The sequence below is a fragment of the Telopea speciosissima genome, chromosome 10, assembly GCF_018873765.1.
Source record: "Telopea speciosissima isolate NSW1024214 ecotype Mountain lineage chromosome 10, Tspe_v1, whole genome shotgun sequence".
Classification (NCBI taxonomy): domain Eukaryota; kingdom Viridiplantae; phylum Streptophyta; class Magnoliopsida; order Proteales; family Proteaceae; genus Telopea; species Telopea speciosissima.
The window spans coordinates 56,079,739-56,151,342 of record NC_057925.1 but is presented as its reverse complement, the minus strand read 5'-3'; the positions used below and the strand labels follow the sequence as shown (position 1 = coordinate 56,151,342).

The following is a 71,604-nucleotide window of genomic DNA, read 5'->3' as shown; positions in this document are numbered from 1 at the left end:
ATGGTGGATTTAGTCCTAATGGTAAAAGTATAATCACCTTTCAATAATAATATCCCCATAGAGGAAAGAAAAAAGTTGGAAAGATATAGACAACATATCTCTTTTCTATTCCAGACATTGAGTAAAAAATTGGAATTGGCTGTGATTGATCTTGATTTTGGACCTTTTGATCTGATCAATTTTAGAATTTTTCTCATCAGATCATTGGGTTTTCAGATCCGATGGACCGATTCGAATCCCTTTCCCCAATTCCAATTTTCATAACCTTGATTTAAAGTGATAATTACAACAAGACAGGAAGATAAGAACAAATAGTCACACCTACCTATCTATGGCTGGAATGCAAAATACTTTCAAGACTTAAGACCCCAAATTATATTAATATGTCCATATGCACCATCTAGTCTAGGATGAATGGTTCAGATGGCCCACTCATATCTTATAGGTTTTTTATTATTATCTCCTTGGGACCCTTTGAAATTTGTTTCACTCTGTAGATTGGTTGCATATGGGAGAGGGTTTCCTACATTGTCAGAGTACAATTTCGGGCCAATAAGAAAACATTTTTTGAAATTTGATAAAAGGAAAAAGGACATTTATGACATATCATCCCTTTATATGAATAGTGACATGTGAGAAGATGTGCAATTTCACTTTTGAACTGACGTTGTACCAAATTTTTTTCCCATATATATATTTAGAGGAAAAAGATTTCCACACTGCTGGTGTGGGGAGAATTTCTCATACCTCATTAATATCAATGTAAAGAAACGGTATCATTTACATTGACCTACATAATCAAGATAAGAGAAAAGAAATTATAAAAAATAATAAATAAATTTAAGTGAAAGGATAATGATGCACCGACAGCATGGGAAACTTTTTCCCATAAATTAGAACAGTAGAATATCTTTCTCCTATGCCATTTGGTTGAAACAAACAAATGCAACAACTTTTCAACTTCTCACTTTGAAAATTATCTTTTGAAACTATTGCTTTATACCTTTAAAAAACTTTTAGTACTAATAAAACCCCAACTGATTATTAAATAATAAAGGGCTCTAAAGTATTAATACCAAAGCCTCAAAAGTTCTAAAAAAGAGAGACCCATTGGCCAAACAAACAATTGCTTTGGTACTCACACATCTTTTGGTGCAATGAAGCATTGAAGGAAAGGGATTTGGATAGTCTACGGTGCAGCTGTCCGTTCTGCCTATGCTGCGTAGATATAGGGTTGCACGTAAAAATTGCATTATCTCTGCCCGAGCACCTTGCCCAAGTGAGGATAAGATGATCTTTATGCGTGATCCTATATCTACGCAACACATATAGGATGGGCAGCTGCATCGTAGACTATCTGCATAAGAAGGAAAGTTCCCTTTTTATTTTTATTTTAATTTTTCCAAAATATAGAACCCACTAAACTAGATGAGTCAAAGAAAAGATTGTCTTTTGTTGGGCTTCCCACCAAAGGAAATAGTAAATGTGTCACGATCCACAACTGGGATTTTTGGGTTTCCTTTATCCAAGTAAAAGCCTTATTTTTTTTTGGTGTTAGACCCTACATTGGAAGATAGGGACCCACAAGGGGCATCAAAGTGACCCTATTGGGTCACAATTATTACTACATTACTACAGTTTAACCACTACCATTTCAAAAAAGGGTGAGAGGTAGGCGGATCAAAGTCTCAAATCTCAACCTTTCAGAGATTTACGGTAGACCCAATTGTCTAGCTGCCTGTCGTTGAAAAAGAAAAATCACAAATTTGATTTTTTTGTGTTTTTTTCATTTTTCTCTTGCAGCTCCTTTTAGGATTATTTATTGAAATATAATGTTTCACTATTTGTCACTTGGCAATACATAATAGGTTAGTCTATGTGATAGTTGACCCCACATACATCTCAATGGCCAAATTTTAATCCATCGTATGCTACAAAAGTTGGCCAAACTCTAATTCAAATTTATAGTAAAATTATCAAAATACCATCAAATGGAGATAAATATAAAATAAAAATTTACATTTTTTTATAATTTTAGTAACATCCACTACTCATTTTAAATTGAAATATACCAATGAGATGCTTGTTTGGTCCCCTATCACATGAACTAGCCCATGCATTACTAATGGCAAAATAGTGAAACGTTATACTTCACATATAACTAGACAAAGTGACGGAAAAAAAAAAAACCCTACACTTGCAATGTAATTTTATTTTCAAATTCTCTACAATAGCTATGCTAAGCAAACTCCCCCATATCATTACCCCTTGACTAACACAATATTTAGGATTTGAAAATGAAAATTTAGACTGTGTTCGCCCCAACTTTTTCTTAAATTTGACTAAATTTAAATTGGTGGTCAAAGAATACATATAGGTGTTATGTGTTGTTTATGGCATTGGAAATCATACCAAAATGAGTAGAAAAATGGACTTAAACAATTGGAACAGATAAATTATTGGACTAGAGAACTTGTATGCATGTATATATATGGTGAACAGGAAGAATGGAATTTGCCTAAAATAAACAAAGAGAGACGGTATAGCCGTATAGGGGGAGCACACCAATGAAGACTGACAAAACAATTTCATTTACTTAAGGGGGTAAAGAGGTCAGTTCATGTGAAAAAGAGAGGGTACTAATATACCCGATCGGCTCAGAGAACCAACCTTTTCCCATAAATTAATATCCTTTTTTGGTAGAACAAGTAAACTAATATCTATTAGAATAAGTTACTAAACATATAAAAAAAAGGAAAGATTAGTTTTTTAAGTGAGAAATAATAGAGGCAAGATATAATATTACGAAAGACCCAAGACCAAAAAAATAAAAATAAAAATTAATCTCAATAGTTAAGATTGGATAACCAGGCTATTCGACATGTTTGGGTAGTTTATAAGTTGCCACATTTTTTTTAATGGTGAAAGGATCAAGACCTAACATTAAGTGGGTCCCATTTAAAATAGATTAACTTGAAAATTCAGCATCAATGGATGATCCCCATGTGTACCCTTTTATAATTGTTCATTTCACAGTCAAGAGATATTTAAATATGGTTTAAAAATTACCAAAGTGATGCAATTTTATAATATGTCTGGAATTATCTTATCTTATCTTATAATATGGATACATGATATGTGGTTTTTATTATTATTATTTTTATTGGTATCTATTCTATCATATATCAGAGGGAGGGAAGGTGAGAATCACGAGGTTTGAACCCAAGATCTCCTAGTAGGATTTGCTTTTCTGCCCATACCTTGAAAGCTTTTCTATTGTAATAATTGAAGTTTACTAGTAGCTTCTCTTCTGATGAAATTTGTAATAATTTTACCTTAATTATGTTTTAGACTGAGTTTTCCTTAAGCCATGGTGATTGGGAATTCATTCATCGTGAGGTTTCAGATGTGTGTGATCGCATGGAAAGTTATTGAAACGGTATTTTAGAGAACATACTAAAACCATAAAGGAGATTATGAATCCCGAATGATGTGATGAACCTTGGGTTTACAAAAGTGGATTGTTTAAATTTATAGACAAAGTTTTCCTCCATTAATAGGGGATGATTCACCCACCATCTTAGGGTTCGCAAACCCTTCCTAAGGTTTTAGTATATTTAAAACACCCTCCTGCGCTCCCATTCCCACCCTCTCCTGCGCTACACTTACACTAGTGATTCCTTTTTTAAAAAATCACATACCATTAGAGCATAGTGGTTTTGAGAGGAAACAAACATAGTTCTATTATAATTTTCTTATCCAAAAAAAAAAAAAAAAACATAGTTCTATTGTATAAAGAAGCCCTTAATAGAGATTATAGAAGGGTTTGGCTGTCGGTTTGAGTCCATGAATACTCTTGGATCAAGGTTATTAAATTTGGAATCAGGACCAGATCCGGTTGCAATTAACATTTGGTTCCTCTGTAGTGCGACATGGAGTGTAGTGCACATCCAACGCTTACAGTGCTTGAGCACGCAAACCAATACCCCGTCTATGTATTGGGTTTCGTGCCCAAACACAATAGGCCGTCGGATGGTAAACTACAAATCATGTCGCACTACGGATGACCCAAATCCGTTGGAATTAACCCAAACTATAAAAACTGGACTTTTATATAAAAAGATGTCCCTATTCCCTACCCATGTTTTAACACCGCACTTGAGAGGATCAAAATCCCTAAAATCTTAGCATGGGTTGATCACTCCGAATCGACCAAAATAGGAATCAAGCTTGGCCAATTCCGATCTAAATAGGCCGATTCAACTGACCTGATTCCGGTTCTTGAAATAGTTGTGGAATACATTAGGGTAAGGTTTCAGAAAACGGAATTGGGAAATGAATCGATCAGTGCCAATTCTAATTTGAATCGATTGGAATCAGTCAAAATTGGCGGAAACGGAGTAATCGGAATCAATCGCCGCCGATTTCAATCCAAATTGGCCTGAACTAGTTTGGGATCTAATAAACTCTCACTCCCCTCTGATTTTGCCTGTGAATTCCTTGGTGACCACCACGTCTTTGTAAAGACAGTTTTGTTATTTTATGTCCCCCAAAACACAAGCAGGATAGCAGGTGAGGTTCATCTCATAAGGTTTTCTAGGGTTCCAACACCAATAAAATACAGGGTAGGCCCTAGAGAGTAGAGACGACAACAATGCTGATTAGTCATATTTGGCTTAGCTCAACCATAGCACCAAGGGAAAAGCAAGACAGAGAAGCTACGGCAGCAGAGAGCGAGAGAAAGACTTCTCTGCTTGCTGGCTTAGTACTGTTCAATAAACTCACCATATATATACACCAATCCGACCTGTAAAGCCAAGCAGAAGCTGGACCGGCTGCCCACCCCTGGAGCCCTCCAATGGAATCGGATCGCCATGGCTGTTTGTTTAATTGAGAGGTGCCGGAAGATTGCAGCGGCGGATAGGTCGTACACCGGTACAGGGGGATTAGAACCGTCGGAGTGGCAAACACCGTAAATTAACGTAACAGAAAGAAAGAAAAAAAAAAAGCCAAAAGCGGGACGAAGAAGACGAGAGAGAAGGGTGGACGAGGAAAGGGGGTGAAAAATTGACAAATATTTAAAGGAGAAAGAGTCGTGGGTGGGTCCCAGTGATAGATCACTGTGATTGGAGGATGGGAGGTGGGGTGGGGGGTTTGAGGGTTCTGTTCTGCAGAGATCAGACAATCAGAGATGTGATGTTTATGATGTATTCCTTTACGTCATGTTCATCTGTCACCCACCTCTCTCTCTCTCTCTCTCTCTCTTCCTTCCTTTATTTCCTTTCTTCGTGAGAAGAATTTTATATCTATTCAGATATTCCAGAATGAAATATGGGTCCCACCACTCTATCCTTACGTGGACCAATTTCTTTCCTTTTTACCCATTTTTAGGGTCTTACCACCTTAGATTTTTCTTCACCAAACAGGTGAACCAAATTTTATTTTATTTTATTTTTTTTGGAGACCGGGAGCTTATGGGCCCTAGTGAGCCTCAGGCGGGTGACCCCAAGAAATTATACGGCAAATGTTTGATCATGGGACCTCACTTCCTGAGACAGAGTCTCATGTCCCCTCTAAGCCAGCTGTGCTAATCCCTTGAGGTTCAAGTGAACCAAATTTGTTTACTTTAATCATAGGGAACTAATTAAATAAGGTTTCTTGGCATCTTTTAATTGTATTATATGCTGAAGTGTTTCTATTGCTCTCGAGGAGCACTTCTGCAAATTTAATAGTATGCTTTTCGATCAAGTATTTCTGGATTGCAGCGAAGATGTTTACCAAAAAATGGAATTTTTTTTTGAAAATTACCAATTCATCCACGATTAAAGATTTTTTTTGACGTGTTTTACATGCAGAGATATCAACTCGTGGCACCCTATCGAAATGGATGGCTATCGAGCCTCAATGTGCTCTCTGTGGCTCTAGTGTTGAGTCTATCTGGCATCTCTTTTTTGTCTTGTGATTGGACTAAGCATGTATGGGCTTCGGTTCCCCTTGGACTGAGAACTGAACATCTAGCTGCTCCATCTCTCATTGATCTCTTTACCTCTTTACCTAGCATTCTTCAATTGGATAAGGCTTCCTTGCGTTGGGTTTTTTCAGTTTTTATTTTAACCTTCTATTTTATTTGGTTTGTAAGAAACAAGGTGGTTATGTGTAATGCTATTGCGGACCCTATGCTGGCCCTTAACAATGTTTTCCGCTGGTTAGCGGATATGAATATTTCACCACCAACTCGGGCTTATGATGAATCCTACTCACCTCTCTTGTTGCCACCACTAATCACTAGTCAACAGTTTAATGTGAATTTATCTAGCTTGGTGATCGCAAGACTTTTTGAACCAGATCCTAAATTAGCACGATGGGCTTATAGTGTTTTGATAGATGGTTAGAGTATCCTAACAGGTGCAAGTTGGCTGACAAAGACAACAGGTCTGGAGGCGAAAGTATACGGTCTGTGGGTTGGTTGGGAAGCTCTACAACAACACAATATCTCGGTTACCAACATATGGGTTTCTAACCCCACACTTCTCAAACTTCTAACTTCCCAATATTTCTCTTTGATTTCACGAACGTATTTACCGTTTCTGCTTAGTTTCTTAGATGCTACTGAACATTTACCAAGTCTAACTTATCAACTGTATAGGGCTGATAGTATTCTCTCGACTCGAGGTTGTACCTATGTTACATAGTAATATATTTTGTTTTGCTTTTGCATAAAAAAAATAAAAATGGAATTCACACAAATTCATTCTCAAAATGTTTCTTTGTTTCCACTCATTCTTGAGGATTGGATCACTTTGGGGGACTATCGGAAAAATCAAATGTGGTTCAACTTCAGTCTCTTCTCAAACTCCACAAGTGTAACCTCTAAAGTCTCTAATTATTATTTTTTTTGGGGGAAAAGAATGTTGTCAAGTCGCGTGGAACTTGTGCCCAAACATGTGCCCAAACACATGAGGATGTAAAATTATCACTTAACCCCTAGTGAAATTAAAAATCATATCCATTTATATGTCGGTGCACATACTCTCATTGACTCCATACTGGTGCAAGAGTTATGTGACCACAAAACGATCTCTTGCCCTTTCTGTTTTTTTATGAAATGAGTTTGGCTTCTCCCATGACAAAGGGACATTGGGGTATTTTTGTAATTAGAACCTTAGAATGGTAGTAAACCCTCCCTACCTCCTTTAGAGATGGAGGAAAACTTTTTCCTCCTTTTATCATCTTAAATTCTTAAAAAGAGTCTTAAAAAAGGTGGAGCCCACCTTCTTTGGAAGAGGGAAGTCCTCTCCTCGGGTTACCTTTGATTGAGATCCTAATTCTGATTCTTGTATTCAAAATTGGAATCATGTTTAGAAAGTCATTTGTTGACCATTTATAGAGACTGAATTCTTGGAACAACACACGAATTCAGAATTTTTCCAAGAATCAGATTTCAGGTCAAGTTTTATAGCCAAGAGGACTCGATTAATTTTTCTTAAGGTTTATACTTGATTCTGAGAGAAGTAGCCAGAATTGGTTGTGTTTGTGGACTGATTCCAAAGAGCCATGAAGAGGCTGGATGGCCCGATGCGCTTAAGGCCTCGAGGTCTGAAAGAATCCGCTCACCTTACGTGTTATCTTTGTTATTAAAGGGTTTGATGAACTGACATGTCCATGGGGGGGATTCGGGGGCGATAGACACTGAGAAAATTTTATTTAGGATTATATGGGCATTTCGGTAAAACTATACCTATTTAATATTCCCCTTAATATTGCTACGTCAATGTAATCTGAGAGAAGCGCGAAGACGAATGGTTGTAATCCTATTCTCCATAGACAGTGAAACAAGTCTCATCTCATCTCATCGTGGATATAAGCGATCTTGTTGACCACGTAAATCATTTGCATTGTTTGATTGTTTGTTTGCTATTTCCATTAATTTCTTGCATCGTTTTAGGTTTTCGTTTCTACAAAATATCACATGGAATAATGAAGGACAATGGTCTCTCTATCATAATTGGAAAACCATGTTTTTTTATGGGACTCGTTTTCTCAAAATTTGGTGACTCAAGCGAGTCAAACTTGGTCAAGATGAATCACAAATTTTATTAATTTAAATAGAAAATGATTTTTTGAGCTGTCTAGGAAGAGCATATTAGCACCTTCTCTTTCTATCTATCCTCCTCACATGAAATGACATCATTGCCTTCCAAAGAAAGGGTTACATGAAACAAATGTTGGAAGAAAAATCTCCTTCAGTACCTTCGTCTCTTACCTAGGAGAGAACCCACAACATCTTCTTGGTTGCAATAGGTCACCTTAATAGATGATTCGAATCAAATCCCAAGAATTGTCGATTGTTCACAGACCTAAGAAAAAGAGAAACTCCACTTACAATCCCAAATGAATATGCAACAAATGCATATGGAAGAGGTTAATAATATCCCCATACCGTCTCAATTGGTTGATCTCTTACACGATTTGGAAGTCTTGGGCTTCATTAATTCCTAGATTGATTTCTCATTGTCAAGCGATAAAAGCAATTATTTTTATCATCCAAGAATGCGAAAGTGACCTAGACTGCATACCAAATACTGCTTTGATCCTTCTACTGAGAAATTTCTCATTACTAGATGCCAAGTCGAAGATATCTACCTACCCCCATCAACTGGCCTTCATCGTTGCTAATGAACTTCCTTTTCCATACAAAAATCTTGTGTGCGAAGATCACTGTCCCCTTGCTACGTTAGTTGATCTATCTTTCACTCTCTCTGTCCCTGTAACCTAAAACTACAAGTAATCCAACTTGATGGTTTTTGCATGACTTAGACCAAAATCAAGCCAAAGGAAAATCGGACCGACTACGACCAAAAAATTTTTTTTTTTTTTTTTAGCTTGAGTGAATCTCAATAACCCTTGACCAGGTTTTATAATATTTTACTATACTTAAGTGACTCTCTTCAGGCAAAACCCGATTTTCCAATTACTCTCTCAACCATGTAACACAAAACAACAAAATAAAAGTGGAAAATCTTACGAAGGACTTTCATCCAAGGTTATAGATATTGATATTGGTATCGATGCCCATATTGGTTACCGCCGAAATCAAGACTGATATGATATGCATCGGCTGGTGTCAGGCCCATATCGGGCGCAAATTCAAAAACAAACAATTTTTTGGTGGATACTTTCAATACATATCAACATCGGGTATTGGCGATATCGATACGTATCTACCACTACAGCCAATATGATTCTGATATCCATTGTCAACCCCCAAACCAGATGCGAGTTCGACTTTAAGAGGATGGTCATCTCTTCCAACGATGGTAAGTCCCCATGGCTCCTCTCTCTCTCTCTCTAATCGATTGCTTTGCAAGAGAGATCTATTGACCTAGAGGTGGATGGGTGGGGATCCTATACTAGAGGAGGAACAAGCTGTCTCAACTCAAAACCTCTTGCGGGTTAGGTTCTATTGAACAAGCCTCAAGCATGTCCTATGTTATGGAGTTTTATTGTTACTCAGTCATGTCTTAAAAATATTGGAAAAAAGAACTATGCCGGGTCACATGGCTCTTGCTTATGCCCAAACGTGCTCGCAAAATTATCACCTCACCCCCAATGAAAAAAGAAAAAATCCCATCCATGCATGTTGATGTTGTGTGCATTCTCATTAGCCCCCACATTTGTGCACGAGCCACGCACTCCAAGCATTGATCTCTTGCCCTAAAATTATTTAAGGGCAAAGGATGGCTACTAGGCTGCGTGGTGACTATTCCCAAACACATGAAGGATGAAATGATCATCAAAATCCCACCCCTATTGGATGCCCCACGTATATTCTCATTGGCCAGTACTGATGGAGGAGCCATACAGCCCCGGAGTGATCCCCTTCCCAATATTAATTATAATTGTTCTCCATATGGTAAGTAGATTAAAAATCCAATTGTTGATGAGCTGAAATGTGTATTTATTGATTGCTTTCACTTGAAGATGTTATTAGGAAAATTTTCAATTCTAAATTAATTATTTTATTGAATAGATATAATATAAAGTAAATATTTTACTGAATAGGTATTTTATTATAATATTTCTTCAAAATCATATTCAATTCTTTTTAGATTGGATCCGTTTTTTCTTTTATTTTATACATTAATAAAAGCACGTTCAATTGTTTTTAAACTATATGGATTAGGAGAATGTATTTTTTTTACTAATTTTGTAATAATAATAGTTGTAATAAATTAATGAAGAGGACCGGTACGTGATAATGCAATGCAACTTACTCCCAAAAAAAAACCAACAATAAAACATTTGGTCGAATTTTTTTTAATATAATAAGAAAATGATTTGTAGGTGCTTGTATGACTTTGGTTGTACAAAACATAGCAATATTATTGGGAGAGGCTTGGCTTAGCAAGCAGGGTATTCTATATCCTCTTACATTTATTTTTTAAATTATTATTTTTTTGATTTAAAAAAAAAACAATATAATAACATATATTTGAAGGCATAGTGTATGCCTTAGGCTCAAAGAGTCTTTTCCCATTTTAACGTAAAAGAATGCTCTTTGGTTTTGTGGATCCTATGTCTAGACATAGGAGTGCGCCCACGCCTTGTGAAATAAAAAATCTGATACATGTTGATGCTCCTTTGTGCACTCTCATTGTCCCTCGCATTGGTTCAGGGGCCACACAACCAAGCAACGATCTTTTCTTGTTTATTTTATTAAAAAATTAGAATTCTTATTTAATTTTGGGACAAGAGATTGCTGCCTGATCGCATGGCCCTAGCCCAGTGAAGAGGCCAATGAGAGCGCACAGAGATATCAACATGGGTAGGATTTTTTATTTCATGGGGGGGTGGGGTGGTAATTTTGCATGCTCCTATCTCTGGTGCAAGAGCCATGCAAAATTTGTTAAAAATTTGAAGGGAGTGGGTTTTCTAAGCAAGCGGGTATGCCTAGACCAAGGATTTAGTTTACAGTATCATGCTGTTATCAATCACTGCCCATATCGATATGGATTTGCTAAATCAGGCCGGATTAGACACTTTATCCCCATAGATTCCGTTATCATTTTTTTCGTTATTTTGCCTTTCATTATATTTGTACTACTGATATCGGTATCGATTGAGATCGATTTGATCCCGATATCTTAATCCATGGCCTACACCCTTCATAGAGATTTTTTTAAATTTATTTTTTTTATTTTAAAATAGTAAAAAAATATTAGACAAAGTTTTCCTTTATAAAGTTTTCCTCTACCTATAGAGGACGGTTCATCCACCATCCTAACCCTTCATAGGGTTTTTGTATGTTACAAAATACCCTCCAATAGGAAGAGGCTTCTCTACGATGCCACCATGGAAAGGAATCTGCACATCCCACCATTAACGGTGCATGGTAGATCCCAAGTAATCATAGCGTCGTGGCATTTCTTTAAACTTTAAAATAACAATTTGATTTTTCAGTGGGACCCCAAAGAGATGGGGAGAGATGGACTGACGGAGAGACTTAGGGAATGATTCAGTGAAGCTGCTTAAATGGGATTAACATGAGAAGGGAGTGGGTCCCAGCGATAAATGGATTCCAATCCGACTAGCTGGACGGTCATGAGAGGAAGAGATGACTGTTCCCTTGAAAAGCATTAAGAAAACCTAAAAAGTCACGTGACTAGTCAATACTTTATATATAAGTTCATGCATCAAAGTCCAACTCTTCTGGTTTTCCATTCAAACAGATTCCGTGAAGGCCTCTTTTGTAAACACAACCACTTCCCTATAAATTATTAAAATATTTAACTATATATTAAAAAAAAAGAAAAAAAATTAAAACCTGAAAATTAATATATGGGAAAGAAAGAGAGAGAGAGAGACAGGAGCGTTGTCCACGCCGGCACCTTAGGGTTACTACACTTTTGCTTTCCTTAACTTAGGCTTCATTTATTTAAAATTGTCGCTGTAATACGATCCACTTCATGATTAATGATAGTCCGCATCTTTCCGAAAGTCGCTCTTTGTGTTTGTTCCACGTGGCGTTTCAGATGATTGACAACTCAGCAATAATGAAAATGATAGATATATTATATATATATACACAAGACTTGGATCTAGTGATTTAAAATACGGTGATAAATGACCTTGTCGTGGGCCACTAACCCCCTAAGCCCACCTTCCACTTTCCCCCCTCATAAGACATTTTTTTTTAAATTTTTATTATTATTTATTTATAATTACTACTTATTTAAGTAATCTAACCTAGAAAACTTATGGGAATCACTCTAATCTTAGGTCAAAAAACTCAAATTAGTACAAGCTCTCCAGAATGACAAAACGTTTTTATAAAATATATATATATATATATATATATATATATAAATTATCTTTAATTTAATATAGTGTTTCTTGTATTGGGCAAATGGAAGCAAGGATAGATTCCTTTTCTAGGGTTTCATTCCCAGTATAAGCTCAATTTAAAATGGCAAGGAAAAGCCTAAGAAGCATGCTTTGTCATTAAAATAATCGTACAGAACGGTGTAAAGGTCATTAAAGAATAATAATTACTTTGTTACCTTTCATATATTAAATAAGCCCCATCACCGGCAAATAACTTTATTTAATAATAATTAGCTTCCATGGATATATATATATTATGCCATTTGGGAATGAATTAATAACATTTCCATTTGTTTTTTTATCGTTTAAAATTAGAATACAATAATATTTTAATAATGATGCTAACATCATCATCATATTGTTAATTAATAATTGGGTGGTGACGATGTTGAGGATTTGGGAAGGTTAGGGTGGCTGTGTATTAAGGCGGGAAAAGAGCCACGTGGGTTTGTTGATGTGGCAGGGATCTGTATACGTGGCTTCTTAGAAGGAGAGAACCCTTGGGCCTACGCTATCTCATCTTGGAAAGAAAGAAAAGAGAGAGAGGGGAATGAAAGACAAAAGAAGGAGAAAGGGATCCACTGGTGAGTGGGCCCGTCTGACGTAGCCGACAAAGTTTGAAGACGGAATTTATTTGAGTTTTTTGTTTTTTGTTTTTTTTTTTTTTTTTGAGGTTAAAAAAAAAAAAAAAAAAATCGACACAAAAAGTGTAAGATATTTGCTGTCATGAGGAAACATGGGAAACTGGGGCGGACGGCCAATAACCAGATCCGAGGCGATGAATAAGACACGTATAATATGCCACGTGTCATGTTCATGAACCCTGAATCTTTGCCTAATTCGGCACCTGCCTCACCTGGATTTACGCTATTCCCATTTAAATCATCTCTTTCACATACAAGAAGCTGAGCCCCCCTGGAACATGATGGAAAAGATTTGCAATTTGAATCCCTTTTTAGCAGTTTTTACTCTTTATCTTTACCCCCATAAAAAAAAAAAAAAAAAAAAAAAAAAAAAAACTCTTATCTTCCTTCTTTAAAACCTTTCACACTCCCCGTTATTTTCTACCATGCCGTTAAGTTCGACTTGGGGGGTTTAGTAGGTGTAGGTCTAGTGCTGGCCCCACTACTATAGTGACGTGAACGCCATTGCCACGTGGGACTTCGCGACAAAAAAGGGCGAGGAAATGATGCTTAGATCGGCAGATGACGTGGGCCCCACCCTTCTCGGAATTTCCGTGACTCCCACCCTCCCCTGCCGCACGATAGCTCAACCGTTGGATGAGTTGATGCCGAAGGGCACGGATCCACGGCTCCACGCGCACTGTTCGACACCGCAGGAAGCGGTTTTATTCGGTGCCAGCTCGGATTCTCCCCTTCGTCGGGCTCCGCGCACTACTGCCATTCGTCATACTGATGCCTACGCCACATCAGATTAACAATCATACTGCCACCTAATCTCTGTGATTGGACAGGGAAGTATCAACCGTTGGATGACTCCATAGGGTTGTTTTTGTGGTGGGGTCCAGCAGTCAACCGCATATAATAAGGAAATAAAGTCTGACAACAACAAACATAAAATTAAAAGCGTGGAAGGAAAAATAATGATTTGACCGGCTCGTGCCTGATATTTTCCCGGTAGGAGGCGGTCACTTCGGTCCCATGTGAGTATTGGACACTATGCATTAGCTTTTTTTACATTCCACCGGGAAACTGGCAATAGCCAGTGAAGCACACATGCCATCGTGGTGGCATTGGTGTCGCCACTCGCCAAGCGAATGATCAGAACACATCGGGAGGCAGTGACTACTGACTAGTGACTAGTGAGTAATCACAAAGCTTGAGACGGAAGAAAAGCGACGTCAATCTTGACACGTGGCGGTTGGATTACTATCAACAGTCCTCTCCATCGAACGGCAAACCTATTCTGCCATGTTGGCAGCGGCCATCCATAGCCGTCCGATCTTGTATCGATCTAACGGTGAAGATCGAATGTGTGAAGTAAGACAGTGATCCCAACCGTTGAATTGAGCTTTGGAGTGGGTTTCGCGAAGAGTGAAATACCAAAAAGCAGATGGGATTATTTCATTATGCAGAAGAGAGGAGAAAGAAAAGCAGTGAGTGGGAGCGAGCGAGCGACAGAGAGAGAGACTCCCAAGTCAGGGCAAGCGAGAGGAAGCGGAGAAAGAAAAGCGAAAGCTGCGATTTTCGCCTTTCTCCCTTGAGTCTTTTGGAGATTTGGATACCGTGAACCCCTTCGCTGGACTAAACCAGTCGGAATCTGTAGTTCTTGGTGGTCTTGGATGGAAATCCGGCAAATTTTAGCCGAAATCTGGTCGGGAGATCGCTTTGCAGGTGAAAGTTGTGAGGCGATGTTATTGATGGGTTTATGTGATTGATTTGATGAGAAGAGATAAGAAGAGATGGACAGGAACAGAGAAGTTAGAAGAGGAAGTATGGCGGCTGCGAACGGATTGTCGAGACGGCGACATAGAAGTAGCAGCTTGAGAGATTCACCTGGTTAGAACTTCTCCGGCCTATTTCTCTGTGACTTCTAGATTCCTTAACATTCTCTTTTGATTTTGACGGTTTCTTGTTTATTGTTGTTTGTTTTTTTGCTCTCTCACAGAGGAAGATTTACCGATAGAGTCTCAGGACTCGGCGAGGTTGCGAGATCGAGGGAACAAGAAAGATCGAGATCGGGATCGCTCGAGTCGAAACAAGCGAAGGAGAGGGGATAGATTGATGCATGGAAGTAACAGAGAGGAAGGAGGAGAGGATAGCACGGAAGAAAGTATGGATGAAGAAGAGGAAGATGAGGACGAAGATTCTGGTGTGCCTCTTCCACGGAAGTCTTATCCATCATCGTCTTCTTCTTTATCGAATCATCTTCTCCAACAGAAGTGTTATCCACCAACGAAGGTTGTTAGGACAGCCCCAACGTGGAAGGTCGCCGATGAAATGATCGGAGTCTCAGTTCCAAGAAAAGCTCGATCAGGTAGAGTTTGCGTGAGAGTGATAGGGGACGAATTGGATTTTTTTTTTATAATACTTAACTGTGGAATTTATCGGATTTTTTCTGAGCCGTTAAACTTTTGCTCTTTGCAGCCTCCACTAAAAGGTCGCACGAATGTTGGGTGTCAGGTAGTCTTGCCAGTGGAGGCGGGGCGGAGCAGATTCACCGGCAAGCTTCTACTTCGCCGGCGCGGCTGAATGCCACAGCACCATCACCAGCTCCGATCTCGCCGTCTTCATCCAATGTTTCCGTCCGGAAGAAGATGGTTCGTTACTTCAAGTTGCTGTCTTTTCTGTTTTTGTTTCTATGTTTGTTTGGACGATTGACTTTTGAGCGTTTGTTCTTGCAGAAACCTATAGGACCCAAGCAGCGGCCACCGAAGATGTCTAAGCCCTCTTCATCAGTTCAAGAGGACATTGAAATCGAAGTCGCTGAGGTTCTTTACGGATTGATGAGGCAATCGCAGTGCTCTCCCAAGAAAGAAGTTCTTGCAAATACATCGCAGAAGTTTGATTCGAAAGATACTAACGGATCCAGTAATGAGGTGAGGTCGAGAGTTTCGTCCCCTGTCTCAATCTCACCTCCGGCTTCGGCACATCAGCCGTCAGTGTTGCCTCAGAATTCTATTGCTTCGACCTCTTCGTTGCCAGTTGTGGGTAAGTTTGTTGAGCTGGTAGTCGTCCTCTTTTGTGGTATATGTTCTTATTTTTAGTAATCTTCTGAGACTGATGATACCAGATTTTGGTTTTCTCGGCATCTGTAGCACCAAAGAGGAAGAAACCTCGACCTGTAAAGCCAGAGGAAGAGAGTCCTGCAATCGTCGCTGGTCGAAACGGTTCTACCTCGTCTGCTGCAGCTAAGGTGGAGAATGAACAGCCTGCTAAATTGGAAGCTTCTTCACCGAAATCAGAGAAGAACCCGGGATCTGCCAGCCAGAATGCTGGGGCCTCTGTTGATTTGGGTTCTCAACCCGCTGCAGCTGTGTCTTCATTGGAGCCGCCTCAATCGGAACCTTTGAAAGCGGAAAGCAATACGGCATCTGATCCGAAGCCGTTTACTGAAGAATCAGAGACTCGGGATGTGGTTCCGACCCTGGAGAAAGTCCCGTCGCCGAAAAATGAGTCGCCTCCTTGCACGAAATTGGACGTCGATCTTGAGGACGCCATAGCCACGAAAACGTGAGCATCACATATCTCTTACTTTGTCTCACTCCTTCGCGGTCAACATGTTCCTGTATTTTGGAAGAGATCGCTGGTGTTTTTTTTTAAAATTCTTCTCATTTTTCTTCTGGATGATTTAGGATCTCAACGGCGTCAGATGTTGAATACAAGCGGGAGGAGAAATTTAAGATCGATCTGATGGTGAAAAAAATTTCTATACCTTATTTGATTTTTTTTTTTATTTCCCTGATTTTGCCGACAGATTACTGAATATTTCCCCCTCTCTCCTACAGGCTCCGCCTCTGAAATCATCTCCGGAAAGGGATGGCGATATGGTTTACATATCGGATCCTAATTCTATGACTCTGAACATCGAAATGGTGAGTAGGCCATCCCTCTATAATTCTGGCATCCATCGTTTATCTCATTGATAGCTAATTTTGTTGTTCTCTCCTCTTCTCTCTCTCCTTTTTTTTGGGGGGGGGGGGTGGTGGTGGTGTTCGTCTTCAGGTTGCCAAGGAAGAAACTCAAGTGCCGGCCGAGGAGAAGACGGAGCAAATTGCTAAGCAGGACGCAGTAGAGGGTCGATCTGAAGAGAAGAATAAGGAGCAATTTGTGAAAGAGTCTGAATCTGAGAAGCCGCTTGCTAATACGGAGAGGATCCTGAACCTTCAGCTTGATTTGGAGAAGCCGCAAAAGGATATTGGCTTGGGCAGTGTCAGTGGAAGCAAACAACAGCAGCCACAACTTTCGCAAGTCCAGAAACAGCAGCTGCAACAACCCAAAGCTACTACTAGGAACGACCCGAAAATAGAGAAAACTGGTAACCCAAATTTAGTTTCAATTATTCTTTTTTGGAGGTCTGTTAACTTGGTCCGATATATAGTTTTTTCGGCTGATTATTTTTTGCTTCTCTTTTCACAGCCCAATCAACGTCTTTGCCTCTGCCGATGACTCTAGCAGGTTGGCCAGGGGGCCTTCCTTCTCTTGGGTGCGAACAGGATTATCTTGTCTCTGTTTTTTTTCATATTTAAATATATCGTTCAGTAAATCTTCTTCTGTGGCCATTAGTAATTCCATCGTCGTAAACAGATATATGCCACCTCTTCAAGCAGTCGTCTCCATGGATGGGAGCACCGGGTCATCCACGGCCGTACAGGTATTCCTATCTCTTCTTTATTTCTGGTATTTTCGTTTGATTCCCCAATTAAGTTCTCTGATGGGATTTCTTGTTTTGGTGTTTGGGGAAATATGATTGTAGCCGCCCAATTTTCATCCCTCTCAACCGCGACCGAAAAGGTGCGCGACCCATTACTATATTGCTAGGAACATATACTATCACCAGCAGTATACGAGGATGAATTCATTCTGGCCTGCAGCCGCTGGTTCTGCATCTATGTATGGGGCCAAGCCATACAATCTTAACGTTGTGCCTCCAACAGAAAGCACGATTCTTGGAAATCCATTGCAAGGAAACTTTGCGGGTAGGAGTCTGAACTCGGTGCAGGAAAAAGTCCAGGCTTCAAGCACCATTTTGGGTCATAACGCCAAAGATAAAAGCTCTGTCCCGGCAGCTGCCAACTTCATGGATGCTACACAGAGAAAGCAGCTTGTGCTTCATCAGCAGGTTCCTCAGCCAGCCGCAGCTGGTAATTTATTGGTATGTACCTAATCCTGGTAGGTGCTTTTACTTGTTTAATTTAATGAAGGGAAGGAATTTATTTATTCTTTTAAAAATTTCTTCTTCCCCAGCATGCCCCTGCCTTCATTTTCCCTCTGAGTCAGCAGCAGCAGCAGCAGGCAGCAGCAGTAGCAGCTGCAGCCTCTCGATCTGCGGCCGTGAAGTCTGTTGTGGCCACGGGCAATGCAGCTTTGCCTAGTGCAGCTAATTCTGGCCCGGTAGCTCCAGCAAATTCTTCATCTACAGCAGCAGGAACGGCTACAACTGTGAGCTTCAATTTTCCAAATGTGCCTCCCAATGAAGCTCCGTATTTGGCGATATTGCAGAACAACGGTTATCCATTCCCTATTCCTGCTCATGTGGGAGCGCCACCATCTTATAGAGGAAGCCCGGCTCAGGCAATGTCTTTCTTCAATGGGTCTTTATATTCTTCCCAGATGATTCATCCATCACAGCTTCAACAACAGCAGGCACAGCAAATGCAAGTACATTCTCAGCCCCAACCGGTCCAACAGGGTAACCAGAACACAAGCACATCAAGTGGATCCTCTTCATCGCAGAAGCATCAGCAAGCTCAGCAGCAGCAGCGGTTGCAAGGTGGTGGCAGCAATGCTGGGGGTGGAAACTCAAAAAACTTCCCTGCCTCGAAGAATCGGCTGACAATGCAACAGCAACAGAATCATCCTATCCCTGCTTCCAACCAATCTCGTCAACATGAGGCTGAAGTGGGTGGAGAAGATAGTCCGTCGACTGCGGATAGTCGAATTTCACATGGTAGGAAGAGTATCTACGGGCAGAACTTTGCAGTGCCAATTCATCCGCAGAACTATGCTTTGATGTCCCCGGCTGCATTGGCAAGTGGCGGAAGTGGAAATCATAGTGAGAAACAGCAGCAACAGCAGAGTGCGAAGGGTGGAGTGGATCTCCTCCCATCTCAAGCATTTGCTATGTCATTTGCCTCTTTCAATGGTGCTGCTACAGCGCCGGGCCTCAACTTCTCGTCCTTGGCTCAGAGTCATCCAATTTTCCAGACCCTTCCAGACGCTAGGCACGGTTACCACCAGTTTGCTGCAGCTCAGGTAGCCCAGCAGAAGAAGAACCATCATATTACTGAGGAAGGGAAGACTGGTGGTGATTCAATTAATGTAGAGGATGAAAGAAAGCGAACAGCAGGAAAGGCCTCGGCAGGTGTGGGGCAGTCTCTTGCCTTCTCTAGACCAGATTCAAGTGACCCATCTGTCTCCACGGTTCTGGGCAATTCTGTTATCGATAGTTCTGCTCGGGCTCTCAATCTCATTTCGGCTCCCATCAATGGCAACCGAGCTACTCGTCCAACCACCTCGACTTCTACAACCACTACTGCTGCCCCGGAACAACAGCAACAGCAACAGTTGCAGCAACAACAACAACAGCAACAGCAACAGCAACAGATGCAGCAGCAGCAGCAGCAGATGCAGCAACAGCAACAGCAGCAGATGCAACAGCAACAGATGCAGCATCAGCAGCAACTTATTCAGCTTCAGAAGCAGCAACAGCAACAGCAACAGCAACAGATGCACCAACACATGCAGCAACAGATGGCAGCAGCTGCAGCAGCTGCAGTGTCTCGTAGTAAAACACCAACATCCAGCAATGTCTGTGTCTACGCTGATCGCATGCCTTCATCTTCCATGGCAGCTAAGTTCCCTAATGCACTTTCCGTTTTCCCTCAAGCCCTTGGCAGCAGCCCAGCGCAGTCACCCCAATGGAAGAATTCAGCCAGGACAACGGGCTCCCAAGTTCCTTCTTCGCTGGCCTCAACTTCCACATCCTCCTTGAAGAACCTTCCTCAACAGCAGAGTAGGACACAACCAGGCCAGAAGCATATATCATTTGGGGTGAACCCAAAACCGGCAACAGCACCTCAGTTGCAACAAATTCCCATGAACCACAACCAGTCTGTATCCCCACCTGTTGTGGTGGGTTCACCACCATCATCATCGATCTCCTCCAAGGGTGCAGGGGGAAGCCCCAGGACGAGTTCAGCCGGTGGTGGTAAGGCCGGATCATCTCCTGCGCTACCATCCCAACAGCTCAAGAACTCTCCATCTGGGCCTAGTAGGAAGTCCTCTCCCGTGGGTGGAAGGAATGTGCCATCTATTCTTAGCAATCCTCACATTGGCACTGCCCTGAGTTCCGGTGGGAAGTCCCAGCCCCAGTCCCAGTCCCAGTCCCAGACGCAATTGCAGCAGCAGCAGAAGCAGGCTTTGCAGCAGCCCCAAATATTTTTCACCAATGCCTATATGCAGGCTCCGTCACCCCAGTCGACTAACACCACAACTGCAATCACCTCCACCAATTCAGCCACGACTGGATATTATCAACAAAGACGGCAGAGCGATCAACAGCAAGGGGTCTCAACTACATCTTCTAGTGGTATGCTGTCATTGTGTCCTCCACTTACTTTGGTCGGTGGGAGCACCTCGGATCCTGCCAAAGCAGTTGCGGCAGCGGCTAACAGTATCAAAGGAGGGATGCCGTTGCATCCGCCCCATTTTGCAGCGCAGACAGCGGGGAACTCACATCAGCTAATGTCTGTGGCCTTCCCTTACATGCATACCGTGCCCACCACCGTCTCTGTGAAACCGGCTGAACAGAAGCAACCAGCTGGTGAGTAAATTTAATTTCTTTTAGTCTTTCCCATTCCAAATGAGGAGGAAAAAGGAAAAAAAAGAAAGAATGGAAGATTTATTTTTTTTTTTCTAAAAAAAATTTCCTAGTTAATTTTTTTTTGGTAGTTGGGGAGGAATATATATTTATGAAGGGGACGACGGTTTCTTGACCAGGAAATGACAATTTGCATGCCTGCTGGCAGCCTGAGAAAGAGATGAAGAAGAGATGAGGGAGATATCTGCTGGCAGAAAGATACAAATCCAAAAGGAGAGTTGATGATACCAGATGAGTTGAATCTGCTTCACTGTAGGCTTCAACAAGGGAACAACTTGCCTTTTAATGTAAAGCAAGAAGAAACTAAAATTATCAGATGCTTCCTTCCTACATTGCTGAATTAGTTTGGAAGTGGAAGTGTATCTATCTCATTGCGAGGGAGCTTCAGAGCCGGTTCTCCGTCGTCCTCTCCCTCCCTCCCTCTCTCCCACCCAGGGCAGGCGTTGCTCGGGAAACAATTAATTTTAATTAGCTTCATGATTCATCATCATATCTAAACTCTTTTTAAGTAGAGAGGAAGTAGACAGAAACAAGGGGAGAGATTGGAAAAAAAGAGGAGGGGTTGGGGAGAGGGGGGTAGGTTATACATATACATAAATATGTATTATCTTTCGGGTTCGAGATTGTCTTTCCATGGCATGGCATATATGGTGGGGGGGGTGTTGTGTTGTTGGGTTTGTACAACATGTATGTATGTATGTCTCTCGAAATAGAAGAGAAAAAAAAAATAGAGAGATGAAATAGAACGGAGTGTCGTCCTCTCTGAAGAAACTCTTCTAATTTTAGGTCCTTTTATCTTGAAAATTGATTTTAATTCTGGACGAGGAGGGGGAAATGATGGTAGGGAAAAGGGGTTGTTGGGAAACTCTATATATAAATTTCGGATGAGTAGAGAGATAGAGAGACATCAACTGATCTGATTGGGTGGGTTGACTGCGCCCTCCATCTTTGCCCAATAAGACATGTCTTGGGTTTTTTTTTTTTTTTTTTTTAATTAAGTTGTTTATTTCATGACCAAGCGGCATAAAAGAAAAAGAATTCTTTGAATCAGAAATGGCTTGTGTTTTTTTTTCCTCCTTTGTATGCATTTAAATTATGTCTGTGGTCCATGCCCCGGGGGGGGGGGGGGTGAGGGGTCTTTTCTTTTGGGTTGGGTCATGGAGTCATGGAGTCATGGGAGGGTGGTGTTGTTTTACTTGGTTTTATCGATTATATCTATCTATCTGTGAATTAGTTGCATCATTTGAATGTAATAATTAACGGACAGGAAGAGATAGGGTGGGAGGCGTTCTTTGGTCGTTTTCTTTGGATTTTTAGATTTTTCTTTTGACATTCGTGCTGTGGAGAGAGACAGAGAGAGGTCTGTGAGAGAGACTGACACTTTTTTTTATTTGTTTTGAGGGTGGGGGAAGGGCGGAGGATGATGATTCCCATAGTCGGCAAAAGTCGCATCTGCTGGCTTGTCTCTCTGTCTCTCTCTCAATGTAAAAAAGTATGGTAGCTATAAAAGCCATTTCGTTGGCTCATCAGTGACAGTATCTTACACGTGGCTTATTTGTATATTGCACAAGATGAAACTCCATCTTTTGATTCCAACAATAAAAATCTAAAATATGCCATGATCCAAAAGCCCAGATACTGTGAAGAAGAATATACAAAAGAGAAAAAAAAACTGCAGCTACGATAGTGGGAATTAAATGTTTTCTTTTTTTATCTTTTTTTGCCGGGGGAAGGCCCCAAGGGGGGGGGGGGGGGGGGTGGACCGAGTAGTAGACTAGTAGGATGGGAGAGTATTCGTAGCATCTCTTTCCCCCTCTTTTTTCAATATTTTATAGAAATAGATTAGTATTTGTTAAAGTTTTTCCCTTAAAAAAACACCTTAAGAAGAGTATTAATATTTTGTGCAAATAGACTAGTATAAATATTTTTTTGTGTGGGTGCGGGGCAAGGTTTTTGGTTCTTTCAGATGGGCATATGACTTCTTAAAATTTTTTGAGTAAATTTATTTAAACATAAAATTTTCTCCTTTACCTGTGGTGAAGGAAGCACTACTTACTCTCCCTCCTTATTTGTTAGTAAGTCCAAAATGTTTCCAATACATCCATATCTTCATTTTGACTTGAAGAAAACTTAATCCATTAGTTAGATGAAAAGACAGAAACATCATTACAAGTTAATTGGACTTTTAGAACCTAAAACTTTGGTGATTTTTTTTTTTTTTTTTTTTTAATTTGAAAAATAAAAAAGCATTTCATGCATTTCTTTACCTATTCCACAACCCACTGTGGTTGTTGTGCCACCTCCCTCTCTCTCTTATTCATGACAACCGTTTAGTGAAGCACTTTGATTATTTGTTCTATTTCACTTAAGCCCATGAGATTTATCGATATTGATATTGAGGTGATACGGATCGGTTGATATGGCAAAAAAAAATGGTTTTTTTAATCAAAACTTGTTTCTTAAATTGAATCAGTATGATACAGCCGATTCGTACCAGTAACGGTACTGGTATATGATCAATACGGTACTTCAGATTGTGTTTTATAACATTGACTAGTATATATTAAATATTAAGTTGAATGAAGGTTTCAGTCCTGAAACTTTGTTTCTATACAATGTATGAATACTTACTTGTCTTTAGAATTTGTAAATGCAAGAAAATTTTCCTTCACACATGACGAAGGGTTTACCCACAAATCTAAGGTCATCATTATTCCTCTTATACGATGAATGTCTGAAATACCCTGAATTGTTCTGTGATGTCCACCCAAGTCCATTAATGACCATAACTGAAAGAATACCTATGGCTTAAGGAAAAATAGGTCCTTGCAAATATTGCTAATTCGTCACATATAATCTCGTTGTCCATATAACATTGGGTGTGTTTTTTTTTTTTTTTTTTTTTTTTCAAGATTCCCACATCATATTGTAATTTCTCTAATGATGAGATCATTTTATACAAATGAGTTCTTGACAAGTTTTGGAGGATAAGCATGATAATGCATTATGGAGATGTTTCCTCTTGATAGACATTCACTATCAAGAGGCATAGTGCTAGTAGGGTTACCCACCTTTTAGCTTTCAGGTATCTCTCTCTTTTTAATTGCATCCACTACCAAATTTAGGAAAAGGATAGGGTTACATATATGATCAAATTTAGAAAAATGATAGGATCACATCTTACAGACAATGTTTAATTCCAATCACTCGCATTAAAAAAACCTACAGTGTTTACTTAGGTTGCGTTTGGTATGCATTCCTAGAATACCTAGATCGATAATACATTCCAAGAAATCGTACCTATCAAACGTAAGCTTACTCTTTCATTGATGATCTTAAATATGTAGACTCACTTTTTATTTGATATATATTCATCATCTCATCTTCTCAACTTCCAAATTTTGTGGGTCCTGAACACCCTACTCATTGAAGATTTCAACTCTAAATCATAGTTAAAGGAAATAAACTATACAAGTATATTTTAAAAGCATTTGAAATTGTATACAAGTATACTTTTTTCCAATTCACCCAAAAGGTGATAGACAATCTTAATGATTTGTAGATTTCACATTCACATTAGATCTCCAATTCACCCAAGAGGTGATAGACAATCTTAATGATTTGTAGGGTTTCACATTTACATTACATTTCTAGGATAATAGATGTAGTTTATATATGATAATGGTTTTCCCTCTGTTTCTTGCTCTTGAAAAACCTAAACCATTGTTTAAGGAATTGGAATCGGAAATAGAATTGACCTCCATCGATTCGAATCAGCCGGAATCGACAAGAAATGAGAATCAGTTCTAACTGATTTCAATCCAATTCCAATTCTTAGAACCGTGACCCAAACAACCCCTTCTTAACATTCTCATATGCTTTTGTCCCTTTATTCATTAGGTCTTTTATTGGGGAAAGAGGGGGGTGGGGGGAGTTTACTTGTAAACATAAAAGACTCAATAAAACAAAAAAAAAAACTATAGTAAAGCACTACCTTTTGTCAATGAGTGGTACCAAACTCTAGAAAAATATTCATATATGTTTGAATCATGTTGTTAAAAGATAAGAAAGAAATATTTTAATAATTAGATGTCTTATACAATAATTCTATATAAGGATGAATTGATGAGAGAGATAGAGAGAATTTTTGGTACTGTCCCCATGATCAATCGGTTCCCTTCCATTAAACTAATCATTTCACACCTCTACCAGATGAGTTAACCTTTCCATCTCTCTCTCTCTCTCTCTCTCTATATATATATATTTTATTAAAAATAATAAAATAATGATTTTAAGGCATGTTTGGCTGCAATAACAAGGAGAGAATTTCGGAAAAAAAGAGGCAATAGATGATACTTGGTTGGGTCTATCTTATATAATATAAGAAGCAAAATCTATCTATGATGGGCTCCACACCTAAAAATTAATTTTGAAACCATTAAAAACAATTAATGGAATTGAATGAGATCATGATTCCTCTTTTTCTGGTGGAGGGAGGAAAAGGAAGAAAGGGGCCTTCCAATTCTAAACCAAATCTCAAATGTTCCACCCCTCAATTTAGAAACACCCATAAGTAATTCCTGCTCACTTTCTGAAAAAAAAAAAAAAAAAATTCCAAAATCTCCTTCACCCTGAAATTCTGTCATTGTGATTTGGTTTCTACTGTTACACACATTCATTCCAATTTAGGGTGAAAAGGGAACAGTGAATAAATTTTATCTCATTTGAATGAGTCTGGAGACTTCCCGGCCAGTAGTGTTTATCTCTGATGTCAGTCTTTGACCAATGAGGAAAGTATTGCTTTCAACTACCAACCCAGAGCCAGACCCAGTCACTGAGTCTCTCATAGTCATCAGAGACCAGAGAAAGTTAAGTTTTAACTGTAAATGCCTCATGACCATATACTATTTTAATTAATGCATGCTATGCTACGCTATGCTATGATGACTTCATGAGAGATGACAAATGCAGACATGGAAAATAATTTTCCTCTGTGGGAGAAACGTCAAAAGAGATGAATACATGGAAAGCTGCTCCTCCTCTAGTCCCCTCAGTACTCTGAAGGGATATGCATTTGTTACAGGATTAAGTAATGGTAGGTAAGGTTTAGGATTTAGGAATAAGCCAATAAGGTAAGACCTGATGTAGACACTAACACCCATTTTAGTATTTGAGTTTGAGAGAGAGAGAGAGAGAGAGAGAATCTAAAATACATTCCTAAACATGCAAATAATCAAATGGGGAGCAGTTCTTTGTCGGGGAGTGCAAGGGCCATATGTGCATGACAGCTGATGAAAATGTGTATGTTAGCATCTTGGGGGTGAGATTTTCACATTTCATGGGGTGCGGGGCAGTCATTTTGCCCCCCCATTGTGTCTAGGGCCTTTGAGCGGCCTCTCCCCCCACCCCTACAAAAAAAAAAAAAAACAGCAAAAAAAAAAAGAACATTTTCCCTGATCAAATATATATTCCTGAACTTACAAACACTCAAATATCCATTTGTAAGTATACACACCAAATACTTAAAGAATAAATCTTCATTTCTAAGCATACAAATGAGTCTAAAATTTTGCATTTCTAAATCACAAACACCAAATTATTCAAATGAACATCTTACATAATGAGATAACACTTAAAACTGGGCTTATATATGCATTTTAATCAGGTTTTGACAGTTTTACTTCCTAATTGGTTTTTAGGTCCTGGAACCATTGGGAAACCCGTCTTAGAACTGTGTTGTCCTATTTATTAATTGATTTCGAAATTAGATCTTAGAGTCGCTCCGTTTAATAATTGGATAATCCAGTTCCCGATTTTAAATTAACAAGTTGGTTCCAAGACGAGTCCCAGTTCCAATCCCAAATTCACTCTTAAACCCACCCTTTGATCCATCTAGAATTATAACTTTAAACAATTAAAAAAACGCGTGTTTGATATCCTATTCCTAAAAGCCCTTTAAGAAAGGGACATAAAAGGATTTTCAAAATAAGTTAAAAATAATATATTTTATGTCGTTATCAAAATGTATCATTATCATGTAAATTTTTGAGTACATATGTGAAATGAATCATTACCCTCATAGAAAAAAAATTTGTATATTATACAAAAAGGGTAAAAAAGTAAAATTATATATTATTTAACAACTAGAGAGGGTGTCAAAGGTCAATAAAAAAATCCCATTAAAAAAAAAAGAGACTAATACCCTTTCTAATAATAGGTTGGGTCGTGGCTGGTTATCGTTCAGTGACTTTTTTTTCTTTTTTCTTTTGGGGGGTTGAAAGAGGAATCGTAGAGTCATGCAACTTTAATTTGTTAAAGGTAAAGATACCATTTACTATACAATACTCAACCTAAGAAAATTCTCCAAGTTAAAAGGAACATAAAAGATGAGTTTTGACTATAAAACCATTCAATAATTAGACCAGCCGGCCTCAATTGCACCGGTTCCGATTTCGGAAAATTTTAATTGAAATTGAAATCGGCGGAGGCTGATCCTGTTGCCGATTCTGCTTATTTGAACCATGCCTCGAACATTATATATTATCCCCAGAATAGAACAGTGCATTCATTAGTAAGAATTTGAAATCTGAATCAAAGTAACCAAACCTGTAACCAGCAAACTTCCAATCCAAATGAGCAATGAAGACAGCTAATATAGTTCCAAATTATTATAAAGCATTTTCCTGTCAATTTTCAGTATATACACCATTTCTCCATTTGATTATGGTAGCACAAACATTTTATGTACTATATTACACAAACAGAGTGAGGGGGGGGGGTAAATAACTTGTCAAAACTAATTTACCATATGACAAGTGATCATTGCTTTTTAAGTGTCTGTGTATTGTTCCAGAGCCATTCAAGAAAGAAACCATCCAGCAAAGGTGAAACCTGCAAATTTCACACCCAACATAATGGAGAAAAGCAGGATAAGTCTCTGTGAAATAGGTGCAGGAATGTCTAGCACTAATCCAGAAGACAAGAATGAAATGGTTTATAGTTCTTTCCAACATTTCTAAGTGGGAAAATTGCACCACAGCTTGAGGACCCTGTGTGATTTCCTGATGCAGTGAACGCATTCTATGGCCAAGAATGGGAGCGGAGTTTAGTCCACATCAGTCGGGTAGTGTGCAGCTGGCTTCTGACCTTGGGAATGGCCTCTCCACCCTGAAGCTCGGTGCTTTTGGGTTGGACACCATCACATCCCTTCTAATTTCTCAACAAGAGTTGAAAACCAAAGCAACTATTATTAATACATAATTCAGGTATAAACAAATGTAGCTTAAGATAACAATTTTATGCTGCCGTCCATATCCATGGATTCCATTTTATTTAAGAACAATTTGAGCAGCATCTGATATCATGACGCAAGTCTTCTAATGAACTCGAGGTTTTTTGGGAGACCCACCTAGCCAAGAAGCATGCCATGTGACCCTTGTTTTGAGCCTCATGGCAGGCTGACATGGTCATTCCAACTGCTGGAGTAATAGGAAAACATCTGGTTCCACTCCATGTCAAATTTTGGGCCCGACCTCAATTAAATGGCTCAACATATATCGGATGTTTCCCTTTGTTTTATCAGCCATCAAATCATTTTTTTCATCCATTTTTTCAATATGCTAGACTTCTCAATGATTTTTGAAAGATTTACTACGCAATGCAACGACATACATTTGGGCAGAAACTTAACACATGAATAGATCATCCATCCATCTAAGCACAGCTAAACTACCACATGGCAGAAAAAATGTCCATCTAGTGAAGCTAAGCTAGGTGGTTCGCTCACATAATTGAAATACATAATTTTTGTGATACACACCTTATGCCAAACTTTTGAATGATAATCATTTAGCCAAGTGACTTCCGCTACGGACGTCAAAAAGAAGTCAACAAGTTTAATCTGTCCAATGAAATCAGAGACAACATCAAAAAGTAAGTATCAAGTCAAACTAAATCTAGTAAATAGAGTAACTTCGAACATGAGTAAAACAGAATGAAGCATCACAGTTGTCCTTTATTACAGGTGTGGATGACATCTTTTCCGTTATTCAATTTTAGGACTAGCCAACTGATAAAGAGAGATCCATGAAAGTTTCTAATGGGATAAATGATTTCAACATCCATCTTAATAATAAGATTCTCTTGCAAATTCTACACAGATTTTTTCACTAATTCTACTAGGAAGATCCAAAACCTTTCTTAACTAAGCAAGAAACCAGGAAGATAGAACAAAAAAGTTTGCCTCATTTTGTATGCCAGATGCTTGTTGAAATCTATTGATTTCTCTTAGACAAATAATGAAGCTACTTTAGAACCTACAAAATGGTAGAATTCAGATAGCACATCCTATTTTTTTCCCCCTCTCCTTCAATAAATAAATAAACAATATTTATGTGAGAGGGTGGAGAATACCCTTCTTGCTCAGAGAACCCTCTCCCTCAAAAATATTACTAGCACTGAAGCTTCCTAGAGTAGTTCCTGAATAGGAACAAATGTTAGCTTCTCAATCCCAGGTATCCAAGTCCTCCAAAATTGTTTGGTGTTTCACGAAAAGGAGATTTTGCAGAAAGAAAACAAGTTTGAATACAAAACACATTGAGAATATGCACAGAATAGCTGTTTCCATTCTAACATAAGAAAAAACAAAGACGGATGGCATTGCCTCTGACAATGTATTACACAAGAACCATATTCAAGAAAGAGTGAATTACCATGACCCAAACCAGCCGAGTTAGCTGTTTATATGGGCAAATCAATCTCCATTTCACATCATGGCTCATATAAAATTAATAGAAGATTCAATTGCAATACCACATCATAGGAAATTGAAGAACTTGCACAGTAATCAACGGATAAAGTTATCCAACCCACCGCAAGACTAACTCAAAAACTTTACTTGACATGTTTTGAAAGGATTTTTTTAATATAAAAAAGAAAAAAAAGGGATAAAAATAAGATCAAAAGCAGACTGTCCAATGTAAAAAAGAACTAGGAATCAGTGTTTTGAAGGACCTTGGGACTGTGATCAGACCTGGACCGACAGTTTGGACCATTGACCAAAACTGCACAATGGTCCACACTCCACAGTCCCTGAGGAATACCCCAGGCTGGACTGTTGGGCCAGGCAATCAGATTGTTTGGATTGCCAACTGCAGGGCCTGAATGATCAGATGCCTAGGGTTTTTCTTTTAGAAAAAGTGCTACAAACTCAGAGTTTAGCACCAAGTTGATCACGCAGGCCAGAACCAAGGTGTAGCAGCTGATTCAGGTCTACCTGAATTGAGCCAAAAACCTAGTTGGCTTGGCTGATGAACAGGACTTTCACAATTGACAAGGTCCCCTCCCCCCCCCCCCCCTCCAAGTTGGAAGGTGTTCTCTAAGACTTTTAGAATGTTCATTAATTAAAGAAGGAATTTAACTTCCTAGTCAACCATCTGAGTGAATCAACAAAATCAAATGATTGACAAATCTGAGTGGCACCTATATGCTTCCCCAGGTAAGAATGGATTAACCATCTGATCGGTCCCATCTAAGATCTTCTATGCCCAACTGCTACTAAATGATAGCAATCATAGTTATCAAGGCGTCGCCTAGGCAGGGGGAGCTTTGGACGCCTTGTTGGTGTCACCTTGCTTCTAGGCCTCCTCCAATGCCTTGGGCTGCCTAGACGCTGTGACAGCTATGATAGCAATTCTTCATATTATGTCCTTCCAAACCATCAAAAGGAATACGTCATTGCTGTCCAAGAAGAAATTTAAATATTGGATGGCTAATACCATCTGACAAGGCTGATTCTTGCATGCTAAAATCATTATTTATGTTTATGTTTTCTGCAGAAAATGCTGTTGTATGACACTGTGAATAGCCAACTCCAGACAAGCTAAGCACCAAAACCAATTTACATCTATCTATAATTTGCATTTTCAACACTATAATGCAGAGTACTCAAAGAATCAGCACCTATAAGACACAACTGAAGGATTCCTTTTGTCGAGAGGTAGGTTCACCAAAATGTACCATCCTTGTTATGTCTGTTGTACCATCAATCTATTGAGCACCACTGTCTAATAAGAAGAGCTTATCTGCACCCACAACACTACAACTCTCTGGCTCTGGCTTGTAATGTATGACAGCACCATTTGCGCCAGAAGCTGAAACATCACTATATTCTTGATTATGGAATTGGAATAAAACAGGAAACAGTTCATATCATTTTTTTTCCCTTTTGAAATGATAACAAGAGTAGAGGCCACGTTAAACAACTATAGTGCACCTAAATTATTTCTTTCACACGTACATAATTTCTTCTCTTTCTTTTCTCGGTGTGTGTCACTGAATTTGAGACTCATGCTTTAAACACCATTTCCAACATAAATTATAGCAAGGAAAAGAAGGAAATCCCATAGACTTTATGGAGGAATCGAAGGATTTCACAGGCAAGTTCTTGCGACAAGACATATATAACAACATCATATAGTACCAGTAGTCAGAAAAGTCATCTTTGAACTCCAATAGAAATAGATCTTTTCTCTATTTAAGATACTAGGAAGATTTTGTTAAATTAAAAGGATGAAATTTCAGGAGTGGAAAAGTTACATATAATATTAGATACTTTCTCCAGAAGGAAATTTAAGTGTTTTCTATTTCTTAACCCCCCCCCCTCCAACACTCACCCATAAAGCAATAATGGAAACACATTAAAAGAGCAAGGATCTAGCTCTATCGGCTTATCTGCGATGTGGTGGTGTCTATTGGAGCACAATTTTAAGTGTACATGTCCATGTCATCATCCAGTCATTGGTGAATTCTCAACCAATCTAATATCACATGTCATACAAAGCTATGAAAATTGTTCAAAAATTCAAATTTGTTTGAAGAATAGGACCATTGAGAAAATAACGGGAAAAGCCCCATCCATGGCGGGCCATATAATAGAAATTGAGATATGCCACTACATTTGACTAGGGCCTATCCAGGTAATTGTCATCTATCCAATGGTCAGAATGGCCACATCAATTCCACATGGCAGAACTAGTTGACAGAACCAGAAAGTTTGGAACCCCAATAGAGCAGGGTCCCATTTTAGTTTTCACTATATTAAAAGCCCAAAGAACTCAGAAAACATCTCAATGCTTTCAATGGATATTTTGAAAAAATTACAAAGGATTTTCAAAATCAGAATAAATTCCATAACTAGGGAAGAAATAATCATGAGATCTGGTTTGCACGGAATTGGAGAAGTTGGTCTGCAATTTCTACTTCTGTTAATACCATGTTCTTATGGATTTCCTCTTCTAACCTAGCCCAAAATTGTGCTAGAGCAGCGGCATCCTTCAACGAAACTGACAAAGCTAAAACTCCTAAGCAAGGCCTCTTGTAGATTAACCATAACTCCTAGAAAATAATTAGTCACTGCTCTCCCCCCCCCCCCCCCCATGCTTTGGACAATTAGAGGTAATGTTGTGCTCATGACAACTTTTTCAGAAAGGCTGTTCACCAAAATCACATAACAAGGATTTTAATTAACAGGAAAGATAGAAGGCAAATGAAAGATGTTGATCATCAAGCTTATGGAGTATTTGAGGCTTAAAATGCAAAACACTAAGCTTGTGCACTATACAACCACATAGGCTACCAGCAAGGCCATTGTCTCGAATCACATAATGTGTAAAACAATATTAGTCAGAAGCAACTAGCTATTGTGTTCCCAAAAGATCAGGTTCTAGTAGATGGAAACAACATCTCATTCATGCTTGATGTATCCAACCAGAGTTGTACCCCTTTGGCTCCCAAACTGTAAAGACAATTTAGCTTTAGAAGATGTATAATCTTCTTTTATAAATGGGGGAAAAAACGGGCTGCAGTCATGCACTTATTCTTTGTTAATAAGTGAGCAACATGAGACCTCATGTTCCTACTCAGACATCAAACCCAAGAACTCTGAATGTTTAGAAACCAAGCAAATGCCCATATATAGCAAAAGCAAAACAGACATTCAACTTTCTAGAAATTGGAAGCATTTAAGAGTAGACCAGAAAACTGACCTGGTGAGCATCCTGGGAAGGGATGACATAAGCATCGATGCCGTTTCTGGGCCTGGAGTAAATGCCCCGGAGAGCGCGAAGCTTCTCTTGTTGGGTTTCGAATCCACGTGCTTCTTCTGCACCTCCGATGAGGGTTTGGCTGTGATGGGGCCAGAACTTCGGACAAAGAGAAGAAGCCCATCCGAAGATTTTCTAGGGATTTCTTGTTGAGTTTTGAATTTCCCAAAAGAGGGGCCGAGAGAGAGATAGAGGAAATGAAAGCAGAGCATTTAGAACGATACACAGACATTGTAGCTGCTGCTGCTACCATTGCAATAGCTAGCTCTCTCTCTCTCTCTCTCTCTCTCTCTCTGGATTGTTCATGAGAAACTCTTACATGTGGCAAAGCGCGAGAGGAAAGACGACTAGACTATGCTTTCTCCAACTGTCCAACGAGTTACATCAAGCGCAAATGCACACCCACTGCTTTGTGGCGTGGATGGTGGGCCCCGATGGAGATCAGTGCTCGAGTAGTCTCTAATCACGCGTGAGACTTTTTTTCTTCTCAAATATCCAACTTCCAAGGCTTTTTCAGAACATAGAACCCCTCCTCACAGTTTTTCAGTACTTGAGAGAGTGAGATCGCTCACTTTGCTCTATTGACTACTCAGATTTCGTCTCTGAGGAGGTACATCTGAAGCTTCCATTAATGGCTATTATAACAGAAGAACCAGAAGAGAAAGAAGAGAAAGAAGAGAAAGAAGAGAAAGAAGAGAGAAAGCCGTTGCTGAAGAACCGGGAAACAGAAACTCCATCTTCGAAAACGGGTAAGGTTACCGATTCCCCCATACAGAATGCGTTCGTCTTCTGGGCATATTTCACTTTAGCGGTTTCTGTCGTTACGCTCGGCTTTGTTTTCATGTCTTCATTAACCCCACAAAATGATAAAGGTTGGTTTCTCAGCTTGCCCAACGATTTACGCCAATATTACTCCCAGGGTAGAACAATCAAAGTCCAGTTAAACCCTAATCGGCCTCCCATCGAGGTTTTTGCCATAGAAGAAGGTCCCAGAGACGCAGAGGTCGTAGTTCTTGTCCACGGTTTCGGTTGTAGCTCGTATTCTTTCCGTCAAGTGATTCGCTCTCTAGGTTCCAGTGGAATTCACGCCGTTGCGTTCGATCTTCCTGGTTCTGGATTCTCAGATAAGTCCACATTGGAGGAGGATGAGAGATGGGGTGGGGTTCTGGGCGGGCTCTGGGATATTTACACTGATATCAAGGAGAAGGGCTTATTTTGGGGATTTGATCAGCTAGTCGAAACGGGGCAGATCCCTTATGAAGAACTTGAAATTAGGGTTTCTACGACTAGGAGTATTAAACCCTTGAGCTTGAAATCAGAGGAGATGGGTCGAGTTATTGGGCAAGTGATCGATACAATGGGTCTTTCACCTGTGCATCTAGTTTTGCACGATTCAGCTCTGGGAATGGGTGCTAGTTGGTCTTTAGAGAATTCAGGGTCGGTGAGTAGTCTAACTTTGCTTGATTCTGCCTCAAAATCCATTTCTTTGCCATTATGGGTGCTGGAAATGCCGGTTCTTAGAGAGTCTGTGTTAGGATGCTCCTCCACTTTTGCCAGGTTTCTTAGATTATGTTGTTCAAGATCGATAGAGACATCAGTTGCAGAGGCTCATAGGGTTCTTTTGAAGGGTAGGGATGGTAGGAGAGCAGTTGTAGGAGTCGGCAAGGGCCTGAATTATAGCTTCAGTTTGGAGGAATGGGCTGGTTCAGAGTCCATGAAGGGTATTCCACTTCAAGTGCTTTGGTCTAGTAATTGGTCTGAAGCGTGGAGCAAAGAGGGACGCCAGGTTGCAGAAGCTGTTCCACAGGCAATCTTCCTCTCGCATTCTGGTGGGCGGTGGCCTCAGGTGAGAATTAAGTTCCTCTTTGGTTAAAATCTTTAATATGTTTCAGCATAGAATCAAATCCAGTATTGATGCATGAATTATAGATGGTTGGATTCAGGAGATAATCAAATTGAATGGCAAGGCCACCTCTTGGATGCACCATTTGTCAAAAAATTGCTCACCATTCTAGTCATCAAACCTAAAGATATTCATAAAAAACATACTTTTCCAGTACCAAAGAAGGGGGAAAAAACGATGTGCTACTAGTTTACTACTTGTAGGATCCAGCACCTGTTTCAATTCATGTGAATTGGAAAACATCAGCTTTGTTTGATCCATTACTTGGATCCTCAATCATAATGAATCGAATTGTAATGCAGTTGATCATTTAATTGCAACATCTACTAGATGGTCTGGACTCTGGATCCATGAGCAATTATTTCTGATTGCAGACATAGCTTATGAAATTCTATCAATCTTCATGTTTTCTAATGTGATGATGAAAAAAGCTAGAATTCAATGTGTTGACAATCTCCTTTCAATACGTATTTGTTATTTCCGTGATTCAATTATGCTTTTTGGCTCTACTATCCCAGGAAGATGCAGCAGATGAGATAGCTGAAAGTATCGTTCGGTTTGTATTCTCATTGCCAAAATCTGTTAGACAAGTTAAAGAAGAGCCACTGCCGGATCATATTCAGAAGATGCTCGATGAAGCCAATGATGATGCCCATGAAACCCACCATCATCACCATAGTCATGGTGGCCATGGCCATCACCATGGGGGTCATGATCACGCACATGCTGACTACATGGATGCATACGGTCTTGGTCATGGTTGGGAGAGTTGATACTATGTCTTTGTTTTGCAAGAGGTATTTAGACCAAATCTGTGAGAGTGCATGCAATTTTTTTCCCTGGCAATGCTGCTTGGTGAGGCTTGTCCCCATGTTTCTCTGTCCCAAAAGCTTGTATTGTAATTGAGCCAGTTGGTGTTCTTGTGAAAGCTTCGAAGTACTGTAGCTGCAAGTTATTGTGAAAGCTTCAAAGTTCTAGTAGCTGCAATTCATCTTCTGTACCTCAGCTACCCATTTTGTTTGCCATGAACATTTTGAGTTGTGATAAGCTAAAACAAAATTGAACTTGTTCTGCCTTATCATCTGTTCCAATATGGGTATGCCTCTGGTTTCTTTGTTTTTTCTTTTGTTTTTTTTGTCATGGATGGTGCATGCTTTGTGTCATCCTATGATTTAGTAATCGTGCCACCCATTCTTTTGAACAGTTCAGGAAAGAAACCAGCAAAAATTCTAGTGATTCATTATGGGTATTTAAGCACAGTGGGATTTATGGTGCGAAGCATTACAAGGGTTGAACCTGATTTTGATTGTGCTAATACAATCTGATGGCAGAAAAAGCAATTAAGGTTGATGCAGAACTCAATTATGCCCCTTTTGCTAATCTTTCGTCTGTTTTGGTCTTGCATCTCCATAACTATTTCTATGCTGGGCTCTTTTGTTGTTTGGGAAACTTTGTTGGGCTACTTTCTGTTTTATTAAAGCTTGACCAGGTGGGCATTGGAGAGAGAGAGAATGTGTTTTGGAACATTGAGGATTGAGGAGCACACTTACTCCACTCATGGTTTTAGTGCAAGGTATCGGAACGGGTATCGGTAACCCACAAAATCGATATGATATCAATACGGTATCGACTTGGATCGGCTGTCTCGGATAAAATTACCCTTGAATCTCCTTTCGATATGATATCAATACGGTATCGACTTGGATCGGCTGTCTCGGATAAAATTACCCTTGAATCTCCTTAAAAAATGAGTTTTCTGACCATTTTATCTCTTGTTTGTATTGTGTTACTGATAAGGTATCGGTATCGGTGACTGTTGGAATTTTTCAATAATTGTGTGGATGGTTTTGGGTCATTATTTGGTTTAATGTTGGTCTTGTTTTTTGGCGGTTTTGGGTCATTATTTGGTTCAATGTTGGCCTGATTTTTTGGCTAAGGGACATGTACCTTCAAAGAGACATCCAAGGGACACGTATCTTCAAAGAGACATATTCATTTGTATAGGTGCATTTATAGCACTTGGATTAGAATCTTTTAATCTAATCCATTGATCCAAGAGACACATCTACATCATGGAGTATCTCCAAGAGACACACCTACACTATGGGGTATCTCCAAGAGACACTTACATATAAGTGCTTGGATTAGAATCTTTTAATTCTGTCTACTCATGTCAATGGATACACCCATTCCATGAGGTGTCTTGAAGGGGTACATCTACCAATATAAATAAAGGTGAAATGGACAGTCCAAAACATTCAATTTTTGTGGTACAATTTTAATCAGTCAAGCATTAACATTTTCTCAATTCTTTGATAGTTTCAAGTGATTACTGTCTCAGCAACTTGGGAGGCAGATTTGTTGCAACCTAGTGCAGTAATAGGGTGCAAATACTGTCTTAAGGACCGAGCGTTCTCGTTCGACTCAGGCTATCTCTCCGTCCTCTCCTTCCTTTGATATTAGTTATCTAACAATCTTAAGACAGTATTTGATCAATGGAGGAGACAACAGTGATAAAGATACCTGGGAACGAGATCACCAAACTGGACAAGTTTGATGGTTCGTTCTTCAAGCGTTGGAAAGGGAAGATGTATTTCTTCCTCACTGTTTTGAAGATTGCACATGTTCTGAATGAAGAGAAGCCAACAGCACTGACAAACACCACTGGAGAAACTTCAAGTGGAGAAACACCGGTACAAAAACAGCAGCGCCAGAAGTGGGAACAAGACGACTTCATGTGCAAGGGCTACATTCTCAATGGGTTGTCAAACACATTTTATGATGTGTATGAGCCCAAATTTACAGACAGCATGTCGAGAGAACTGTGGGAGGATCTCGACAAAAAGTACAAAATTGAGGATGCTGGCAACAAGAAGTTTCTTGTACGTAAGTTATTTGATTACAGAATGGTAGGTGATAAATCTATTATTTCACAAACTTATGAGTTGCAAGATCTCATGAATCAAATAATCTCTGAGGGTCATTCTCTTGATGAGTCTTTCCAAGTATCTACAATTATTTCTAAGTTATTTCTTGTTTAGAAAGACTGTCGGAAAGAGTTGAAACAAAAGAAAGATGCAATGACTATGCAAGAGCTGATAAAGTATATCCAAGTTGAAGAGAATTCTCGCAAATTGGATAAACTTGAATTGGAGGAAAAATCTCCAAAGACTCATGTTATAGAAAATGCATCTTCTAAGGGCAAAAAGAGAAAGTTTGATGGGAAAGGATCTGTTTCGAAAAAGAAGAAGGGTAGTTTTACTAACCCTAAAGCGGCTTGTTGGAAATGCGAAAAAGTCTATCATTTCAAGAAACAGTGTAGAGTCTTTCTCAAGGAGAAGCAACAGAAGGACCAAGCCAATATGGTTGAAAATGATGATTGGACTGCTATGATATCTGAGGTATATACAGTGGATGATGATGAGGAATGGTGGATAGATTCTGGTGCAACCAAATACGTTGCCAAGAACAAAAATCTATTCAAAGTTTATGAACCTATAGCAGATGGACAAGATCTCTTTATGGGAAATTCTTCAACTGCTAAGGTCATAGGTAAAGGCACAGTGGTTCTGAATCTCACCTCCAGAAAGAAGCTTACTTTGAATGATGTACTTCATGTTCCTGATATTAGAAAGAATTTAATGTCTGTAAGCTTGCTTGACAAACATGGATTTAAAATCCTGTTTGAGTCAGGGAACATCATCGTGTCCAAAGGGAGAATTTATGTTGGGAAATGTTATGCATCGAATGGCATGTATAAGTTTAATATGATTAATGGAAATCCATCTTTTGCTTACATTGTTTCTACTTTTAATACATGACATTCTAGACTTGGGCATGTTAATTATAAGTGCATGAGAAATATGGTTAAATTAGACTTATTACCAGAATGCACATCTTCTAGTCAAGACAAATGTTCTGTATGCATCAAGTCTAAAATTGCTAGGAAGTCTTTTAAGAAAGTAGAAAAGAATACACAACTCTTAGAATTGGTACATTCTGATTTGTGTGAGTTAGAAGGTATTCTAACTAGATGTGGTAAAAAATATTTCATCACTTTTATAGATGACTGTTCGAAATATACATATGTATACCTGTTAAGGATTAAAGATGAGGCTTTGAAAAAATTCAAAATCTACAAAGCGGAAGTTGAAAATCAATTAGACCGTAAGATTAAAATCTTACGAACTGATAGAAGAAGAGAATACTTCTCTACTGATGATTTCTGTGAAGTTTATGAAATTATCCATCAAACAACGGCACCCTATAGTCCTCAACAGAATGGAGTAACAGAAAGAAAAAATATGACTCTAACAGAAATGGTGAATACACTTTTACTTACTTCTGACTTACTAAAGAATTTATGAGAGGAAGCATTAATGACTGTTTGTCATATACTTAACCGTATACCCCATAAAAAGACTAATATCACTCCCTATGAATATTGGATGAAGAGAAAACCTTCTCTTGGATATTTCAAAGTATGTGGATGTAGAGTATTAGTAAGATTAACTTATCCTAAAATACCTAAATTAGGTGAAAAGGCAATTGAATGTATTTTCATTGGTTATGCCCAACATAACAAGGCCTATAGATTCCTAACGATGGAATCAACAGAGATCGTTAGCCAAAATACAATTTTGGAATCTAGAAATGCTGAGTTCTTTGAGGATTTATTCTCTAGGAAACGGAAAAATGAAGATACAAACAAGGAGGATCAAGATACAGTTCAATCAAACTCTGAGAATAATGAAAGTGTTGAAATAAGAAAAAGTAAAAGAGTTAGAGTAGAAAAATCCTTTGGCCCAGATTTCTATCAATTCTTGGTAGCAGGAAATAGAAATGAAGTTACATATTCTTGTGTGTATAATGTTGAACATGATCCATTGACTTTTCGAGAAGCCATGAATTCTCAAGATTTTGTCTTTTGGTAAGAAGTTATAAATGATGAAATGGATTTTCTCATGGGTAATAAAACATGGGTTTTAACAGATTTACCTCCTGGATTTAAATCTATTGGTTGTAAATGGATCTTCAAGCGAAAGCTTAAAGCTGATGGAACCATTGATAAGTTTAAAGCTAGGCTTGTAGCCAAGGGGTTTAAGCAAAACGAAGGTATTGACTATTTCGATACATATGCTCCAGTTACTAGAATTAGTACAATTAGATTATTAATTGTTTTAGCATCGATTAATAAACTTGTTATACACCAAATGGATGTTAAAACTGTTTTTTCAAATGGAGATTTAGAAGAAGAAGTCTACATGGAACAACCTGAAGGGTTTGTTTTGAAAGGCCAGGAAAGTAAGGTTTGTAAATTAGTCAAATCTTTATATGGTCTAAAACAAGCTCCTAAGCAATGGCATGATAAATTTGACCAAAAGATTGTAGCAAATGGATTTAGAATAAATGAATCTGATAAATGTGTTTATTCTAAATTCAAGAATGGACATGGTGTTATAATATGTTTATATGTTGATGATATGTTAATCTTTGGTACTAATTCAAGTATTGTTTTGGAGACAAATGTTTTTTTATCTTCATGTTTTGATATGAAAGATATGGGTGAAGCAAACGTAATTTTGGGAATCAAAATTGTTAGATCCTCTGATTCTATTTCTTTAACACAGTCTCATTACATAAAGAAAATCTTAAAGAAATTCAATCATGAGGATTGTAAACCAGTTGCTACCCATATGATCATTCTATTAGATTAACTTCTAATGAAGGGAATTGTATGTCTCAATTGGAATACTCTAGTATCATTGGTAGCTTAATGTATGCCATGCAGTGCACTGGTCCTGATATAGCTTTTGTAGTTGGTGTTTTGAGTAGGTTTACTCATAATCCTGGACAAATTCATTGGAATGCGATTTCTAGAGTACTTAAGTACTTAAAGGGTACAATTAATTATGCATTAAGTTATAAAGATTTTCTCGTAGTACTAAAAGGATGCACAGATGCAAATTGGATTATAGGATCCGATGAATCAAAGTCCACAAGTGGTTGGATATATACCTTGGGTGGAGGATCAATATCTTGGGGATCCAAGAAACAGACTGTGGTTTCACACTCTACTATGGAGTCTGAGTTTATTGTTTTACCAATGACAGTAAATGAAGCAGAATGGCTTAGGGACCTATTAACAGAGATTCCTCTGTGACCTAAGCCAATGCTTGCTATATCAATATCTTGTGATAATGAAGCAACATTATCAAGAGCTTATAATAAAGTTTACAATGGAAAGTCAAGGCATATCAGTTTAAGACATAGTTATGTAAGGGAACAACTCGTCAAGGGAGTTGTGACTATTAGTTATGTAAAGTCAAAGGAAAATTTAGCTGATCCTTTTACAAAAGGCCTAGGCAGGGATGTGGTATGGAAGACTTCTAGGGAGATGGGTTTAAAGCTTTTAAATGAGAGGTAACCTGCAAGTGGAAACCAACTAGACACTAGACCAACATCTAGTCATCTAGTTCAATGAAAAAATACTTGTAGTAATAACCGGTTATGCATTTAATTAGTAGAGATAATATCTCTTGTCATCTGAAGGTAGTGCATGTATGTATGGAGAAACAGACAGAGGATATGATCAATCCTTTAATGAATCTATGTCTTATAGGAAATGCAAGTCATACATTTGTATATTATTAGATTCACCTATATAAGTGCAGGAAGTGGGGCTGCTTCTGCGAGATTCAAAGCTTGTCTCTAAGGCACTTATGAAAACCTAAGATGAAAGCACAAGGCCATAAATGTGCGGGTATTTTTTAAACTATGTCAAGTAAATCATATATCTAATATATGAGATTTGTCGCTATAAATTCTAAGTTCAAGGCCTCGTCCACTTTGATTTTGACAAGTCCTAATGTATTTTGACAACATGAAGGTTCAAGTCGAAAGACACATTTATGTACGTATGATTTAAAGGTACAGAGAGGCTATTGACTGAAACTCAATTATTTTAAAAATTGGAGAAAATTGTTGGAATTTTTACAATAATTTTGTGGACGGTTTTGGGTCATTCTTTGATTCAATGTTGGTTTGCTTTTTTGGCGGTTTTGGGTCATTATTTGGTTCAATGTTGGCCTGATTTTTTGACTAAGGGACATGTACCTTCAAAGAGACATATGCAAGGGACATGTATCTTCAAAGAGACATATCCATTTGTATAGGTGCATTCATAGCACTTGGATTAGAATCTTTTAATCTAATCCATTGATCCAAGAGACACATTTACACCATGGGGTATCTCCAAGAGACACTTACATATAAGTGCTTGGATTAGAATCTTTTAATCCTGTCCACTCATGTCAATGGACACACCCATTCCATGAGGTGTCTTGAAGGGGTACATCTACCACTATTAATAAAGGTGAAATGGACAATCCAAAGCAGTCAATTTTTGTGGTACAATTTTAGTTAGTCAAGCATTAATATTTTCTCAATTCTTTGATAGTTTCAAGTGATTACTGTCTCTACAAATCAGTAATCAGTCCAGCCTATTTTATCTTGGGAGGCAGATTTGCTGCAACCCAGTGCAGTAATAGGGTGCAAATACTGTCTTAAGGACCGAGCGTTCTCGTTCGACTCAGGTTATCTCTCCGTCCTCTCCTTCCTTTGATATTAGTTTTCTAACATTGACTAACATATATGATATTGATACTTAGACCCATGACTCCACTAGAAAAAAGATTGATTGAAGTTAATGAAAAGTTGATGTTGAATTTTTCAGACAACAACGGCAATGTGCCAGAGAAAATGTAGAAATAAGTTTAGAGTTGGATTCTATACATTTTGGGCTTTTAGTCTATTGAGTTTTTAATATAATAGGCCGCTTTTATGGGTTTAAAACATGAGTACTAAGATTCATATGGGATTTCTTTTTAAGAGAGAAAGAACACTAATCAATTGCGTGGTTAGCGAGGTTCCTATGCCTAGATACAAACCAATGTCTTTATGCCCGAAAACCATTCAACCCCTAGTGAAATTGAAAATCATATCCGAACCAATGCCTCTATATCCTTTCTTTTATTAGGATTTGTTTTCTTATACTTGGTTTATTTTTAACTTGTTTTCAGTTATTTTCCATTGTTATTTAATTTTCTAGTCCATTTAGGTTATTTTATTAGTTAAGGATTATGTTAGGTTTTTTCTTCTTAGTGTCAGAATCTAATTTTGAGTTTTTTATATAACCTTGTAAGGGAGGCTAGCATTGTACACGAATTTGATAAAATATGTCCTTTGCCCGGGAGCGCATGGGGGCGCAGGCTACATCCAGATACATGGGGTAGGACGCATTGGTCATTACAACCATTCAGGGGGTGGGTGGTCATTTTGCCCAACCCCATGTGTTTGGGTGCATCCAGTGCCCCCAGTGCAAAGCACATTTCCCAATAAAATATTGTTGCTTTGCTGTTGTTCTTCTCCATTGAAGATCTCTTGTGTATGATCAAGAAACATCTTGTGTGTGATCAAAGTAAATTGGTGTTTGATTCAATCGAACCACCTTGCAGTGTGAATCCCAGATGTATAATTTATGCTATTTTTTATTATTCTAACATCTTCTTCATCCATTAACAAGTAAGTTATTTTCTTATGCAAAATTATTGTTTTTTTATTATTATTATTTATTTATTTGCACAAATTAGAGGTAGAAAGATCTAGCCATTGCTTTCAAAATTTGACTGAAGATTCTTTTAATATACTTTTCTTATGAAGAGGAACTCGACTCAAATCTAGGCAGGTTCTAACCTGCGGATCTTCAGATATTTTAGATTTTCACTTCTGCCCATGCACCCATTAAGTCACTGTTTTGTGCCTAGATAGATTGATTAAGTACTGTTATTTACTCCCTCCATTAACAAAATCAAGAACATAATCATAACCCTAATTGTTTGATCTCTGGCTTCCTTGGTTAATTACTATTTTACCCCTATCTTATTTTTACTAGACTTATCCCTTATTTTCTGATTTAATCAACGGATTAATCTAAGATTTTCAACAAACATTCTGCCCCTTATTTCTCGAACTCGATTTGAATATTAGTCTATTCTGACCATCTAATTTGTTATTATATGAAATCTCCTAATCTGAACTACTTCAACAACAACAACTCAGCTTTATCCCAATCATATGGGGTTAACTACATAAATCTTGTTTAATTAAAAAAAAAAAACTGCATAGATCCTTAAAAAGATTTAAAAAATAATAATAATAATAGTAAAAGAAAGAAAAAACAACAACAAAAGCCTTATCCCAATTAAATGGGATTGGCTACATGCATCCTAGCCCTCCAATTAGTTCTATTCAAAATCATATTTGAAACAAGACCTAAAAACTATGGATGTCTTTCATCACTTCTCCTAGGGTCATTTTAGGTCTGCTCTTAACTCTTTCAGTACATTCAATATGAATCAAGTCACTCCTCCGAATTAGAGCATCCCAAAGCCTCAGTTGAACATGGTCATGCTATCTCAAACAATTTTCTTGTAGCTTATCTTGAATCGTGGCTACTCCCAAATTAGTTATAATATGGTCATTTCTTATTTTATCCTTCCTAGTTTTGCTACACATCTATCTCAATATCCTCATCTCCACTACACTTAGTTTATCCATATGACGTTTCTTAATTGTTCAGCATTCTACACCATACATCATAGGCGGTTGTATGATTGTCCTAGAAAGTTTTCCTTTAAGTTTTAAAGGAATATGTCGTTAACATAACACTTCGGATGCATCTGTCCACTTAAACCCACATACTTTAATTTTCTATGAAACATTATCCTCTATATCACCTTTTTCATTTATGATTGATCCCATTTACCTAAAGTACTCACTTCGTGGAATCTCTCTCATTAATTTTCATCCCCTTATTTTCCATCCTAGAATTACTAAAGTTACACACCATATACTACGTTTTCGTTCTACATATCTTAAAACCTTTTGATTCCAATGTTAATCTTCTTAACTCCAGATTGACGTTAATTCCTGCTTTTGTTCCATCCATCAAAACAATATCATCAGTAAAAAAAACATACACCCAGAAATTTCATCTTAGATGTCCCTTATTAAATCATCGATAATAAGTACAAACAAATAACGGCTTAAAGCTGATTATGATCACTATCTTAACTTACCACGATTCTTACACAAGTCACTACACATCATACAAATCTTTAATTATGTGCACATATTATTTAATTGAAACACTTCTCTTCTCTAACACACGCCAGATTAAATCTTTAGAGACTTTATAATAAGTTTTTAGATATAGTACACATACCCCCCTGTAATGCACCCAATATTCCTCGTACCCCCCTAAGCTTCTGATAAGTCCACGTACCACCCCTCAATATTCCACGTACCACCTCTGCTTGACCCCCCTAATGCCATTTAAGTCCACACGAAGTGTTAAATGCTAAAAAATGACCAAACTACCCTTTCTTCTATTTTTTCTAAAATTTGAAAAGATCTAATTGCCCTTACCTATTTGCTAAAATTTAAAAATATCAAAATGCCCTCATCTTCCCCAAATCATTATCTTCTTTTACATACCCAATACCACCACCACCACCACCACCACCACCACCCACCCACCATTAACACCATCACCACCGTGAAGCCCCACCTCTAGCACCACCGCCACCCACCACCATTAATACCACCAACCATCTTCTGCCCCACATCGTTTCTCCAAAACATGAAATCCTAAACTCATTTTAGGGTTTCAAAACCCCACTGGTGCCTTTAGCAGCAGCCAAACCAGAGGGCCGAAAAAATTTCTTATCTAAACATGGTACGAATACGATTACCCAAAAAAACCAAAAGTACTTGGAACATTTTTCACCAATCTAAGCATTAATCGGCATATAATACCTCAAATCCAATTTGGTGGGCGTGATTAATGGTATCCATTTATTCCAATCTTCCAAGAAACCAAATTTCCAATCCCATTTCACATCTTCACCTGCAAAAGACTTAAAAGTCTCTCCTCTCTCTCCTCTCTCTCCTCTCTTATTGCTTTCTATTTCTTAGTTATTAGCCATCTTCAAAGCTCGCAGAGTTGCAGCCTTCATGGTTGAAGAAAAAATAGTTTCTGTATGTTGTTGATTTTATGATCTCTCACTTCTCATCAGTCTTCTTCAATCAAAATTGATGGGATATCTTAGCTGCAGAGCTGAATCTGCTGTCTTAACCTCCAATTCCAACACCAGTACAAGCTCCATCTCCACCTACTCTGCCCACAAACCCAAGAAGAAGAATCACAGAGAAGAAACCCTCAAGATCCAACAATTCGAGTACAGTGACCTTGAAGAAGCCACCAATGGTTTCTCAGCGCAGAAACTATTGGGCAGAGGCAGCCATGGTTGCGTTTATAAGGGCGTCCTTCGCAACGGACGTCTTGTCGCCGTCAAGAAATCCTCCAGAGGCGGCAGCGGCGTCATTTCTTGTGGTGCATCCTCTGCCGACAGCAATAGCAACGAAGTGGACAACGAGATTGATATCCTCTCCAAAGTCCACGGTCCTCGACTCGTGAACTTATTGGGCTTCACGAACGATTCAAGAGATCGTCTTCTTGTCGTCGAATTCATGAGTAATGGAACCCTTTACGAAGTTCTTCACAACAGTTCTCGACCCCCCAATTGGGGTCGAAGAATCAGACTAGCCCTTCAGACTGCTGAGGCTATTGATACTCTTCACTCCTCCATTCCTCCTGTAATTCACAGAGACATCAAGTCTGCAAATGTGTTGATTGATCAGAATTTATGCGAGATTGGGCGATTTCGGGCTTGCGTTGCGTTGCCACGTTGACAATTTCTGGCTGCGGTCAACACCGCCAGTGGAAGATGATGATTTGGTGGTGGTGGTGGGTATGTAGAAGAAGATGATGATTTGGGGAAGGTGGAGGCATTTTGATCTTTTTAATTTTAATAAATAGGTCAGGGCAATTAGATCTTTTCAAATTTTTAAAAAAATAGAAAAAAAATAGTTTAATCATCTTTTAACATTTAATACCTGGTGTGGATTTAAATGGTATTAGGGGTATAAAGGAATGAATATTGGGTGCATCATTAGCATACGTGTACTTTACCCAAGGTTTTTTTTGTAGGTCAATAAAGATTATATAAATATCATTCTTTTTCTCTCTAAAACTTTCCATGAGCTTTAAGTAGGTGAATAGCTTCTCATTCTTAAGATCGAAAACTTTTTTTGTTTTTTTGGTAAAATTCTTAAGATCGAAAACATAACTCATAAAAATGGACAGTTTGGCTATCCATCCACCATTCCTTCCAAATTTCAGACTCTAGTGGTAGATATTAGATAGTCTGGTAGATGCCACCCACAAGTCAAAATTAGGAAATTCTTTCTCTCTCTCTCTCTTCCTGAATCTTGACCTATCTGGCTACCTTGTCCTGTGAGATTTTGACATATTTTGGGCATTTGGGTAAAGATTAATCCTTCTATTCAATATCTGAAAATTTTCCTCTATTGTCTTTCCTCTCCTGATTGGGAGACACCTCTTGGAACGATCATTTGGGTAGTTGGTACTGTGTCGCAGTCTGAGTAGCAAACGATCCAGATTTAGCCTACGAGACCAAAAGGGTCAACAGTAGTAATTACTTCTAGATTTGTTAAGTGTTAATTTTAGATTTGTTCGTCTTGATCTGATTGGGAAAAACAGAAAAAAGAGATTGGTGGAAGACAATCTCCGTATATCGCTCTCTCTCTCTCTCTCTCTCTCTACGTGTGATTTTCTACGCACGCGTCTCTTCCTGGAGATGGGTTGTTGTGGAGACGAAGACGATGATGTCTTCAAGCAGCTAAATCCTAATCAACACGACTCCTCTTCTTCCTCCACCGAAAACCCAATCTCGGCCTTTCATAATTCTTCCATGGGAAGCATCACCACCTTCGTTGGCAGCTCCGCCTCCGGTACTCACGACGTTGACATCATTTCCCCGATGAATTCTAATTTCTTTGCGCTCACTTGCAGAGATATCCTCCGCACCATCTTTGAGCGATTACCCGTTACGGACCTCGCTCGAGCGGCCTGCGTTTGCCGGTTCTGGAACTCAGTTGCCTCAGACCGAGAGATTCAGACCAGAGCTTTCATATCCCCTTGGAAATTGAAGGACGTCATAGGTAATCCTTCTTCAGGCAGCTTCTGGCGTGACAATAGCCTTGGCCGATTCGCCATCTCTCATCATATCCTCAGGGGAGATACTGTCGCTAGCCTCGCTGTTAAGTACTCTGTTCAGGTTCGGTTTTCTCTTCTCTTCTTTCTTGCTATATACATCCACATCCCGTGCTTTGAGTCTTCACACCCCTTTTGCTCCGCTTGCTGTTATTTTTTTTGTTGCGATTACGGTTTCCTTCTGAGTTGAGAAATAATTGTCTCTGTATCGCACTTTTCGGTGCTCAAATGATTGGAAGGCCCTTTCCTTCTCCCCTTGAGGAGTTTTTGCCGGGTGGGTTATGCCTCAGATTTCCATTTTTTCACTTGATCTTAAGCTGAAATGATAGTAGAATACAGAATTCAATGGGTACTAGATATTCAATGGGGATCTTGGGATTTTCTTCAGAGGGTTTGGAACAGAAAGGAATATGCTATAGATGCATCTCCTACGAGGAAGCTCTAGTGAGACCCTTTCTTGGCATTGTCCTACAGAAAGAATTTGTAGTTGAGAACTGTTACCTTAAAACAGGTGAGTAGTGTTGGAAACTGTGACTTAAAGTTCATGAATGGTCTTGGCAATACAAAGATATTCTGGTTTGGGAAAGCCCAACTTCGTGTGAAGCAACATCCAGCGGAAGAAAAAGGCCTTACTGGTCATGGATCTCTCCAAGTCCATCGTCTCCCAACACAATCAACTTTTATATAGTTGTCCAAAGCATTTGCCATCGAAATCGTAAATTCTGCTTTCTGTTTTATCTCTCTTAAGCTGCTTATTCTCCAACTGGTAGCCGGGTGGGAATTCTCTCATTTTGGAATTTTTAGATTAGTAATGTTTTAGTACTGCATGGATTTGCATCGTTATCTGTAATTGGGGAATAAATTTTAGAAATAGTGGGTTGCTTGGATCATGGGTTGAGTCTATGTTTAATTAGAAGTTCGAGAATGGATGGATTACCAGCACTCTTTGAACACTCATTTTAATACTTATTTTCAGTTATTTGAACGAAGCAATTTTTAAGTTGCTGGAGGAACTAAACATGTGAAACCTTTGGTGATTACTACTTCTCCCTGATGTTTTTACTGTAACATTCTCTTTTCTTTCTATTCTACACTATGTTCTATAACTTCTTCACTCTTTCTTCTTCTGTCTACTAAACATCTCTAGCAAAATGAGAAGAGCTTCCTATATCTTTCATTAGTTGGGTTTCTTCCCTTTTTCCCTGGGGGACTGGGGCAGGGGGAAGATTCTGCTTGCGGATGTTCATTTTTCAGTAGGCTATTCAGATGCCACCTTGTCACGGAAGGCACAATTCAATCAACATAAGTGAGGATCCTGGCCACTATGGAAAGGCTTCCCCTGTAGAGTAGAGTTGAGAACATAGGAAAATAATGTTGCTTATTGTCTTTCGTTGCAATTTTAACCATGATTACCATTTATTGTCTTTCCTTGTCGTATTAACCATGATGATGAATGATATTCGTCGTTAGATTGCTCCAATCGGTGTTTAAAAATGCTCGTTTTCCCAATTAAAAGTCTCAGTCCTTGATAATGAACCAGATTATGGACACAGATGACATACCTAGAATGTTCTTTCTTCCTGCAGGTAATGGACATAAAACGTTTAAACAATATGCTGAGTGACCATGGCATATACTCAAGGGAGAGGTTACTCATCCCTTTAAGTAAACCAGACCACCTGTGCAACAGAACCTGCTATATAGAGTTCGATGTGTACGCAAAAAGGGAAGTGGCAGTAGTATATCTAGAGGGTGGCCCTGATGGAAAACTTAGTTGCTTGATGAATAGGAGAACCACCAAAAGAGGCAATAGAAGAGTAATTGATTCATTGAAGAGAAGCATGCGTGTTGATGATGGAACTGCTGAATATTACTTGTCTATTTCAAATGGTGACCCTCGGGCTGCATTGGCAGAGTTCTCTGAGGACCTTAGGTGGGAGGAGCGGGCAATACTCTCCTAGTTTCAATATGTGCAAACGAAGTGTGGATTGCCAATTTAATGTAAGTGGAATGCTTATTGTTTCTTTACTCATGGCTTTGATTGTGCTGTCTGTATTCATTATACAATGTTCTAAAACGAAGCTGCAGATGCAACAAATTAAATGATTGCAATTCGCTATGAAATAACGATCCACAGTTCATGTTCTGACCCCTTCCTTCTGTAATATTGTGGGCATCAGTCAGGTTGGGAAACTAAATACATCTTAGAAAAAAAAAAAAAAAGGGCATACCCAATGGTACATGAGGCTCCTGCTATTGCGGGGTTTGGGGAGGGTCATAATGTACACAGCATTACCCTCGCTTTATAGAGAGGCTATTTCCCGACTAGAACACCTGATCACTAGGTCACAGGAGCAACCTTACCTTTACACCGAGGTCCGCCCTCTAAATACATCTTAGAAAGATTATGTCAATTATATGACATAATTTTACAAGTTATGTCAAAGGGCAGTTATGAATTATTAATTGTTCTCTGCCAGAGTATCCTCTGCTTTGAATATGGTGGAGCCGAAAGATGGGTTGCAATTTTCATTTTAACAAATATGTAAATCATAATCAATACTGAATATGCTACTAAAGGGAAATCCTCACTACCATGTTAATGGCCTTCTGGGTCCTACTGTGAAGGGAATTGGTTTCCCAAAACCATTGGCAGCTGAGGCCTGAAAAGAATTATTGCTTATATTTTGTTCCAAATGCATGAATTTCCTTGAGGCTTTTGGACATGTGAAGGCACCCTCCTGATTCCTGAAGTGGGATGATTCATTAACACAAATGGAACTACCACCAGCTAACAAATTCGTGGCTGAAGACATAGGATTTACTGGAGACTAAAAAGATAAAGGTGGAATGACGAGTGGGAGCACTCACTCTGTAACAGTTGAGCTCTGGGCCACTCTCAACATGTTTGAATTGAGAAAAGCTTGAACCCAGTGATTGGTAGAACATTATGGCTTGATTGACATTTACGGGTCTTGCAGAAAATTATCTGGGAGGACCGTCATCAGCTTGAATTATTATTGCCTTCTCATCTCATCTCATCACATTCTATTGGTCAGAGAGAGTACCGCGAGGGCGGCAGTGCGGCATTGGTTGCTGCGTGCATCTTAGCCATGCCGTCACCAATAACCTATGTCATACTTTTACGACGAGAAAGGTTTCCTGTACTGTGGGGTGCAAGAAAAGTTCAGTCATCAATGGTCATAAATGTCTGCAGCTCGACGGTATTAATAATATCCCAGTACTGTTCCCCGATATCCTGTGGACTGTGGAGACCATCCAAACCTCCCTTGACCGTTGGTGTGGGAAAATTCGGTACTATTTTTGTAAGGAAAGTGGTTTTAAAAAGAAACAAAAGTTTTCCTTCACCAGCGGGGGAGAAAGAATCCCCAGCCCACTACTAATTTGACCACACACTATGGGACTGTTATCTCATCAATAAACTCCTATCCCATATTGACGAATTCTCAAAAATATTATTTCTCTTGGTCATTTGATGGTACCGAGAGACATGGACAAAGGGTTCTTCTTTCATCATGACTAAATGAAAACTTTGTTGAAAGAATCATTAGTTGGGTATATATCCTTCCATCTTTCAGAATGTTCTCAGTTGGTCATATCCTTGCGTCTCTTTCTCTGGCTTGTACTCGACATCGTAGTATACTATCCAGTGTGTATTTATATAAACTCCCCTCAAATTTGCATCCAACTGTAGCACCAACTACTAATTTAACAATTTTGATCGTTGGATATGTAGGGAGTGGTATAAGGAAAATTTTATATCTCAATTCAATCATTTACCCTCCCTCGCAATGGGATACCCCCTCTTAAAGGTGCACTTAAATTTTATCGAAAAAAAAACCAAAAAAGGTGCCCTAAAATTTTCAATGCTTATAAACTTTATTAGGCATAAAATTTAACAAGAGCAGTGGATATGGGGATCTTCTTATCAAAAATTGAGTCCCAGCAGACTTTGCTACATGAAATAAGGTGTTTATGCATAAAATATTTTAGGACTAGCTTACCAAATGGATTATTTGGACACCCCTGACCTATAAAATTTCTCTTAAACGCAGGCCTGTCTACGCAACATAGGCAGGACGGGGCAGTGCAAAATATACCAAATTTATGGGCTAATGTTCTCAGTGCTGCACAACAGCCTACGCCTAGACACACGGGCCTACCACTCAAAGGGCAGGGTGAACGTTTCGCCTACTTCCATGTGTCTGGGCACAGCCTGCGCCCCGGCACAGAGAACATTTGGCCCAAATTTATTTATTGAATTTCACTCTACTTAGATATCAAATTTTCCTTTGATCTGAAAAATAAGACAAATTTTGAGTTGAAAAAAGGAAAGTTTTCCTGCACTCGTGCTTACAAAAATTAACCATACATGATAATAGTTTTAGGTCAAAACTATTTTTTTCTTTCCAAAAGTGATTTCACTTCCCTGTACTTGCAACCAACCAAATGGAACAAACCTTCCTGTATCGAACTCCCAGAAATATTCCATGCTTGATTAATCTATCATGGAATAAAATACAAGGCAGGAAATCTGTCTGATCGTGTAATGCCTACACCAGCATGGGGCCACACAGCAGCATCAAAATAGATGTGATTTAGGGGGTAAGGCAGTACTTTCACGTGCTCCTGTGTCAGGAGCAGGAGCCATACGAGCAGATAGCATTAAGTACTAAAAAAATCTCACAATTAGTTAAATATAATTCGTGTTGCATTGCCCAAAGAATACAATGAACAAACGTCCTAATTCCAATGGTAGTTAATAGTTCTGCCAATACACCCACCCACAACATAGCCTCCCATCACAGAATAAATAAACCTGTGACTTTCTCTTCCCCTTTTTTTTAGGTTCATTTTCTATACAGGATCTTTAACATGGCTAACTTAATGCAGACAGAGATTTGGGGTTGGCCCCAAGTGGTGACAATGGATCCCACACAATCTCAATTATCTCTGCTTGGAACCAAGAAAAAAAATAAAAGGTGGGGGATTAAAATGGGTTTCACGAGCTCACTAAAGTACTCAGTTAGACTTCCCACTAGAATGTCTTACTGCTTCAGTCAGTACACTCAACTCCTTTTCCTGCTGCTTCTTGAGAAAACTCTGAGCAGTCGCCGTCACAATTTTGACAAAGAAGTTCATGAGCATGAGCCACACAACAGTGTTCCATATTAAAGCAAATGAAAGATCCCATTTCTTCACCTGGGCAAGAGGATATAATCATAAATAAATCAAAATATTAACAGAAAGAAAACAGTATAGAGACTCAAAGACAAAACCCTAAATGACACTCTTTAACCTAAGACTGTTTGAGTTAATGGACAACCAATGACTCCTAGTATTTCGACACAGGTAACAATGCTTATTGGATCCATACCAGGTCTCACAATGTCTAAAGTCAATAAGTTGAAATTGTAGGAAAAAAAGAGACTTCCACTGGAACATTGGAACATAAATTACTAAGTGGATATATTTGTATACCCTTCGGTCTGATATTTCAACCCTCAAAAAAATATATTCTATATGGATGATAACAATTTTAGCATTCAAGTGAATCTTTTCCAACTAAACAGGGTTGGCTGCACACAGATCCTGTTTTGCCACTCCTTAAAAAGTCTTTTTTTGTCAACCAAAAGCTATTCATGTCTTCTCTCACCACTTGTTCTCAACTCATTTTCAATAGAAATAAAGTGCATCATTACGCTCCACCTAACCAAGGAACTAAATGGCTTCCACTGTAAATGCCCATACCACCTTGAAGCTCAAACAACTCTTCTTCAACTAAGCACTTATCGGAGCCACTCCTAAATCACCTCAAATTCTTATTATTTTAATTTTTTGCTAGCTTTTCCACTCATCCATCTTAACATCCTCATCTCAGCAGCACTTGTATTTTGTTTACTCAACTCAACTCAACTCAAATCAGCCTTATCCATAGTTGTCATGGCATCGCCATATTGTCACCTTGGCGCCGCCATGGCATCCTGGCGCTGGAGGTCTGTGCATATCGACCTACGCCATGGCATCCTGTCTCTCTTTCCCTCTTCGATTTCTTCTTCCTGCCTCTCTTTCCCTCTTCGATTTCTTCTTCTTTAATTTTTTGTTTCTTCCCCAACCATAGACCCACTCCCTGCTTCCCAAAATCTCCTATTTTAGCCTTGGTTTAGTAACCTGCAACTAAGACATCCGCCAGATCTGATTTCAGATCTCACCATTCGGTTGCCAGTAGAATTTTGGGGCTATTTCTCGGTGGGATCGGCAGACCTTGGTGCTGCGATTTTGTTCCAGAAATTGCAGGGAGAATCATCTTCATAAGGAGTTTCCTCTGCTGGAACTACTCCAGTTCACCGCCTCTCTGCCTCTCTTTCTATCGTGTTATTGCAAGGTTGAAGAAGACATTAAGTCTTTAAAATTGCAAGGACAACTTATATTATTTATATAAAACCCCTTATATTCTCTATTGCTATTCTGTTTAACCCATTCAGTTTTCTCTTTAACTCCATTAAATTACAGTTCTGCCACTCCTTTACAACTTCAGATTAATTACAATTCTGCCATTGCTCTTATAAATCTTGATTTATCTACTAGTTTGCCATTCAACTTTGCCATTCAACTTTGGATTTAATTACAATTCTGCCATTGCTCTTATAAATCTTGATCTATCTACTAGTTTGCCATTCAACTTTGGATTTAATTACAATTCTGCTGGTCGACATGATCGCCATGGCGGGCGACGTGTCGATATATCGATCAGACACCCCTCCACCGACTTGGATCGCCATGACGCCGTGACAACTGTGGCCTTATCCCAACTAAATGGGATCGGCTACATGGATCTTTTTTCTCCATTCAGCTCTATTCAAAGCCTACTTATTACTAGTCCTAAACTATGCATGTCTTCCCTCACTTCTTCTCCTATAGTCATTTTAGGCCTACCCCTGACTCTTTTAGCTCCTTCAATCTGTCTGAATCAAATCATCCCTCCATACTAGGGCATTCAAAGGCCTCCGTTGCTTATATCCACGCCACCTCAAACAATTTTCTCGCGACTTATCATGAATCGGAGCTACTCCTAAATTAGCTCTAATTTGTTCATTTCCTATTTTATTTTTTCTAGTTTTACCATTCATCCATCTCAACATCCTCATTTCAGCTACACCAAGTTTGTTTATGTATTGTTTATTCACTGTCCAACACTCAGATCCATACATTGCTGGTTGTATCTGTCCAACAATCAGCACTTGTATTTTATTTTTGTTGTTTCATTGCCGGCCAAGATTCAGTTCCATTCAACATTGCTGATCTTATAGCAATCCAATATTCCTTGAGTTATAGAATTTTCCCTTGAATTCCATTACTTTCATTAACTATCTAAACCCAACTTCAAATTTTCACTATTCTAAGCCTTCCAATCAATCTGCACTCCCATCTGGAAAAATCTAATATAAAAGCCACAAAAAATGATACGATAACCAACCATCTGCCCAAATGATCAGGCCTTTTTTTCGTCTAAAAGTTCTCCTGCAGGTCATTAATTAGAGAGTCCATTTAATGATAGCATCAGGAGACCCCTAGTTGTAAACCAAAATCCTCTCCACAGAGGGTACCGATTACTGAATTTCAGGTGTATTGCCAGAGGGCAATGACTTAAACAAAGAAATTTGGAGTCAAATCAAATTACCCTGGTCCTATTTTCAGTCTAACAATAATAATAATACCATTAATAGAGGTGACAAGTTCGCAGAACCATGAGGCCAAAATGACAATTAAGATGCCAAGAGAATAATGGACTCTATGCAAATGTGCACACACATGCATGTGTGTGTGTGTGTGTGACTGTGTGGCACTGAGCATTTCTATTTATCAATGCGAAGACAATACCTTAATATTTGAGGGCACTGGAGGTGGACCAGCCAGGTACTTCTCTTTGACCATGTGTAATTTATCGACAAGGGTAGGTAGGATAGAGGAAAGACCAGGGATATGGCCAAGGACCCAAATCAACTCATTCTCGATCCACTCTAGCAGTTGATTGTTGCATACCGAGATGATAAAAACTGTCTGCAAGAATGAATGCCAAAAAAGAATATACACCAGGTGAAGAAACTTAGAGAAGCAATATAATGGGTGCAGATTCCCATGGCTATAAATAACCACATGATATCAAACAGAAGGAATGCATATCTCCCACCCCACCCCATCCCACGCCTCAATTAAAATAGAGAATAAAAGTAGTAGTAACTTCCCTCTCTCTCTCTCTCTCTGCAAAGTACCGGTACAAAACCAGTGCTTTGATCTTCACAATATTTAAAATCTAAATAATGAACATAGCCTATACAAACCTGTATGTGGGTCTTAATAATCGCCTTTCCAATCACTGTTGCAAGGAAGAACTCCCAAAATGGAATCCCAAATTGCCCACACATGATGCCAGCAAGATCAAATAGAGGGTTTGGAACCTGAAAAGTGCCTTTTCAGTTAAAAATAAATCACAATAGTGGTAATTTATGATGGGAAAAGATTCACTTAATATTACTTCAGACAGAAAAAGAAGCACTCAGTATAACATAGACCACATTGAGCAGATGATGAGTTCTACAGGCATAATTTATGGAAACCTCCTCTTTTATGAGGTTCACTTTGCTGATGAGTAGAGACAACAGAATAACAGTAGAAGAAAAAGAGGTAAGAGAAGAATATCAATCTATTTTACTAATGAATTGGAAATGTAATTACTAAAACTGGCAGAAGAAAATCAAGTCAGAAAAAGAAAATGTATGGTTGAGGTGCAAAGGGGAGGGGGGGGGGGACTGCACCTCTGTAAACATGGAGGGAGAAGGAAAAAAAGGGTGAACTGATTTGTATAAAGGTCGCTCCAATCTTAGCTTTCTAACTACTTGAAACATATGCATAATCGTATCCAATAAAAAACAGAATTAAGGAAAGACAAACCACCAAACCCCATTCTCAGTCTTCTCAAGAACAGCACAAGTGTATTACTTGCAAAAATGTTAGAAGGATAGTATGTAAAGGCGAGAACATTTTTTTATGCTTGAAGAAGCCATGACCTTCTGGATCTCAAATCAAGGGAGGATGAGTTCAAGTGAGAACTGAGATATATTCGAAGTGGAATTCAGATCCTCTATAGCCTCTTTAGAACATGTCCCTTTCCAGTTTGCATGTCACCCCGGGGGGGGAGGATCAAGAGGATAATTTAGTAAACTTATATAGGCCAAGACAATCCCCATTCCTCCCAAACATGTGGTCTGTATCTTCATCCTCCAGCTACCATTCTTTAAAATATCCTTCCTAATTATGTTGCTCTGTTGACAAGACCCAAAACACATCCAAAACCAATGTAACATCAAGTATCCTCAGACTTCCCTTCCTTATGTGATAATCACTATATGATTCAGTAATGACTACTCTCATGAGCAGCTTTCTTAAAAGCATTTCCTCAAATTGCCCACACTGCATTTAGGTTTCCATGCTCTAAAAGATCTGCTTTTCAGTTTTGGCTGGAAAAAACAAATGCTCAATTGATAATGATTTGTGAATTTAAACAAGATTTTCTCACTTTTCTTTGAAGCACAAAATTGAAAATTGAGCAAAGCCAGCTTCCTGTTCCTGACAGATTTGAATATCATTAGGTATTTCAGAAAATCATCAACTTTTAAATAAGTATTTCAGAAAACCATCAACTTTTACTTTTAAACCAAGGTCTGACCATCAGGGAAGTTCCCCATATGTTTTGTTGGTCTTTCTTGATTGAGATTAGGTTCCATTTCCAGCTTACTGAATTGCCCAAAGCACATTAAGATACTTCTTTTCACTACTCATCCATAGACAGTAATCCTATTGATAGGGCTAGACTGACTAAAACAGCAAGTAACTAAACCCAACCACAAGTAGAACTGTAGGTATAATTTCCAGCAAAAAAAGGAACCAAGGGTTAGATCAAGCCCAAGTTCTTGTCGACTATGGGGAATAGGTAGAAGAACAATACTTCCAAGTTTGAGGATGATCCAAGGGTTAGATAGGTTGCTATGAGAGAGAGCACAATAGAACGTAGTAGGCCTCAAATTTAGTAACAACCAAGATCTAACAAAGTGCTGATCAACACCAAATTAGAATCAAAGTTAGGGATTGATGGCTAGATACATCTCTCCAAATATGCCATCAAACTGATGGGTAGATTGAAAGATAGGAACAAGAAATGAAATTAATAACTAAGAAGAGATAAGCCTTGTGTTGTGTTATGCATGTGTTGGGCCTTTGATCCCATGTGTTTTCATTGTAATGGGCCACTTTATAATGTAGTCCTAGATAGGTAGGAGACCTACTAGGAGCCAAACAACAGGATCAAATAACAAAAAGGGCTGCTGGTTCGAATGGACAGCACTAGGATTTAGGTCAATTCCTAGGGTTAGGGTAGGATAATGGGAATATAGTTTATACGATTAAACTAGGTAGGTTTTGGGGAGTTTAGAAAGCTAGATTTGATTAGGTTTAGATGAGAATTCAAAATTCCAGAAATTAGGGTTAAGGTTTCAGGTTTAGGATTAGGGTTGGATTATTGGGAAAGGGGTTTATAGGGTATTAATGGGCAGGTCTAGAGGGCTATTATGGTATAGAAAGGTTAGGGTTTGGATGAGTTTTGAAATTCTGCAATTTTGGGCAGAATTGAATTTTAGGTCAAAATTAGGGTTTTGGGGAGTTTAGAAAGCTAGATTTGGTTAGGTTTAGATGATAATTCAAAATTCCAGAAATTAGGGTTAGGATTTCAGGTTTAGGATTAGGGTTGGATATTGGGAAAGGGGTTTATAGGGTATTAATGGGCAGGTCTAGAGGGCTATTATGGTATAGAAAGGTTAGGGTTTGGATGAGTTTTGAAATTCTGCAATTTTGGGCAGAATTGTATTTTATGTCAAAATTAGGGTTTTGAAAGGCAAATAGGGGCAGCAGCTTATGTCGAGTGTAGGGGGTGTTAAGGAGAGGCTGTGGTTTGACTTTGAAATAATTCTAATGGTTAAATATGGCTGGGTAGCAAGATCTAGGGTTTAATGGAGTTAGGGTTTATGGGATTCAAACCAAAAATAAAGGGGATCGATTGGGGGAAAGGATTAGAGGATTAGAATAAGAAATTGGGTGTCAAACTTACTGGAGATTCCACTGGCAGCAGCTTGAACAGATGTGAAGGATACAACCACCTTTGAATTGAAGAAGATCCTCCCAGCCGTCACGGCGTAAGGAGTCAACCGGATTCCACCAGTCCCTTTCTACCTTGATAGAACCACAAGGATGCACGCTCACAAGGAGCAACACTCAACAAAGCAGAGCAGCAGCAATGGCAGCAAACAAAAGCTTTTCATTAATCAAATTCGTGTCCAATGCTGGCCTCCCTTACAAACTTATATAGATGACTCAAAAATAGACATAGACACTAAAAAGGAAAGGCCTAACCCTATCCCTAACCTATTAGGTAACTTAAACTGACTAGGAAACTGAAATACTAAAGGAAATAGACTCAAAACATGGCTGGACTTATAGAGTCCTAATCCAGCCCAACTTACATCATATGACCACTTAAGTTGTCACATGACCACTTAACCAAGTCACATGATCACTTAAATTGAACCAATTGGATGCAACCAATTTGAACCGGTTCAATTAAAACATAAAAATAAACTAAGTATTGGGCTAATCCCGTATGCAACCTATATACCCCTAGTTTAGGCTCATTAAAGTGGCCTATTACATAGAAAACCCTTGGGATCAAAGGCCCAACATATATATATCCCAACCCTAGACTTATTCCTAATAAAAGAAGCCCAATTTGGTGATAAATCTGCATCAACTCTCCCCAGCTTGAAAAATTCGTCCTTGAATTTTGTAGTGATAAGGGGGAAACAACGTGTGGGTAATAGCTTTGACCATTCCCAAACAAAACTCTGATGGGGCAGGAACATTAGGAAAATAGTCTTCAAGGCGTGGAGCTTTCTCTTCGAAGAACCATGGTGGTAGGACAAACTCTATATGCTCTACCTCTGAATCAACACCAACTATGAATGCCCTATCCATAGAGTCTTCACCTCTCATCTAATACGTGAGACACAAGCTCCACCTCTTCAAGAACAGCATCTTGAATATCATTGATCTTTTGTGGAATATTCACAACCACCTCTTCATCTTCTTCAATTTCAGCTTTGTCTACTTTGACTTCTTCAACGTAGACCTCTTCAGTAGTTTCTTCTACCATTGCATTTTGGACCTCCACGTCAATTTGATGGCTGAGCTTCTCAACCATGATCTCAACTACTGGTATAGCTTGGTCTACTTGAATTTCTTTAGCTATAGGTTCTTGAATCTCTTCAACACAAACCACCTTAGTAGAATCTTCTGTTGGTGCATCCGCCATTGGTGAAACTTCAAACACAGTCGATGCCACTTGCGTTTGAGTTGACATGTTCGGCAATACCTGTGGTTGTACAGTCGATGTGGTCACCTTTGGTTGTAACCCTTTTAGAGTAAACAAATGCTATAGATGGTGTCGATCAGGTAGGACACACAAGTTGTTTTGAGGTTCAATCCAACCTTGTCGCTCATCTAACCAATCACGACTTATTGCAATAAAGCTCTTTGAAAATGGTACCGGCTGACACCAAGCACCGTCAGAGTATGAGGAACGCTCAAATTTGACAAAGACTGTACCTGTAGGCATGATGCAAATCTCTCATGATTGGGACAACATATCCACCACCATGGATTGTGAAATAATGTTGTTACGTCACCTCTCATCAACAATTAATATGATTGTGCTCCCACTGGGTAGACGAACTCGGGCCTTGAAAACAAAAGGAGGTGGGTCTTTCGAGGCTTGGTTGGAGCTTCCCTCCACCATAGCTCTGATACCATAGTTGTCACGGCGTCACGGCGATCCAAGTCGGTGGAGGGGTGTCACGTCGATATATCGACATGTCGCCCGCCATGGCGTTGCCATGGCGAGCATGTCGACCATGTTTTATTTTTTATTTTCTCTATTTTTAATGTGTTAATAGATGTATACTCAAGCCATGTTTTATTTTTTCTCTATTGTTTCTCAAGTTTTAAGAAGAAAATTCAGAAATCGAAGAAGAAATCGAAGAGGGAAAGAAGAAATCGAAAGAAATCGAAGAGGGAAAGAAGACAGGAAGAAGAAATCGAAGAGGGAAAGAAGACAGGAAGAAGAAATCGAAGAAGAAATCGAAAGAAATTGAAGAGGGAAAGAAGAAATCGAAGAGGGAAGAAGAAATCGAAGACAGGAAGAAGAAATCGAAGAGGGAAAGAGAGTCAGGAAGAAGAAATCAAAGAGGGTCACCATGGCATAGGTCGCCATGCAGCCCTCTCCAGCGCCAGGACGCCATGGCGACGCCATGACAACTATGTCTGATACGAATTAATGTAGTCCTAGATAGGTAGGAGACCTACTAGGGGCCAAACAACAGGATCAAATAACAAAAAGGGCTGCTGGTTCGAATGGACAGCACTAGGATTTAGGTCAATTCCTAAGGTTAGGGTAGGATAATGAGAATATAGTTTATACGATTAAACTAGGTACGTTTTGAGGAGTTTAGAAAGCTAGATTTGGTTAGGTTTAGATGAGAATTCAAAATTCCAGAAATTAGGGTTAGGGTTTCAGGTTTAGGATTAGGGTTGGATATTGGGAAAGGGGTTTATAGGGTATTAATGGGCAGGTCTAGAGGGCTATTATGGTATAGAAAGGTTAGGGTTTGGATGAGTTTTGAAATTCTGCAATTTTGGGCAGAATTGAATTTTAGGTCAAAATTAGGATTTTGAAAGGCAAATAGGGGCAACAGCTTAGGTTGAGTGTAGGGGGTGTTAAGGAGAGGCTGTGGTTTGAATTTGAAATAATTCTAATGGTTAAATATAGCTGGGCAGCAAGATCTAGGGTTTAATGGAGTTAGCGTTTATGGGATTCAAACAAAAAATAAAGGGGATCGATTGGGGGAAAGGATTAGAGGGTTAGAATAAGAAATTGGGTGTCAAACTTACTGAAGATTCCACTAGCAGCAGCTTGAACAAATGTGAAGGATACAACCACCTTCGAATTAAAGAAGATCCTCCCAGCCGTCACGGCGTAAGGAGTCAACCGGATGCCACCAGTCCCTTTCCACCTTGATAGAACCACAAGGATGCACACTCACAAGGAGCAACACTCAACAGAGCAGGACAGCAGCAATGGCAACAAACAAAAAAATTTCATTAATCAAATTCGTATTCAATGCTGGCCTCCCTTACAAACTTATATAGAAGACTCAAAAACAAACTTAGACACTAAAAAGGAAAGGCTTAACCCTATCCCTAACCTATTAGGTAACTTAAATTGACTAGGAAACTGAAATACTAAAGGAAATAGACTCAAAACATGGCTGGACTTATAGAGTCCTAATCTAGCCCAACTTACATCACATGACCACTTAACCAAGTCACATGATCACTTAAATTGAACCAATTGGATGCAACCAATTTGAACCGGTTCAATTAAAACATAAAAATAAACTAAGTATTGGGCTAATCCCGTATGCAACCTATATACCCCTAGTTTAGGCTCATTAAAGTGGCCTATTACATAGAAAAACCTTGGGATCAAAGGCCCAACATATATATATCCCAACCCTAGACTTATTCCTAATAAAAGAAGCCCAATTTGGTGATAAATCTGCATCACTTTAATAGGCCTAAAATATGGGTAGAAGGTAGGCAGACGGGATTAGGTTTAGTTAGTTAGTTCTTTTTAATTTTAAGTTGTTTAATAGGCTTTGAATTCCCTCACCTTGCATGAGAAGATTTCCTTTTATTAGCAATAGGATTTTACTTTCCTATTCAGATAAGAAATATGTTTTAGTTTCTATAAATAGCTTCTAATGAGCCAAGGCTCCATACGATTTTAGAAGAATGTAAGTATGAAGTTTTCTTTAATGGAAGTTGTGCGATTCTGTAGGGGGGCGAGATATCCTTGGAAGGGCAGTGAGATTCTGTACTTTGTTGGTGAGAAGCCTTGGACAGTGAAATTCTGATCCAGTTGGTGGTAAGCCATGGTTATCTTTCTGTTCTTTTATACTCTGTTTTTACTGCAACTATGGTACTGATTGAATCTCTCGATTAATATTGTTGTTCTTAGGCTTTTTTTCTCTGATCTGAGTTAAAACATCATCCTTCAATCTGCTATCATTCTTAGTAATCTGTTCTTACTGATCTACATCATTAAGACCTTGATTCCTAACCTGCGGCATCACTGTTTTTGCTCTATTTTCAGTCTGGTTTGATTAGCCACCTGAGTCTGTTCTGCCCATCAGATCAGGACCAGATTTTGAGGCATTCAAGGTCTCTCTCTTCGTCCAGGGTTTGGAGAGTCTGACTCTCTGATCTGCTGTCATTAAAATTCTCCTGTTTCAGCCTCTTCTATGTGTCACACCAGAAGTTTCTCAAATAGCTTATAATCTAACCCTTGGATCTGCTTTATATTTTGGCGTTTGCTTTAGTCACTCAAGGAGGGAACTCGACCAGGTTTTGAGGTTAATTTGACCCTTTAATTTTGATTAATTAGAAATCTCTTATTTGCTAGATTTTCAGTTTCAGATTTAGCTATTCTTCAAATCAGTCTCAATCTGACCATTGGATCATTGGCATCTTTTGAAGATCACCTATCCTATTTATTTGTGAGCGATTGCTAGAGTTTGACCTTCATCTGAGAAGGTTGACTTTTGTTGACTTTTCTAGTTTAGGTTATCTGGGATCTTGTAAGGGAGGTGTTTAGCCTAAACCTAGGGTTCATCCTACCTAACCCCCCCCCCAACCATAACCGTTAGATGGGGCTGAGATTATGGTTGATGGAAGGTCTCAAAGGGAGGGTTACAACCTCAAAACAATGACTGATTCTCATGGACATAATAGGAGTTATTGAGGTCTGAAGATCTGCTGTAAAATAACTCCAGAGAAAAGGTGCCGCAGGTCAGGGATGATGTAACAGTAGCTTCCTTGTGCTGGTTTGATGAGATCACTACTTCACTTCCTGAACAGCAAGTCATGATATTATTGTAGCAGGTATCGATCACTCCACAAGGCAAAGGTTACAGCAACAATAAAATAGAAACAACGAAGAAGGAAGGGAGAAGAAAAGACGAATAGGGTGGATATGACTAAGGCCTCTCACATATAGCCTAGGTCAGTCTCACAAACCAATGGGGAATCTCACCATACAACTGCATCTCACAGCAAACAAAGGCAAAATCCAATACTTCTTTCATTATCAAAATTGTTGGTGAGACTCTATGGCTCTTACAAATATTACGAGGAGTCTATTACCTCCAAAAAGGAAAGTACTAAATAGAAACTACTAAAAATAGGCCCATGCATGTAGTAGTGGTGTCTTGTACATCAAGGAAATAAAATTAGAAACTAAAGATACTACTAAGTCACCAAAATAGAAACCAACTACTTAATCCCGTACAAGACCTATATCCCTAATATTTGGAGTTATAGAATTGGTCGATTACAATAGAGAACTCAAAAATACTAGGCCCATGGCCCATATAACCCATTGGGCATTCAAAATTAAGCCTAACTTGACCCAAGAAAGTGAACCAAACACAAAAAAGGTCCATCTTCTCTTCTTGCTGAAATTCTGCATCACTGATAGTTAGCATCCTAAAAGATTACACCCCCTTTTTTCCCATTGTAATTATATCATCTTGCTCAGCTCCAGGCAACCTATACCAATTTATAATGCATCAACATCTCACACTAACCTTTTTCCTTGCTTGTTGGACCTAGGTCTGACCAAGGAAATGTGATCAACAAGTGCCCTGGAGATATTTGCTTCTGGTAAGGAAAGCTAGGTCCTTGTTGGAACTGCGCTTGGAGAGCTTCCTCCTTATTTCATAAAAGATTATAGCCCTTTTTCCCGTGGTTTCTGATTTGATAACAAAAACACTCATCCATCAACATCAACAAGAGTGCATGGAAATGTGATCATTGAATACTTTATGTAATGATTAGAAGGATCTATGCCCTGGAGATATTTGCTTCTGCTAAGGAATGCTAGGTCCTTGTGCACTCAAGGGAATTTTACAACATCTTGGAGGATGCACTCTGCTAACCCTGTAGCTGATGAGTTAGGGGGATCAACAGACACTCTTCATTGTTGAGTTATTGTCCACTGATAAAGATAAGTCACCAAGAGGGCTTATTTTATTGGAAATAAGTTTTGGATTGGGGTTATGTAGGTGTTGGGCCTTTGATCCCATGGGTTTTCTTTGTAATGGACCAATTTAATGAGCTTAAAATATGGGTAGAAATTAGGAAAATGGGATTTATTAGTTTAGTTAGAGTCCTGTTTTGAGTCGGTTTCTTTCATTAATTTAATTTCCTAGTCAATTTATATTACCTTATTAGTTAAGGATTGGGTTAGGCATTTCCTTTTCAGTGTTTGAGTCTGTTTTTGAGTCTTCTATATAAGTTTGTAAGGGGCTACAGCCTTGTATACGAATTTGATTAATGAGATATAGAAAAAAACAAAACATAGCTTTGTGCTTTGCTCTATGAGAGAGTATGATGAGATGCCATTGGTGAGAGACCATAATACGGCAAGAGGCCGTGGGTGAGAGACCCAAGTCTGAGAGAGACTACACTATCTTCTTCTTCCCTTCTTCGATTTCTTGTTTTTTACTTTATGGTTCTGAAATTCCCTCAGATCTGAGAACCGATCTAAGTATTTATTGTTGCTGAACCTGAAGTTTGCGATCCTCTTGTGGGCTGGTTATCACTTGTGACTGGTCTACATTACCCACTGCGTAGTCTCCAATAAAGATTCGTGGTTTTGGTCTTCTGTTGTCATTGTTTTATTTTATGCTTGCACTCTATCTCTCTTTTGGTTAAAATTCCCCTAGTTACTCAGCAAACAAATAAACAAAAGCAAGAAATATGACGAGGCTTTTGCACAAGATTTGACTAACTCCACTAAACATTAAATAGTCGGTAAACAAGGTTCAAAACTCAAAGTCAGATAGATAGAGTTGATTTTGGACAGGATCTGTTGATCATGATAATGGCCATAATCTCTCAAAGTACTTAATATTCAACAGCTAAATCAGAAACAGAAAAATAGTAGTAGAGGTAGAGTCCACTTTAAGATGATTGGGCATAATTGATATGATTACAAGTATGTACTAAATTACTATGGTACCCAAGTATACAGACTACTCAGACAGTTCTCTCAATCATGTAAGATACTGGAGAGACAGACAATATACTAATATAGTATTTAAAGTTCTACCAAACAAATAGTGTGAAGGAGAAATGATGCTAACCGAAGCAAGAACTAAAATTGTAAAAAAGTTCAGGTGTTGTGAATGTGAAAGGAGCCAGCGTTTGATTTGATTTAAGTGACTTGCAATGACACCATTATTGTCGGCGGAGGATGAGTCCAGGTCTTCCATTGCATCCACCTTGCTTCCTGAAGCTCGTGCTGCAGGAAGATATGAATAACATAAGAATCAATCTCCTCCCTTAAGTATTAATCCATGACTTAAAACCCTCATATCAGTACCAAGTCAATTAATCAGGACAATTCATATCAGATTTTAACTATTTGAAGCATCAATGTCCAGCACCAGCAAAAGACAGAAACCGAAAGTATGCAACTTTGCCCAATAATTCCATAAAGCATCATAAAACTTTTAGTACTATCTCCTTGGTAGATCTGGTCCCTACTACCTCTCCACAAGGAAATTCTTGATTCTATAATATTAAAATACATTTTAGAAGTGACAAATACCAGCATACAATTGGAAATGATACCTGCTCTAGAGATGAAATAAGGAGGAAGCTCTCCAAGTGCAGTTCCAAGACCCCACAGAATAGCCTCCAATTGAACCTGGGGCAATATGCTGCTCAGTGGAACACTTGAACCATGTAATGATGCAAAAACTGGGGGGCCATACTCCGAGCAATCCTTCAGAAGCCATGATGGACTTCGTTTCAGTTGAATTGTATCATACGGAGCAGTCTTCAAATCAACTCGGCCACATTGCATGGCTTTTATTGTAAACAGTGCAATATGTGGACCAAGATACAACACAAATGTGTGCAAACCAGATCCTACCAAAAAATAAAAAATAGTAATCAAATCCAAAGAAAAAACGATAATGATCATATTCAATTCCGTTCAATGAAGCATTTAATGAATTGGCTAAAGACATATCAATCAATGTGATCCTAGAAACCAAAGTGAGATATCAACCCAACAGGAACACACGTCCATGTATCAGGAATACATACATATGCATAGGTGTTTGTAATATAATATTTACTTACCAAGACCAATGGAAGATGCTACACCAAGAGCCACCCACCACAGTCCAAATTGGAAATAGCGAAGAAACTCCTCAACATGCTGCACAAGGCACAAGCACATCAAGCAAGTAGATAATATAATTATAATTAAGTCAATGATACTTTGAACACTAAAAGGACGCATGATATCAAAACTAGATAAAAGCACAATTGATGAAAATGGAGCTGAATGTTGACACATCCCGTTATAACTTGAAACTCAAAAGGAAAATTCTACAGAACAACTATAAGACTAGCAATGTTTTACGGAGCTGCATGTTGGGTGATAAAGAAACCACACAAAAACAAAATGAGTGTAGCTGAAATGAGGATGTTCTGATATGAATGAGTGGTAAAAACTAAAAATGAAAAAATTCGAGGTGACCTAGGAATCGCCCCAATAGAGCATAAATTAAAGCAGCGTTGTCTAATGTGATATGGACATTTACAACGGAGGCCTTTGTGGGAAGAGGTAAGGAGAAGTGATATGATACAGATTAGGGGGTTTAAAAGACCAAGGGGTAGGCCAAAAGTGACTTGGGAAGTAGGGAGAAAAAACATGAATAACCAAGGCTTCACAACTAACACGACCTTAAATAGAGTTGAATGTTGGAATAGAATTCTTGTAGCAGACCCGATTTAGTTGGGAAAAGGCTTAGCTGAGTTGACTGGAGTTAAATATGCTCCTATTAGGCCCAAATAATAACTTTTGTAGAACTATCATCCTCATTTTGAAATTACAGAATTCCTAGCTTCATTTAGTGTGAAAAATGGAACAATGCAACACCACAGACTTCTAAATAATCAAGACAAACATTGGCAATAGCAAAGGTAGGAACAGCAATGTGTGTGTGTTCCTTTTTCCCTCTGCATAAAGTATATAGAAAACCAGTAGACAGTCCCTAGACCCAAAGACTATAAAAGGCACCTAGAAAAGCTAATTTATTCTTGATCATAGCGTGACATAGATACCAGTTGTCCTTGTACAAATCCAAACATACTCCTGAAAAGAAGCTGATACCATAATTTATGGAACGCAATACCTTTTCATGAGGTCCATCAATGGCTATAAGCAGAATTCCAACAGCTACTAACAGAGCACCCAAGAGCTTAACCGAACCACCTTCTGTGAGAATATATAATCCGGAATGCTTCAGATATTGAATAGTAGCCAAAAAGAAAAGCTTCAACGTCTTGAATGGTTGGGTTGTCAATGTCAAATTTTTTAGTTCCCACTGATGCTTCTCACGGAGGCCTGAAAGAAACAAGCAAGTCTATCAGCAAATGGAAATTCAGAGAAATTCATCAACTTCCATATTCTTTTCCTTTTATAGTTTTCCATATTACGATAATACGGAAATAAATAAAGTACACAGGTATGAAATATGAATCCCAGGGGATATAGAAATTATTTATTTTAAGATATAAGGAATACAGACTACTGTAGCTTCAAGTGGAACAAAGCCCGAATCATCTCTGAGCCTCTGAGAAGTGACCGATATTAGCAAAAGTTGAAACAGGACTTAACTGCACAAATGGATACAACAAAACGCCCTAACGCATGCTATCAGTTTCCCTCTTCTTTTTAACCCACAAGCAAGGGAGAGAGCTCAGAGGTAGAAGCTTTGGCACTACACCCTTTGCAATTTCAGATTGACATCTTTGTAAGCCACCTACGAACAGGAACTAATAATAGAACATGCTGAGTGACTGTTCTAGCCAAAAATGAGTGTATCAACATTCTTTCTTTCTAATCACACAAGTGTTCAAACTGCGAAAGAATGCTTTTTTTATGTATATCTCTATTCTAGTAGCATGAGCATCATCATGTTCTTTCTTCCCAGAGGGTAACTAAACCAGTAAACCTGCTTAGTGTAAGCTCTAGAATCCTTTAAGAGCCCACCACCACAAGGTCCTTGAATCCCATTGCTTATATGAAGAAGTCATAGATCTGAAAAATCGAGACCTCCTGATCAACATGACAATCCAACGGAGATATCAGTTCAGGCTTTTCCTCATCAAATCTAAGTTCCTTCAAGTGAAGAGTTTAGCAAGTTCCGTAACCAGACACAACATCTGAATCCTAATTTCCCCTATCTTCTCCGAGATTTGCAGTCAAAACTGAAGTTCAAAGAATATCCTGAAACCTAAAATTCCTTAAGCTAAAGTTCTCCAACGCCAACAACATAAATAAAGAATTCACTACAAAATACCGGAAAGTTAAGCCCTAACTCTTAACCATATCGCTATTGCTAATGTATACTCACCGAACTCCACATCAAACAAATAACGGAAACCCAATCGACTGAAACCAAAATGACAGAGCAAGTCGAGAATTGAAACAAACACTCACTTGTTGAGATCGACTGATCCTCAGACGGAACCGAAGAGGACGACGTAGATGCTTTTCGTTGTTCGGAACCCATTCTGCTTAGATGCTACAAAGAATCCGACAACATCGAACCAAAAGAAAAGAAAAGAAAAAAAACTGTTTTTTTTTTTTGTTATCTCTATTGATAAACAATGTCCCCTCGAGTACTATAAATTGAACTCTTAAAAGTTATAGCGAGATCGATCGATCGATGGATCGATCTGTATTAAAGGAAAAAAGAGGGAAAGAGGGCGAAGTGGTAAATCGTTAAAGATGCTGCTTTTCAATGGTTATGAATCGAGAGGAGCAAATCAATCAGGAAAACGAAACAGAGGAATTCAATTGGCGTGAAAGTTATGCTTCCATAGCTCTTGCCGCTCTGCACCTGGAGATTGATAGCAGAAGAGAGACGGGAGAGGTGAGAGATAGATATATGCCTTGGTTCTTTTGTTCTCTGTAATAAGGGAACTCTGGATAAATAATAAAGGATTAATATGCTATTAAAAGTTTTAAATACACATTAGAGCGCATAATGGCAGTTTTAGGGATAATAAAGAGTTGCGTTATTAATATAAATGTTTTGGTTAAAATAACTTGTAAACTTTCCCATGTTTCAGAATATCCATCAAATAATCAAAAATTTGCTTCCGAAGGAACCAATTTTTGTCCTCTGAAATAAGTGTTTGGATGGATGAAGTCACAAGGCATCGTTTGGATGGAAAAGGGTCATCTTTATTGTTTATTTGGGTTTTCCTTCTATTTTTGGTACCCTAATGTTGGTCATCTTTATTGATTATTTGGGTTTTCCTTCTATTTTTGGTACCCTAATGTTGATCATTTGTATGAAAATGACGAAGGAAACGGGAAAAAAAAATTACAAAATTGTCTTTTTGTCCATCACATTGAAGGGTTGCATGGCAATTATAGTTGTTGGATAGTTATAATTTTTAATCAAATATTTTTTTAAAGTTATATTTAATGATAAAAATTTTATAGTTTTATTTTAAAATAAAAATTTCAGAGATAGATAGGTACACCACCACTCATGTATGGTAAGCTAGAGGGCAGCACCAATGGGAAGCGTGGAATGGGTATCATTCAAGAGAGGTAGGGGTCATTTCAATGGAGAGAGAGAGAGAGAGAGAGAGACCCAATGAGGCATCCGATGACTGGGTTGTGTTGCACACATCCTGATAACTGATTGGGCACACACCAGGATATGTGCGGCACAACCCAGCCGTTGGATGCCTCGTTGGGCACTCATTGGGTGATGCCCTCCAAGGAGAGGAGCCCAATCTGACAACGGGAGTTATCTTACACAATGGTACACCAATAGGAAACAAAGATCATTGTCTAGGCCTCTAGAACCTGCATGAGCATGTTGGCCAATGGGAGCGCACGCACATGCATCGACTTATACGGGATTTCTACCTTTCCATTGGGGCAGCGTGGTCTATGTCTAGGTGTAGGAGTCACATCTTCTCCCAAATTTTTTTATTTAGATTAAAACTTTGTGTTAACAAGTGATATCAAACTCTATATGAGAGTCCCTTCCAATTTTGTCAAAAGGCATGTATTAAAGTCATACAAGAATAACTTTCCCACACTCTTTCTCTTCCCAAGAGTCTTTGCTTCGAAGGAAAATCTTACAACCTTTTGATGGACACATCCC

General features: G+C 38.8%; 5 protein-coding genes across 14 annotated transcripts; 4 read left to right on the top strand and 1 right to left on the bottom strand.

Annotated features, from left to right (window-relative positions):
• Positions 1–14,473: 14,473 nt before the first annotated feature.
• LOC122641484 (protein TIME FOR COFFEE-like) lies at positions 14,474–21,158 on the top strand. Of its 10 annotated transcripts, XM_043834735.1 has the most exons (15): positions 14,474–14,903; positions 15,013–15,381; positions 15,492–15,664; positions 15,749–16,055; positions 16,163–16,577; positions 16,700–16,760; positions 16,853–16,939; positions 17,070–17,299; positions 17,333–17,382; positions 17,484–17,550; positions 17,652–17,718; positions 17,821–18,219; positions 18,312–19,666; positions 20,465–20,889; positions 21,066–21,158. In XM_043834735.1, the coding sequence occupies exons 1-15, from the start codon at positions 14,807–14,809 to the stop codon at positions 21,119–21,121; spliced, it is 4,158 nt and encodes a 1,385-aa protein (XP_043690670.1). In that variant the 5' UTR covers positions 14,474–14,806; the 3' UTR covers positions 21,122–21,158. The 10 variants fall into 10 exon arrangements, 7 of the variants coding, with proteins under 7 accessions (XP_043690670.1, XP_043690669.1, XP_043690668.1 ...); XR_006329915.1 differs by having other exon boundaries at positions 17,070–17,382; positions 18,312–19,684; positions 20,475–20,889; positions 21,095–21,158; XR_006329914.1 differs by having other exon boundaries at positions 17,070–17,382; positions 18,312–19,684; positions 20,475–20,893.
• Positions 21,159–25,911: 4,753 nt separating this feature from the next.
• Positions 25,912–35,948, top strand: LOC122643771 (protein AUXIN RESPONSE 4-like). Its single transcript, XM_043837354.1, has 6 exons — positions 25,912–26,045; positions 27,800–27,938; positions 30,783–30,803; positions 30,887–30,943; positions 33,727–34,893; positions 35,469–35,948. The coding sequence occupies exons 1-6, from the start codon at positions 25,912–25,914 to the stop codon at positions 35,721–35,723; spliced, it is 1,773 nt and encodes a 590-aa protein (XP_043693289.1). The 3' UTR covers positions 35,724–35,948.
• A 10,159-nt stretch (positions 35,949–46,107) lies between these two features.
• LOC122643770 (serine/threonine-protein kinase-like protein At3g51990) lies at positions 46,108–46,764 on the top strand. The gene has a single exon (XM_043837353.1). It carries the CDS (start codon positions 46,108–46,110, stop codon positions 46,762–46,764), a length of 657 nt encoding a protein of 218 aa, XP_043693288.1.
• Positions 46,765–47,695: 931 nt separating this feature from the next.
• LOC122642414 (F-box protein At1g55000) lies at positions 47,696–50,272 on the top strand. The gene is made up of 2 exons (XM_043835872.1): positions 47,696–48,212; positions 49,735–50,272. The coding sequence occupies exons 1-2, from the start codon at positions 47,733–47,735 to the stop codon at positions 50,107–50,109; spliced, it is 855 nt and encodes a 284-aa protein (XP_043691807.1). The 5' UTR covers positions 47,696–47,732; the 3' UTR covers positions 50,110–50,272.
• A 2,745-nt stretch (positions 50,273–53,017) lies between these two features.
• On the bottom strand, positions 53,018–70,134 carry LOC122642852 (vacuole membrane protein KMS1-like). The gene is made up of 8 exons (XM_043836452.1): positions 69,915–70,134; positions 68,605–68,816; positions 67,544–67,622; positions 67,028–67,327; positions 66,538–66,695; positions 56,512–56,628; positions 56,051–56,230; positions 53,018–53,371 (listed from the first exon to the last, which is right to left on the bottom strand). Exons 1-8 carry the CDS (start codon positions 69,985–69,987, stop codon positions 53,192–53,194), a joined length of 1,299 nt encoding a protein of 432 aa, XP_043692387.1. The 5' UTR covers positions 69,988–70,134; the 3' UTR covers positions 53,018–53,191.
• Positions 70,135–71,604: the final 1,470 nt, after the last annotated feature.

Excerpts from the sequence above, each read along its gene's own strand:
- LOC122641484 (XM_043834738.1), top strand. The coding sequence starts at position 14,807 with ATGGACAGGAACAGAGAAGTTAGAAGAGGAAGTATGGCGGCTGCGAAC. Across the intron at positions 16,056-16,162 it reads CTCTTCGTTGCCAGTTGTGG|CACCAAAGAGGAAGAAACCT; the intron begins GTAAGTTTGTTG and ends CGGCATCTGTAG. Across the intron at positions 19,738-19,815 it reads GCAACAGCAACAGATGCAGC|AGATGGCAGCAGCTGCAGCA; the intron begins ATCAGCAGCAAC and ends ACATGCAGCAAC.
- LOC122643771 (XM_043837354.1), top strand. The coding sequence starts at position 25,912 with ATGCAGACATGGAAAATAATTTTCCTCTGTGGGAGAAACGTCAAAAGA. Across the intron at positions 26,046-27,799 it reads ACAGGATTAAGTAATGGTAG|AGCCATTCAAGAAAGAAACC; the intron begins GTAAGGTTTAGG and ends GTATTGTTCCAG. Across the intron at positions 34,894-35,468 it reads CTGGTGGGCGGTGGCCTCAG|GAAGATGCAGCAGATGAGAT; the intron begins GTGAGAATTAAG and ends CTACTATCCCAG.
- LOC122643770 (XM_043837353.1), top strand. The coding sequence starts at position 46,108 with ATGGGATATCTTAGCTGCAGAGCTGAATCTGCTGTCTTAACCTCCAAT.
- LOC122642414 (XM_043835872.1), top strand. The coding sequence starts at position 47,733 with ATGGGTTGTTGTGGAGACGAAGACGATGATGTCTTCAAGCAGCTAAAT. Across the intron at positions 48,213-49,734 it reads CTGTTAAGTACTCTGTTCAG|GTAATGGACATAAAACGTTT; the intron begins GTTCGGTTTTCT and ends TTCTTCCTGCAG.
- LOC122642852 (XM_043836452.1), bottom strand. The coding sequence starts at position 69,987 with ATGGGTTCCGAACAACGAAAAGCATCTACGTCGTCCTCTTCGGTTCCG. Across the intron at positions 67,623-68,604 it reads TTGATGGACCTCATGAAAAG|CATGTTGAGGAGTTTCTTCG; the intron begins GTATTGCGTTCC and ends TGCCTTGTGCAG. Across the intron at positions 53,372-56,050 it reads CAGTGCCCTCAAATATTAAG|GTGAAGAAATGGGATCTTTC; the intron begins GTATTGTCTTCG and ends CCTCTTGCCCAG.